This window comes from Bacillus rossius, chromosome 1 (genome assembly GCF_032445375.1).
Source record: "Bacillus rossius redtenbacheri isolate Brsri chromosome 1, Brsri_v3, whole genome shotgun sequence".
NCBI lineage: Eukaryota > Metazoa > Arthropoda > Insecta > Phasmatodea > Bacillidae > Bacillus > Bacillus rossius.
In genome coordinates, this window is record NC_086330.1 from 160,135,670 (window position 1) to 160,207,758 (window position 72,089).

General features: G+C 37.0%; 1 protein-coding gene across 1 annotated transcript; it reads right to left on the reverse strand.

Moving 5' to 3' along the window:
* Positions 1-8,136: 8,136 nt before the first annotated feature.
* On the reverse strand, positions 8,137-37,100 carry LOC134538503 (uncharacterized). The gene is made up of 7 exons (XM_063379922.1): positions 37,087-37,100; positions 34,959-36,227; positions 31,684-31,826; positions 28,411-28,670; positions 23,232-23,322; positions 16,142-16,255; positions 8,137-8,288 (listed from the first exon to the last, which is right to left on the reverse strand). The coding sequence occupies exons 1-7, from the start codon at positions 37,098-37,100 to the stop codon at positions 8,137-8,139; spliced, it is 2,043 nt and encodes a 680-aa protein (XP_063235992.1).
* Between the last annotated feature and the right edge of the window lie 34,989 nt (positions 37,101-72,089).

Consider the following 72,089-nt stretch of genomic DNA (forward strand, 5'->3'; position numbering starts at 1 on the left):
TTATTTTCGTATTGAGTAGAATTATTAGTTAGAAATTATTTAAATACACTCTTCTATGATATTACGTCGATCATTTACCCATATCAGAAAAGTAATCGAATTAATTGCACTCTCCAATAATATGGAGTTTCTTACAATTATAGGTGTCAGCCAATGGAAGATCTTATGCCAGTAGCGTATAGGGATAATTGTACATTTTGGTCAGACTTCGGAAAAATTCACGAAATGTACATATCCGTATCCATCGTTTATAACAGTTTCATCTGTTGTTGAGACTGTTTATTTGTTACTACCATCCCAGATTATTTTGGCCTAGTTTATAAAATCCAGGAAGGTTTTGGGTTCAACAGTTTTTTAATTTTGCAACCATATTTTTTTTTCCCACAGTGTAACGCTCAGAAATATTTCTACATCTTAGCATAAATGTCAAATTAACTAACGTAGAAACCACACATTTTCTAACTACAGTAAACACAGTTCTATGAATTAAAATTGTAAAAAGTAATATTTTTTGCCTTGATAACATCATCAGCGCTAGAGGATGACCGAGAAAAACTGCGAATTGGCAAAATGTTGTACCACTACTCTTAATTGGGGGGGGGGGGGGCTGTTTCTAATCGTGTTGCGGCCCAAAAGGAAAAAGGGGCCGCACCCCTGTCCACCCTCCCTTACCCTAGTAGAAAAAAATTAAAAAATAATTTTGTTACCAATAATGTATTAACAATTTGGTTGTTAGTATTCCAAAGTTTCGAAAGAATTTAATTACGAAATAGAGACTTTTCTTCATCTGTGAGAATTCATAAGAACTACAACCTGTGGGATATTAGCTTATGCATCTCGTAACTTTTACTGGTACAGTAGTCCTCATTAACTATTATTTAAAACCATTATTAAATTATATGCTTCTCTTTGTTATGATATATTATTTTTATGGACCTATGAACCCTCAGTTACCCATAAAATGTATTAAATTTCGAAGAATGTCCCCTCTACCAACTTCCTTTGAGCCTTTGCTTGAAGCAAATGCCGTGAACGACTGATTCCTTAATTCCCCTAAATGTTTCCCAGTCCAAAATTGGAGATCGTCCACAAGTCATACATAATTTTTTTTGTAAATGTAACAGAAATATTCATATACAATTACCGATATTTGCACATTTACATGAAAACAACTATATCCACTATAAAATAGTGTGCGAAGTAACACCGAGCAATTATGCTTTGTGTTGTCCCAGTACCTACGTTAGTTAAAGTTATTTGTAAATCGTTCCCCGAATAGCTTTCCAGTATGAACAGCGCGCATTAATAAGCACGATAAAAAAATTATATTTGATTATCTTTTCCGTGGTTTAAAAATATGTTTAAATTAAACTTTAATTAAAATATAAAATTAAGCACCATTTTTCGTAAGAAATACTCAGTATTAACTCGTAAAATATTTTCCAAATATGCAAAGTGGTGTACAAAGTTACAGTATCTTTCTTGGCAACTGGTTTCCACAGGAATCTTTTGTAAAATAACAGAATATTGTTTTACCTGCGCGCTTGGCATCGCACTGGACGGTGTCTCGTCCCAAGCCGCGCGCTCCGCACATGTTCAAACACGCGCGCCGCTTGTGGGGGGGGGGGGACTTCCGGTGAGCGGGGGTGAAGTCAACCCCCCACCACGCCCCACCCTCCTTGCCCTCTTTCTGTTTTCTACGCCCTACGCCGTAACACGAACCCAGATGCATGGCGCGAGTGGAGGAGCTATCGCACGTTTAACAAGTAGTGCCCGTTGGCGACCTAACTCGTAACCAAAAGTGTAAACTAACTCTTAAAAAAAAAACATTCGAGTGAGTCATTTCAGTACACTCGCCAGAGATATGTAGGTCAATCTTTCAATACAGATAATTCAGTTCATCTGCCCGCCAACATTCTGGGTGGATTTCAAAGAAATACATACTACCTATTGTAGCCGTTACCACGGTGCAACTTCAGAAAATATTTTCTTAATTTTTTCGTTTTATTGTCCATAGACCCCAAAACCATTGTCAAATAAAAAGGTTTATGTATATAGAACATAAATATTACAATTAAATGGACATGATTACTGTCGCAATTTTTCACTAATCACTTTTAAACTGTTATATAAATCTATTAGTGGAAAATCTCGGTTGAGTTCGTTAATGGGCAATATCCGAAAAAAAAGGAAAGAAATTAATAAGGTTTTTTTTAACCAGAAAAATCGCCGTAACTCCCATAACATTGAAAATATCACACCCGTTTTAACGTATTATAACTCTTAGGAGTAATGACTAAATATTATTGCCTGAAAAGTTTTGATACGACCAACGATAACTGGAAGGGGTTGAAAAAAATATGGTTTGGAGGATGAAAAAAATCATTACTCCCTTCGTAAACTCAACATCTAATTCGTAAAAATTATGTATTAATCGTATAATTTTTATCTATAACATTTTTTTAAACAATTTTTTATTAGACGAACCATTGCTGCAAGGGGTGGAAAAAAATAAAGGGTTAGAATTAAAAATATAAATTCATAACTCACTTAGTAGGTACACCATCAAATCCGTTAAAATTGTTTGTAAATCTTATAATTTTAATCGAAATATTTTGTCTGAAACAATTTTTTATACAAACTATTACTGCAAGGGGATTGAAAAAACCTGGGTTTGAAATAAGAAAGTAAAAAAAATTCCCTACCATGTGCTTTATCGAATTAATGTTTATTTTTGTTTAACTTTTTTAAATATTTGAATACTTTTATATGAAGTAAATTTTATGTAACAAATCTTTACTGCAAGGGGTGTAAATAACAAGGGTAGAAAGAAAAAAAAAGGTCATTACTTTATATATATATATATATATATATATATATATACACACACTATTATATCGAATCCGTTGTAATTCATTCTAAAACTCCTAAACGTCATCTGAATATTTTGGATCAAAACATTTTTTTTAATAAGCAGACCATTACGGTAAAAACTGGTGTTGAAATTATATATATATATATAGTGTAAACTCTATATAACGGCACTTAACGGGCCGAGCATTTTTCGGCGTTATAGAGAGTGGTCGAGTGACGTTATAAAGAGTTTACATTGTGTATATATATATTCTTTGGTACTGAATTCGTAAAGATTTATTTATAAATATCTCAATATTACCTTAAACATTTGTCAAAAATTAGATACGATATTGCATTAGTGCAAGGGATGAAAAATAGAATTCGTTAAAACATTAAATGTTGGTTGCATCAAGTTAAATAATCATTCAATATATTTTCGCTGGATGGATATTTGTATCATAACACTCGATATTCAAGTAGTAAAATATTACTCTGCCAGTTTAGCGCCCCCCCCCCCCCCCCCCCCCCCCCGGAAGTGGAGCGCCCGGAGCACAAGTCTCGTCTGCCTCTCCCCCTCCCCTCCTCCTAATAACGTCAACGCTTCGGGACGTATCAAAACTACCCTAGGACCAACGAGAAAGTAGTTCAAGTGTATGTTGGTTTGCAATCCAGCCTATCTTCGAATAATATAGCGAATTTGGTTTGTCTCTAGTGACGGCGTTAAGGCTCGGTCTCCCACGCCATGTTGATTTTTTTCAGTTTTTAAATTATTTCTCCTATCTAAGGGTTATTTTTAAATTTATAAACCCAATACTTTCCTTGCCTTTGTTGTTCAATCAGTAATATTATCAACAGTTATTCGCTTAGTGTAATATCATGGGTTAAAAAGGGCCACAAGTTTTCGCAACTGAGCGCCTATTAAAACCCATGATAATTCACTAAGTGTGTATCGGTCTAAAATATTTCTGGCAGAACAAAAAATGCAATTAAGGTGTCGAGTTAAAATTTTTAAAATAGCCCTTAAATCAAATTAATGACGAAAAACGTAAATAAAATTCAACATTGTGTACGACAAAATATTAAAAAATATAAGGTGGCTATTATTATACCCTAGAACCAGTAATTTTTGGTGAAAAGATTTCCCGATTATTTGTGTATTAAAGCACTGTAGCATCGTCCGTGTTTCGTAATTTCTTGAGTTTCTTTAAGGTACACGTTGTCGATACCTGAAAAAACAAGCAAATCTGCGACGAAGCAAACGTGTTCTGAATGACCTGGCCGAACAGCCCTGAGGTGGGATGCCCACCGAGGCTCGTGAGACCGCGTCTTCCCCTCCCCCCTCCACCCAGCCCGGCCGTCGACACGTGCGGCTAATTCCCTGCCCCATTAGACCGTGCGCGGCGTCTTCTGGACAGGGTCGCGAGCTGGAGCGCTTTACCCCCTCCTCCCCACCCCCTTCCAAGGGGTGACGCTACGCTGCTACTCGCAATATGTGCGTGTAGGTAAATAAAAAAATCGAAATTAGCCTGCCAAGCTATAGCTAGAGTCAACGATGAATTTATATATAAGTGGGGCATTTTTTGCGAAAATAAAAAAAAATCTAATTGCTCTTCAGACTGCAAAAAGGTATGCTTGCCCCAGCGGTTTCTTTTTTGTAATACTAATGAGGTACACAAAAATATACCAAAATGGCAGCTGCGCACTCTAGCAGACGACAAGACGAGAATGGCTGCCGTGACGTCACACTGGTAGGAGTATTGCATGCCTTGTTATTTGCATTGAATATAAATAATACTTATAGAAGTCGCCAAGCCACAAGAAAAATGATGTGCACTTTCAAAGTTGGTAAGACTGCCATACATGAGATGGTATTGTAATCGCCTCGTCAATTTGGTGGCGCCGTTGTGCGGTGAGCAGAGGAATTACCTTAAAATATAGCTCTTTCTCTGTCTGAACAACACGCGAGTATAAAAATAAAATAAAATAAAAGTGTCTTTTTACGCTAAGGTGTATTATAATTGCTATTTTCAGCATACTTTCATTGTGCTTTGCTTAAATATAATATGAAGAATAGTAAGTGATATTTGACTGCAAGTCTAGATTGTTTTTTAAAACGGTTAAAATTGAATGAGCTACTTTAAGATGTTTGACAGAAGGGTTTTATAAATTAAAAGTTGTCGGTACAGACGTCATACCCGGAAATGTGCGTACAACGACCTGCACTTATGTTCCTACTCGTATTTAGACTTCCAGTTCTTCATGGCCATGCGTACCAGAAAAAAAGCCTGATTGTTGGTTTGGGCGGGAAAGCTATGAGCAGTTTCAGATGTAGGCCGAGGCCTGAGACGAGCTGGGTCCGATTTATTTATTGAATATTTTATTATTTATAATTATAACGCTTCGACGACATGAAGTCTTCATAGACGGTTGAACGGAACCACAGTGAGTTGAAACGGTGACGAAATGCATTAGGGCGGAAAACAAAAATCTAGGGGGAAATCGGGTCAATTTTTTTAAATTCCTGAATAAGTATAAAACCAATATTAATTTACCATAAAATAATCTACAGTAATGTCAGTCATACATTTATGTACATATTTACATACAAACATTAGCCAATCTTCCTTACGAATTGACATTAAACTTGATAAAAGGAAAATGAAATGTTTCGACCCGATTTGGACAGAAGTGGGGTAAATCGGATCACAAGTGGGGCAAATCGGGTCAACAGATTTTCTTTACTGTTTTGACAGACACATTCCGCATACAAACTGTTTACACTGAAAAGCATTGACACAGTGCTCATGGTACCACATTTTGCAAGACTGGCACTGAATCCAATCTCCAGCAGTGCAGCTTCTGATGTCTTTGTATGCAATTTTGCACATGTTGCAGAGAACATCTTCCTCATCATCCTGGCCTTCTTCCGAAATTTCCAACTCGGATGTGTTTTTAGTTTTTGTTCGCTTCTTCGTCTTCAGAGGTTCAATTTTGCTTTGCTTTGAACTTAATTTAACACCTGCTTCTTTCTTTTCAATTTCCTGGATTCCAACAATGTGCGATTCTCTTTTGACAGTAGCCTTAGAGAAGCAACAGTTTTTCGTTCACCTATATTCTCTTTGGTGTTAATTTTTCCGGTGTTGGTAACAGGCCTCTCACTTCTTCTGTGGTGCTCCTTCCACTTACACATTTGGCAGTGAACTCGTGATTCTATATTTACATGGATAATATTTTTATTATTTTAACATGTCCTAAACTTCAATATTATTATAAGTACTTACTAATTTTAACTAAAGTTGAAGTCATGTGCCTTAAATTCATTTTTTCCACTTATTTAGAATAGGCCTTAACTTAAAAATTGAGAAAGAAGAATAAAGTGCTTCACAATATATAGCAAATATATGAAGCAACCCGATTTCCCCACTGTATGCAGTGACTCGTTTTACCCCAACGGCAGCGACCCGAGTTACCCCATTTCACACTTAAAAAAAAAGAAAAATATTATAAATTCTGTCAAACATATAGGGCTTCAGTAATGCAGAAGAATGTTAATTGGGTACATATTTTCGTACTCCATTACTTAAACTACAATACTATTTCGAAATGCGAACGTAAAGGCTTACGTAACACAAAATAAAACTTACATTGTTAAGAATTTTCCACTTCAGGACTGCACAGGTTCGGGTTCATGTCGCACAGACTACCAGAATGTTGTCACAGGCGATATTCGCCTTGTAGTGGACGGTTGTATAGAAAGATAGCAGCACTCTTCGGTAGGTTCCGTAGACTCCAGTTCATTCTTTCGCCGCAAGATAGCAGATCTTGTTATGATGACCCGGTTTACCCAGTGACCCGATTTCCCCCGGTCTACCCTACCAAGAAAATCCACCGGCCGACAGCACCATAAACAATTGTAAAAAAAAAAAAAAAAAAAAAAATTGGCTCAGCCTACAGGCGTAGGTAGATTTCGAAGAACCTAATTCTTTAGAAATATTTTTATAACCTATATAAACTCCTGGAACATTTTAAGAACTTAATGTAGCTGACGTAACATCCTATGTGTTCGTCAATATTCAAAAGAGATCGAGTCAATATTTTCTCATATACCATGCAGCGAAAATATATTGAATGTTTTTTTTTTTTTACTTAAAGCATCCAGCATTGAATGTTTAAAATAATTCATATTATGACTAGTAAGGTAGTCATGGAATTATTTTTGATCTTCAAACACTGTTTTTCATCCCTTGCACTAATACGTGGTCGTATAAATTATTTTTGGGATAAAGGTTTAAGTTGATATTAAGATATTTATATAAAATTCCGACGAATTTTGCACTCAAAAAGTTTAATTATTAAAATTTCAACTCCTTTTTTTACGGTAAAAGTTCGTTTAGTCACAAATTATTCCAGCCAAAGGTTTATAAAACGTTAACGGGTTAAAATTAATTGTAATGAAAATGAAAGTAAATGTATTTAAAAACAGTAATGACATTACTTTTTTCTACCCGTGTTATTTCCACCATGTGCAGTAATGGTTTGTATTTTTTTAAATTGTTTCAGACAAAACTTTTAGGTAAAAGTTATAAAATTTACAAACGAATTTTTTAGTGTACCCACTAAGGGAGTTAAAAGTTTTTTTAATTCTTTCCTTTTTTTAACCCCTTGCTGCAATGGTTCATTTAATGAAAACTTGTTTCAGGCAAAAGTTTTAGATAAAAGTTATAAGATTTATTCACAATCTTTACGAATTCTATGTTGTGCCTACTTAGGGAGTGAAGGGAGTTTTAATTTTTTTTTTTGTCCTCCAACCGTTGTTTGTTCTGTCCCTAGCAGTAATGGGTGGTCGTATCAAAAACGTATTTAGGCGAAAGATTTTGACATTAGTCCTACGAGTTATGAAAGGTTCAAACGGATGAGATATTTTCCATATTACAGAAGCTAGAAATGATTTTTCTGTTTTCAAAAAAAATCTTCCCCATTTCTACCCTTTTGGTCGAATATTGCCCATTAACGAACTTATCCGTGATTTTCTACTACTAGATTTTATGTAACAGTTTGGAAGTAATTTGAGAAAAAAAGCAACAGTTATGTGTCCACAAAGTTGTGACATATATCTATATATCTATATATATAAATATATATTAAACATTTGAGTTCACGATGGTTTCGGTGTCTACGGCCCTGAAACAAAAAAACTATATAAAAAATTTTCGAAAGTCGCACCACGGTAACGGCTACAATAGGTAGTATTTCTTTTAACTGTACCTAAAATAGGTTTAACTACGCCGGGAGTTTCCAGTCGGGCCGGACCCTTCTCGGCAGCCGCTCGTGGAGCTCAGCTCTGTGTTCCCGAGCTTCCAGCTGCTGAGCCAACCTGTGTACCGCGAGCTCCAGCCGTCCAGGCGAGCTGGACTGCAGTGCGGCGGATAGCACTTCGCCAATCACCACCCAACAATATATATACAGCCGATGAACGGCCTGCCACACCTTCATCAATGATAAGACCACGCCATGCTGTTACATTCAGCCTCTAGTATAATCATTTTGTAATTTATTGTTAAATTTAAATTTTTTTGAACACAAATTAGAAATTATGTATATACATTAATGTAACATTACAATATCAAGCAAACAGCAATTATTTTTGCAAAGGCGATATTGTGTTACGTTCGTCATTTAACACATAAAGGCCTAATGTTTGAAACTTATTATACCAGCCAAATTTGGGAAGGGAAGAACTTGTTATATTGAGAGCTGCCAAGTGACTTTAAATTCTTCAGTTGCTTTTTTTTCTAAAAAAAAAATATATATATAAAATAAAAGATAAAGAAAAAATATGTATTTCCTATACCATAACATTCCAGTAAAATACAAAGCGATCAGAAAATAGACTGCATTCCAATATTAATGACTCACGAAGTATTGATAAAGAAATTGATATATACCAAATTATTTTTTTTTGCAGGACTTTAAAACATTTTTGAACACCTTATACTTGAATCCGAGTTAAATCTAGTCTTCACGTCATACGTGCGTGCTTCAGCACTCTCGGGTACAGACTCAGTGTTCACAGGATTGAGCCAGGCCGAGGAGTTGGGATCGAGTCACGACCGGTCACGTTAGCGAGACGTGTTGGCAATATACTAACATAATGTAAATATATGCTTTCCAAACTTCATATATTTATATATAACTAACGCGTTGTGAAGCATTACAAATGAAAATATTTTTAAATTTTTTTTAACTTTACAAACTAAAGTCAAATATATTTGACATGTTTTCAAACATTTCAGAGGTTATCTTGCCAAAATTTATTCAATGAAAATATTTAAAGCTATATTTTGTAAAAACATATCCTACACCCTGCAAACTGAACGACCTAAAATAGTTTAAGACTGAATTAAATCGGTGTAGTGGGATCTCGAGAAAAAAGTTAAAAAATTGGTTGTCTGTAAAGTCGGTTTACGGACGATAGTTTAACGTGACAACGTCATAACAAAACATTGATGAAATGATTGATCCAGAAGAAAATGAAATATCATATTCGGCCTGAGACTGAGCCATAATAGGTTTTTGCAACCAAACTATTTAGGCATTAAAAATATTATATTCTTTGAGGAAGAAATTTTTTTTAAATTTTTCTATCTTTGTATGTTAAAATCTACCTCTGCATATTGTAATGAATAAAATTGAATCATTTTTATTGAATTATCACTATTTTGTATGGATACAAAGGAGTGAAATATAATCTACAATTTAATTAATAACTTTACTTTTATTTGCATTCATTAATTCAAATATATTTATTACTTTGAAGTGTCGTGCACGCCGTATTTATTTTTAAAAGTACAAAAAAATTTCAGCCGCTGGGATACGATCCGTCAACCTACCGATTGGTAATCAGCGTTGCTAATCGCACAGCCACGAGGCCATACTGGAAACAATTGTTTCAGATGCTATAAATTGATAATATCCCACGCACGATATTTGTTTGGATTTCTTTTAACTAGCATATTCTCTGTTGGACTCGAAATATTTACACGCTCGTAGGCTCATAATTATAATACGGTGTGTAATTTAGTTGATCAAATAATAACTCATGAAAAATAATTACCAATGTCAAACTAAAGCGTGAAAAGTATCATACCAGCAATAAATATTTAGTAACACAGCTAAAACAATACTCATACAACACTGTTTAAATATACTGATTTACACTAGTAATTAAAATAATATGTACTTGTAAGAACGCCATTTCCTTGCGAATATACTCCCGTGGTGCGGTGCACAACAATAACCTCGAGGTGAAACCTGAGCAGTACGCCGCCACGTGCCAGCCGAGTTCTCTGTACCGTCCTCAACATACCAGAGAGATGCCACGCATGCGTAAACAGGACACAGGGTCGGTGGTCGTCTATCGGGCCGTGCGCATCTCTCTCGCGGGCTTTTGGCTGGGAGTTCCCTGCGCCCTATTGGGTAACCGAAGTCTGGCAGTGCGTGTGGGTTTTGTGTGCGTACTGGGGGCGGCTTAGCTGCGCCAACTGCTACCGACCGCGTCCCGCGGTTGGCGGATACGGGAGCCCAGCTCGAGTGTTGCAATCTCGCTGGGGTGGCTGTGAATAACCAATAGCAGTCCGCGGACCAATGGCCGGCCTGTGGAGTCGTTATTACGGCTATCGGGGTGAAAGGTAGCCTGAATGTAGCTCGGCGCGTGGCAGGAAGCAGCTCCGTCGGCGAAGGCACCGCAGGGGAGCTCGATGTGCTGAAAAAATGCGAAGTGTAGACGAACTGCGGGCTGGAACTTGCGGAGCTGTGAACTGCTGCGCGCGCAACGGAATTGAAATGCATCGGAACTCTGAAGGAAGACATCAGGAACCTTCAGCTGGGGCTGCTGTAGCTGTGGCAGCAGTAGCCTCGAGCGGCGCGACCTTAAACCGTCTCGGGGATTTTGGGTGGCGAGGTTGGTTCCCTCCCCCAACCCTGGCTTGAAAAGTACTGCTGTTGACCTGAAGAAGGAAGATGAAGATGGCGCAACGCCAGGCTGCCTTTCGCTCCGTGCGCCTGCAGTTCGAGCCGGTTTACTGGCTCGTCTGCCCACTTCTGTCTTAACTGTGGCTGCCTGGGCAGCTGTGGCTGGGCCGACGAGTGAAGTCGCCCGCCCCTGGGGGCGCATGCGCCCCTGGTTAATAATAACCCAGGAGTTCCCAACCTTTAAATGCGGGCCGCAAGGCCCAAGCACCCAACTCCAGCATGGTTGATTTTTCTGCCCCTCCAACTCTTCTTACCTGGACCCTTCTTCCCTCTTGTCCAGTAGTTACCTGCTTGCTTAATGCATGATAATTGATCCCCGCATGACCCGGCCCAGGGTTTTCCCTGTGTCTATGCAGGTTTTACCTGGGTCACACTTAGCTAGCTTTTAAGCTAGGCGACCAATGGGGCGTCAGTCATGGCGCCAATTGCAGCCATGGCTGGCCAGTAAACCCCAACACGCACACGATTGCACGCGCCCTTGTCCTGCATGGTTCAAAACCCGCATGGTAGAGTGTATAGGCTTCGGCCTGAGACACACCTAGGTCCTCCCCTAACCTGGACCCTCCCCTACACACTTAGAATTAACTTAGGCTAGGAAAAAAAAAAACAGGACACATCCGTAGTGGGACATCCGTAGTGGGACATCCGTAGTGGGACAATTTTTCGTGCGTGCAGCCGGCGTTCATCGATTTATTAGACGTTGTCAGGTCAAAAAAATGTATAATTGGACACGTATGACACTTCTTTACTGGTTGTTCTGTAGTGAGCAGCGAAATTTCTACAATCTCTCTCACTTTCTCTCTCTGTCTAGGAAGGAAGCAAGTCGAAATAAAACATGTATTTATATGGCAAGGAGAACAGTATTTCAAGTTTTAAATTTGCTTGCTCTTTGGTATACAGGAGAGTATGCGAGACAGTTCGATGTACAGAAATGAGATAGCCGGTAGAGTAATTGGAGACAATGAATTATCAAAATGTAAAAAAAAAGTGCAACGTTCAGGAATGGGGAGTTCGATGGTGGAGAAGGGAAGTGGTATTAATATTGTGTCACTTGATGAGGGTGAGGTGAATGGCAAGCGCTGGTGAAGCGACGCTACAGTGCTGCAATTTTCGTAACACTTTTCTTTAAAAATTATTTTTTAAATTGAAGAAGAATTGTGAAAATTTGTATAACCATATCCATTAGGCTTATGTATAATATTTTATGGCTTTTATAAACCCTTTAATTCATTCTTGGAAAAAGAAATGGCAGAGAGAGAGAGAGAGAGGAAAGGGGCTAAATCATGATTGACTTTACAACCTCCCAGTTTCAATAGGAATAAAATAACTCATTCATTATAATACAATTTGAAAGCCGACTTTCATGGCTAATGCTTAGGCGTTATTATTTTTTAAATTATATTTGTAGGTGTGAAGCCTTGGTAATGAATGTTCGTTTAGGCTTGAAAAAATAAATAATAAATTACGTTGAAGAAAACTAGGATTGTCTTACATTAAGTAGACTACAGTTATTAATGTGGAGGAATTAAAATTACAGATCATAAACATAGACTATTTATTGATCCTCTCGTATATGGTGGCTATATAATTACTAACCATATTGATAAATTCACGTAATAGTTTATGGATTACCTATATTATTTTAAAAAGGCTTTAGAAATCAAGTTATTTGGTAGCTTCCAATAAATCAAGATCTTCTTTTTCCAAAACTTTTACTAGTTTGGTCAGATATTTTAACAATATTTTCACACCATGGTGAGAAACCTATCTTAAATTGAGAAATTATTTGTGATTCCCCTTAGCAGACCTCCAAATTACACAAATGTCAGGAGTCGGTGAACCGTTTTTCAATTAATTGTTTTATAAAAGATATATTTCTTTATATTTTTCCCAAATATTTAAAAACAATGTGTCATTTGATGATTTTATTGTCATTCTCTTTATCTTTTCCCGGTTTAAACTGAGAATTTTTGTCAGAACTGCATATAAGAAAAAAATTACAGGTTAAAAGGTTATCGTCAAACAATTCTCAGTCTTTCCGCAATATATTTAGCAAGATTTGAATTAAATATTAAAATAAAATAGCAAAAATCATTCAGTGAATAAAAAAGGTTAAACCTATTACTAATAATTATTTTTGAGCATTCATCACACGGGTCTAATATAGTTCAGTCATTATATACATTTGGAAATGCAAATGAACTGAGAAAACTAAATTTTGGATATTACGTAGGGGGAGGCCTAGAAAAGCTTAACTTGAAATTGTCGACCAAAATTACCTTGTGTATTTTCCGCCATCTCGAAAAAAAGGGTTAAATTCGGTTTTTTCATCATAACTCGGTTCTCCGTTGAGATACGAAAATTTTTATACAGTACTTTTTTGTTGCTTTTCTTACGATCTACAATTAAGGTCCCCTACACTAACCTACACTAACGTATCGTTAATCGTTATTGAGATATCGATTGAAAAAACCATACATTTGAGTGAAATTCGTTTTTTGCTATTTTCTTTTTTCTAGTGAAAGATATCGAAAACCTTCTAGTATCTAACTTGTAGAATGTATTCAGACTTACAATTTAATTTTTTTTTATTTTTTATTTTGTACAAAAATGACGACCTCTAGCGCGCCGCAAAGTCGGTAAGACTGTGCCCAGTTTTGATTTAGACGCTCGCCCGGTTGTATCCACGCGTCAAAATGGATGGAAGGTTGTTCAGGGAATTATTGCAATACAAAATAAATTAATAAACCAGCAAATTATAAACCAAACACGTGAGATTTATTAATAAAATAATTTTTGTGTAGTAAAAAATAATAATTAAAGGCGGTCATATTTTTCAAATATTTTTTGTCGTTTTGATGGTCCTGGCTGAAGAAGTTCCTCCATGGTAGACTCTTTGAGTCGCGAAGACTCTTGAACCGCAGGAAATAATGCTGTGACGGTCGAAACATCATAATCATCATCATCATCATCATCATCATCATCATCATCATCGTGATCGTCGTTGAATAGAATGTCGACTCTGGCGTCGGGCGCGCTGCGGTCAACTTTGCGGCGCCCTAGAGGTCGTAATTTTTGTCGAAAAAAAAAAAAAAAAAAAAATTGTAGGTCTGAACACGTTCTACAAGTTTGATACTAGACAGTTTTTCGATATCTTTCACGAGAAAAAAGAAAATATCAAAAAAATTATTTCACTCCTCAAATGTATGGTTTTTTCAATCGATATCTCAATAACGATGAACGATACGTTAGTGTAGGTTAGTGTTGGGGACCTTAATTGTAGATCGTAAGAAAAGCAACAAAAAGTATTGTATAAAAATTTTCGTATCTCAACGGAGAACCGAGTTATGATGAAAAAATTGAATTTAACACTTTTTTCAAGATGGCGGAAAATTCAAAGGTAATTTTGGTCGACAATTTGAAGTTAAGCTTTTCTAGGCCTTACCCACGTAATATCTTAAATTTAACTTTCTCGGTTCATTTGCATTTCTAACCCGTTTTTCCCGACGACTGGACTAATAATAAGATATGTGATTAGCTGTGTTTTTTTGTAAATTATATATCTTGGTATATTAAAAATAAAATAAAGAATGTTTAAAACAACAAAAAATCACAAAATTATTTGGTTATTATAACAAAACGGAAATCTTGCATATCCACCCAATATATTTCCATATTTTATAACCTGGTGAAAAATATTATTAGAAAAATCCCTAAAAATTTCGCATAGGAGTATTTTTCTTTGGCGGAGTTAATGAAAACATGTTCGAGCGATCACAAGATTTTTCGTGACGTTGAATAATAAATTTAATCACATTTTAGCATTACCGTATTTTTCATTTGAATGAAACCACAAGTAAGTTATACAAAATACAGTTTATTTTTTACTTGGCTGTAATGTCCAATATTAAACACATATATATTTTTTTTAATTAGAGAGCTTTAAAGAAAAAAATTTTTGTCAGGCAGCCCTTTTCATCTCTAGGTCCTATACAGAAAATCATAATTGTGTAAAAATTACTTGTTTTATGTTGTTTTATATCAGATTGTGTTGGTTAAGTCAAACTTTGTTCTTTCAAATACCAGGTAACGAGATATTTAGCCACAAAATATTTTACGCTATTATCGATAGAATCGGAAGAATAACATTTAAAACGATATCTTAATGAATTGAGCTTTAAATTAATATTTCGTTTGATTGATAAGTAGAAAGTTTTTGGTTGTTTGATTTTATGATAAATTTTGTAAAGGTCTTCAAGTTTTGAAGTTATTATTGCCCAGCTTATAGTTCAGATCTTTTAAATCACTGTTAGATTAAAACACAAGCAACATTAATAATTGAGGTGTTCCGTTGTAAGGATACAATAAATCGCAAAATGTGAATAGTCAAAGGTCAAGCCAGTTAACCTGGCCTCAGATTTCCAAGGAGAGAGGGGGTAGCTTGTTCCGTGGTCTGTTTTCTCCAAGGCCCGTCATGAAACATGCGAACTTTATTTCTAAGACAGAAACATCACGGAAAAATGAATTAATTAATACTTTCCCTGCCCGCCGCATAACGGCACCACCAGCTTGACGTGGCGATTACAATGCCATCTCGTGTCGGTCAGTCCTACTAGCACAAATTTTTCCTTGTGGCTTGGCGGTTTCCATACGTATTATTTATATTCAATGATATTAGTATTGAGGATCAGTCACATGGTGATAACCATGGAGAAAGTGTAGGATGGATTAAATTTGCACTTTTCGGAATCAAACCAAGGACACCAACGTCCACGACGTAAGTGCTGTTTTAGTAAAATTGTATTAACATTTTTGTTAAATAAATTGTCAATATATTTTTCGAATTCTTTTCTGAGGATAATCACGGATGTTTCAAGATGACACCCAAAATGACGGAATGTTCTAGAATCCCAAGATGGAAGAACTTTTCAAGAATTCAAAATGGCGGTATCCTAAATGTCCCTAATGGCGGAATGCTCTAGAGTCCAAAATGGCTGCCCGGGTCAAGGTCATTCAAAATGACGGTAGGGATAAAGTTGAAAATAATTGTCATGGTCAAAGGTTATGGTCATCAAATATGGCGGACATGGCGTCACAATACAATTTGGCGGTCCCGGGTGCCAACCACCTCATCCTGGAACATGTTTTCAGAAGAACTATTATAAACAACCTACTATAGGTGAACTATTGTGTACTACCTACGTACCTACTATAGGTGAGAATATTTAAACAGCTAAATGCCACGTGTACTCACACGTGAGCTCACAGTCCGCCACCTGCTGTCCTTGGATGACGAACTCTCCTGGGCTGTCCACTGTTGACTTGCGGTACACTATCTGCACCTCGTCGCCGCTGAACTTGGCGCTTACTGCGGACGAAATTAAACAGGAACATTAACTTTGGTGAGCCTTCAAGCACCTACTTAAATACAAACAAGTAAGTTATGTTACCCTAAACGAACATTTGCGCAGGCACACTCGTATAGGCTTACAGAGAAACTAATATGAACAGAAGTTGCGGACGTTTTCACCAAGGCCACGCTAACGGAACTCTGTTTTCAACTATGGTTGGTTTAATTATTTTATTTACCTGTTCATCTTATTATTTATAGCGTTTCTTAAAAAAAAACATTTCATTATCAAAATTGTGTGCATGAATTTTCCAAATAGCATAAAATAAACTTAGCGATGATATCCGCCAGTCTTATGACTTCTTAAAAGTGATTCGCGCACTTATTTTGCAACGAAGGGCACCGTAATTGTGACGCGAATTGCACATTTTGCTTTTAAGTACAAACAATAATATCGTACTAACGCGGTGACGCTACTTCAAACAAATGTGAGCGAGTATTTCAGTACTCGCCAGTGATATGTAAACATCTAACCTCGGTAAAGAGCAAACTCACGTGTTCTCGTGTTGTTCATGTTGCAAATAAACTTATAGTACAAACTCTGACACGAAATTTAAAAAAAAAAAATTATTAAAATAATGACGAGCGTGTTAAATATATAGATCAATAATATATTCTTTTTTCAAGTACATGCCATAATTTCTAGACACGAATCACACAGTTGCTTTGTGAACCCGCCACTATAATTCGCTTTCTGCTTCACCCATCACCCGCAGATGGTAGCATGACACAAATTGAAATTTTAAACTATTAGAAACGGCTCCGATAGAAGCAAAAAAATTATTGAAAAAATCCTAAACCCGGGCTTTGGACCTGATTTTCGAAAAGGAATTTCATTAAAGTGCTGTCCATCATGTTAAAATTCACAAAGAGTTAATACTTTAAAGTTTCTGCAGATGCTAGAAGGTACACTACTATGGCATTACTAAAATTATAACCTGAAAAATTTAAAACACATGTTTTAACACTAAATAAATAATGTTAGTACATTTGTTTTGGCTTAAACAACTGAAATCAGTCTGTAAATAATTACTACAAACAAACTTTAACCTTATTGATTGGTTTTAATATTATTATATTTTATTATGTAAATAAAAATTTAAAAAAAATGAACTAGTGACGAATTTTGAACTTCTTACCCTGAGGTTACCAAGCGCACATTATACCGCTGTGCTACCAAGCCCATTGAAATATTGCAAAAAGAATATGTATTGTAATCATTGTAATACCAGTTTTCTTAGGTATTTTAAAACTTCAGATTACTATTTACTATGACTATTTTAGTTTACCAAAAAATATTGCGGGGTAGTTTTACTATCATAAAGTTTTGTAACGTGTGTACCTGCGTAAGCATGCAAAGAATAGTACCCCTGACTTTTCACTGCATACCACCCGCGCAACAGTGAGCTGGGCAGGCTTCCCCCGAATAGACGAGACTATTCTTCTTCCAGCTCGTCAGGGAAGGCAGCGAGTATAAAAGGGCATGCGCCAAGTCAACTGAGAAGCAGAACACTGGGACATCAGCTAGCAGGCTGCCACGCTGCTCCGACACCGCTCGCCGGCCTACACCGTCAATCGCCGCGGAGTTGCTGCCGCCCGAGGACCGAGAAGACTTCGACTGGGTGAGACCTCTCCGAGTTGTAACCCAGGACATGGACAGTTCATGTGGAAGCGTCGCTGGATTAGGCATAAAATCTTTCCGAACTGACATTAACTAAAAACGAAGCTCCAGCCACAAGGGCAAGAGGGCGTGCGTTAGCAACTTCCGTGGGGGCCGAGCGAGTGGGTGTATTGGCACAATCCCGACACTATCACGACACAATCACCACCAGATTACAACACAGTACGGACTTTAACTCTACCGCCGGTAACGAAGAATTGTAGACACCAGAAACGGCGAGTGGGATAAGAACTTGTGCGTTACTGCGGCGATGTGTAGCGAGCTTCACTTGGTAGCGGCGGAAGAGTAACAGAAAAACAAACCGGATAAACAGAGACTATGTTAAACGAATGGTTGTGTGTAAATATTGTAACCACTTGTATTAATGATCTGATTTATGTTACGAGTAATATTGAGTATTATTAAGATTTTGAATGTTCAGTGTGACTTTGTATGTTTTCTAGTCTTAGTAGTTTAGCTTGACGGCGTATCGGTCGTAGGCGGTGACGAGCTAACGGCTCCCCAGAATAAAGGGTATTTTTTTTTTTAATTGTTCTGCAATCTATCACAGAAAGTTAATTCATATGTCTTGTGTTATAGTGGGAACTTGCATCTGCAGTTCGACTCCACAAGAACCCGACTTATTTACTTTTATGTCAGTTTGAGAATCAATGAAGTACTAGTTAGTGTTATTGAGTTTGTCAATATATTGTTATTGGAATGAACTTAACTTAGCAACTAATTTCAGAACCACATGCAAACGTTCTTTTCCCTCCTTGTTAGGGTTTCCCTATGTCCTTAGTAAAACCCGTGAAAATTTCATTTGGCATACAATACGTTTGGTATAAACTTTTTTTTGAACGGAAGTGACGATGTAGGGGTTTATGTTGCTACACGTGCGTCCGCCATATTTTTCCAACATTTCCGTACATCGAATTCCGTTCCATTTTCACGAAATTACTCCTACCAAATGCCGTACACAGAGAGCAAAGAGTTTTTCTCATCAAATAAATATATATCATATACACGCAGCCATTTCAGAGGCCTGCCTTTTATTGGTTTTCTCTAGCCTTACTAATTATAAGTAGTATAATTGATACTGGTAGAGGAACAGATTTAACATTATACACACCTTTAGCATCATTAACAGGTTATAGAGAATGTTCGTAGAACTCACTATTTTTTCATTACACATAAAAGGTATTTAATCAATTCTTGGAGTAATACATTTCCTGTGGTGGCATGACAGGAAACAATAGGCTAATTTATGTTAAATAGCGAACACATTTGTTAAATAACTCATATGGGATTTAATTCAAGACCCTTTGCCTTGCGGGTAAGCGTCCCATGGTATGAAATATACTCTCAAGATAGGCCTAAACTGCTCTAAAACATTAGGTGAATTTTCTGAAGATATACTAAGTGACATTTGCAGTAGGCGTGAAGTGTTTTGTATTTGAATAGCAGAGTAAGCAAAAGAAATTTCAAAATCTAGCAGGTCAACTATTTTATTACATAATATATTTGTTTTCAAACCAACCCCTCTCCTTCCCTATATTTCATGCAATCTCTGTATGTGATTAAATATAATTGTCAGTAAAATTGCAGTTCTCATCTATAGCAATCTAAAATCATAATTTACATAAATGTAAATATTGCGATAATAAGTTTGTATTTCTGATGTAAATATTGATATAAATTGATCTATGATTTCCTATTACAATTTAACTGTTTTTTTATAAATAGAACTAAAATTATCATGTTTAATTATAAATAATTGTAAACTTGAACATTTTCCTGTATTGCTACAAAAGCATGATCATAGTTATGGGCGACAATCTATAAGTTTCCCAGGGGGGAGTGGGGTGGCAGGATAACGTTTATCATTCCAATTTCACAGTTACGATTTTGCAAGCGCAAGCATGCCCCCTCAGGAAGGGGCTTTTAGATGACTGATTTGGGGGAGGGGGCAGGGTCTAAGCCCATGATATCAGTGATACTGGGTTTGGATTTTTGCCCGGAAATTTATGCTTTGTGTGGTACCTGATCCTTCATTAGTTAAAATTATTAGTAAACTGTTCCCTGAATAACTTTCCAGTATTACCTACGCACATTAATTATAATGATAAAAACATTAATGACTATTGTTGAATATTCAGTCATACTTCCCATGGTTTTTAAAACTATGATTATATTAAACATAAATTAAAATTAAACATTTTCGTAAGCGCGACTATGTATATTCAATATTGTTTCCGAATACGTAACCTATTTTATACATGCAAAAAATGCCATAGCAATGTGTTGTAGAAATTTTCAGTAGTTTTCATGTGGTATTATAAATTACTAGCTGCCCGACCCGGCTTCGCACGGCTATACTAATGGAAAAAAATTAAGTCACATCTCCCATTTACAGTAATGGTAAATAACAAAAATTCAGTGAACATTTATTACAATGCTGTATAATGTACCGGAGAGAAAATGAATAGCACCGATGGTTTCCCGACTCGTGCACGCAACGTACAACTGATGTACCCGTACTTCGCCACGGCAGTCTACAGGCAGATCACTCTTGCGCCGCTCATTATACATGTCCCTCCTTGTGGGTACGCCACTGCCGCGCGATGCCCGTTGGCATGGAGACGCAGAAGGCATTAAAAATGCAAAATCCTGTTCTCATGCAGACAAAGTAACCACCGTTTCCTGGTTTTAACCACCCATGGGATCTAATTTTCGGAAAATGTCATCCTGCGTAACATAAGGAACATTACTGTGAAGTTTCAAGTCTGTAAAATATATATACTTGAAAAAAGGGGCAATAAAAACAAATTAAACACAGAGAGAGGAAAAAAAACAATAGTTTAGGTTTGTAATTTAAAGTGATAAAAAGTATTTAAATACTAATTGAACTCTTATGAGGGTACTGATTGCTTCGTTGCTAATATCACACGGGTTCTTTTACTTGTATGGGAAAACTAAGAATGATAAGGCATCTAGTGCGTGGCAACAATGTTAATAGGCAATAGGAAATAAACTTCCATGCGCCTGCGGCATTTTTAACACACACTTCGTACGTGTACTGCATGTTGTATCTAACCCCCTCCAACGAATTTGATTCTAAATTGGACTTTTAGTAAGGATACCTAATGTTATTGATAATATAATATAGCCTATAGCCTTCCTCGATAAATTTACTATCCAACACTGAAATAATTTTTCAAATCGGACCAGTGGTTACTGAGATTAGCGCGTTCAAACAAACAAACAAACTCTTCAGCTTTATAATATTAGTATAGATTTATTGGCAACTGATTTTAAAAGGAATCTTTTGTAAAATAACAAACAAATAATGGTTTTCTGTCTATTTGAGATGTACACAGTTTGTGATACTTTTTGGTGCCAGGCTGGACGCAAATAACAAGTAAATAATAATTTGGTGATTTTTCATTCATTGGCTTTTACCACATGTCACGCACTACCTTGGTCTCAAATGATTCATTGTGAGTTTAATCCTGCAAAGCGTGTTAAACAAACACGTTATCAAAAATTATATTTTAAAAGTAAAAGCGTTTGCAATCTCGACAAAATAAAAAGGTGGTGAATGTTGCAGGTTCCCTAGCTATAGGCGTGGCGGGACTGGCCGAGCCACAGCGGGCCAGAGTTGGCCCATGCCGGGCTGTGGAGCTGCGGCAGTGCAGCGGCCGTATTACCCACCGCCCACCTGTGCGATATGCCAGACTCCTCCGCGGGTCCAATACACACACAGTCATTATTACTTTTACAAAATATTCTTTTGGAAACCAGTTGCCAAGGATTAGTTTGTAACACTACCAGAAAAACATTATAACTTTGTACAGTACATGGCTATGGTTATTTCTGGAAATATGAGATACGTTTTTCGAGATAATACTGAGTAATTCTTACGAAATTTGGGGCATAGTTTTATATTTTAACTTAAGTTTCATTCAAGCATAATTTCTTAAACCATTGAAAAGATAAGGAATATTAGCTAGTTAACCTTTATTTTGTTTTACTATGCTTATTAATGTGCGGGGATAATAATTGGATAGCTATTCAGGGAATGGTTTACAAAAATTTTAACTATTGGATGTAAAAACCATTACAGCGTGTGGCTTTTTGCAGTGCGGGTTCTTCCTTTGGCTGGTGGGTTTTCTTCAGGCCACTCCCACGCTAATTATTAATTCAGTCGATCCTCCATTATACCTAAGCTACTCGATTACTCAACTGTAGGCGTGGCCCCGTCTTCAGACTGCCATTGCTGACTGAACATGAAATAGCTGAGCGTGCTCGAAATCAGAGGAAAATGCCTGAAAATTAACTGAAAATGCTTCACTGAAAAAAATCGGACAAATCCTACAGGTTAAGTTCAGCGACAGCGAACTGATAAATCAGTGACCTACATCTGTACTGGTAGTAATTTCACAACCCTAGCCATTGTTGTTCAGTGAATTCCAACAATCCATAAGACAGTGGAATCTGAAGTTTAGTTAAAAGTATTTCACTTATTAAAAAAAATTATTCGCCGTTTTATTTATTTTGTATTCAAACATCGTCAAATTTTATGTAAAAATTAAATTTTAAAAAAAATTTAAGTCTTTTAGTACTCACCAGTGATGTGTAACATTTAACTTCGGTAACGAGCACATTCATGTGTTCTCATGCTGCAAATAAATTTATAATACGAAACTCGAACACGAAATTTAATGTAGAATTCTTTAAAATAATTCCGAGCGTGATAAATATACGCAAATTGTGGTTTCCAATACTTTACTTGACGCGAATCTCACGTAGTTTCCGCATCCGCTGCAAGAATTCGTTGCCGGAGCAGCTACATCGACTATAGAATTATTCGATTCGAAAACCTAATTTTCGAACTATATATTATAACGGCTCCAATAAAAGCGAAAAAGATTTTAAAAAATAATAAACCTTGGTTTTGGGCCTGATTCTGAAAAGAAATTTTATTTTAATACTGCCCATCTTGTTAAAATTAAATAAACAGTTAATACTGTGGAATTTTCCTTTGTCTTTGTGAACTTTGGTTCGCACTATCTGCCACAGATGGCAGCACCGTGATTACACATTTCCGTTCCATTCAACTTCCGTTGCATTCACGAAATTTCTCCTATAAAATGCCGCTCTACGAGAGTTAAAATGTTACGCATAAAAAGAACACGTAATTATTATGTTTTGAAAAATATAAACTACAATCAACACAGCACAGAAAAAGTAACTGTTTCTAACAACACTTACCGTAGTTACCCGTCAAAACTCCGCAGTAGAACTGGCTGCCAATCTGCAGCGACTCTTGCCCACAGGTGAGGTTGAACCTTTCCATCGAGATCTGCAGGCCGCAAACGTCCTACACAATTTGTACGTCAATAATGCCTGATCAGTTTCACAGCATTCGTTTTCGTTCGAATTGAGCTACTGCTCTTAATGCTGTATGTCTACCAGGTGTAGGTACTCATTACTAACACATCTATAACTTATAGGGTTCCTTTAGAAACTTCAGATGAGTCTTATACAAAATTATACTCTAAAAATGGCCAAGAGAAATACATCTTAGCCATTTTACCATTAGAAATTCGAATAAAAGTAAATACCAAGTAAGTTATAATTATATATATTGTTAGGTCCGGAAATAGGGTTCAGTATGTGGAACCGGAGACGATGTCAGCCATCTTATATTGTAACATCACGGCGGCCATCTTGGATGACCTTGAACCCAGACCTTGACCTTCAAAATTTGCCAAGAATTGTCAAAAATGACTCAAAAATGACTCAAAATTCCTCAAAATTTACCAAAAATTCGCAAAAATCTGCCAATATTTCCAGATTTCTTGAAAAAATTTTCCGCCAAAAAATATCAAAAAATTATAAAAATTGCATACAAAAACAAAATAGGGCCTCCAGCAGACGAAAACAAGATGGTGGGCTCCAGCAGACGAAAATAAGACGGCGGACGTGATGTTATACTAGCTGGCGATATATATATGTATGTATATATACCTTGGCAATAGTGGTGGGAGGTCAGTCTGTCGGTGGCTTTCATGGAGGAAGGATCTGTCGCCAATTTTTGTTTTGCTCTCAACGATTTGAACCGAGAACTCTATGATGTAAGTGCGTTATTATCTAAAAAAATTATTAAAAATTTAGTACCTAAATAACTTGTATTAATTATTTTTTTATTTTTGGATAGTAATTTGGCAGGTGTTGCATCATAATTTCAAAATGGCGGAATAGTTTTATTAAAATGTTAAATAAATAATTTTTTATTTGTGTTTTATTTGTATCATTAAAATCTGATAATTACGTATTTTCAAGAGTGCGGCCGTAACGAAAATTGCAGCGGTGACAACACAGTTAAAAATGGCGGCCATAACTTTCTAATAACATAAGCGTCTTAAAGCGGCTTGTGTTTAGAACTCTTAAGCCGCTTTTAGGACATTTCAAGTCCTGTTTTTTTTTTGTGGACTAAAAAGGGAAATTTTCCATCGAAACGGGAATTTCTCCCTCGAAATAGGGAAATTTACATTACATTTTTATTAATATTGAGATATTTTTTGGCGGAATAGATGTTTCCGAAAAAACTGAAAATTTTGGCGGATTTTGGCGAATTTCTGGTCAATTTGGGGCAATTTTGAGCAATTTTTGGCAATTTTTGGCAAATGTAGAAGGTCAAGGTCAATAGTCAAGTTCATCCAAGATGACTAACATCGGCTCCGGCTCCACACCCTGAACTCTGTTTCCGGACCAACCAATTTATATTACACACCTTCTAAAATGTGATATTAGTTTTTAACAACTTGACTGTTGAAATGAATGCTTTGTAAAGTTTGAGGTATTTTTTAATATGGGCTATAAACGTATAATATAATTGTTCGTTTCCAATCAAAGCAAAGTCTATTTAACTTTTTTTCTCTAGGTAATCGTTTGTGACCTTACATTATTCTGTCGTGGGAAAATGGAGTAGAGAAATATTTTGGCATACGTCTGGAAAACAAACTTGCAGCTATTTTTGATACTTTTGGAATCGTGACACTTAATCTATCTTGATATTTTTACATGAATCATAGCGAACTTCTCCTTGCTCCTTAACCATTGATCCCAAAATAACATAATAAATAAAGATTTGGCTCAAAGTTTAGCAAAATTTAAACGGACTTTAAAATATCAAAACTTTATGAGCTCAGTTGGCGAATCTGAAAAAGTTAAAGTTGGGCCCAGGCGCATTTTGGTAAAGCTCAGTATTCTCAAAGAACGTGTTAATTTGCTTTACTTTGATGTCTGACTCAAAGTTTTCTTGACGCGACTTGGACAACTCCGAGACAGTAATAAACAGGGATAAGCAATTTTCCCCAATCATGCGCGGCCAAGTTCAGAATTTAAAACCTCTGAGTTGTTAGCATCCATCCATTATTTTATTTATGTTATTGACATATTTTACGCCTACTACTTAAAACACAAATGTTTACAAAGTATATGTTAAGTTATAATCAAACAAATAATATGTAACTAATTGAACCTAATAAACAACCACGAAAATGAAGACAACATTCAAATACAATAAAAAACCATCTAAGTTAAAAATACAAAAGATAAATAAATAGTAAACATTTATACCTTTAAAGTACACAATATTATTTTATGTGTAAAAACTTATAACAGAATTTGTTTTTAAAAAAATGCATTCTTACAGACAAAATTCTTAAAGAAATAGAAGTTAAAACTCTACCAATACTAGAATTTTACCATAATGAAGTATGTTTTATGGTAAAACTGTAATAAAAACTACATTAAGACATAACTGTTTTAAATATACAAATGCATTTTCTAATATTAAGTAATTTACACACATTCACGCATATCCAACCACACATTACGATACCACAATTAAAAGCTGAGCATGGGAATAAAGTTTCCTTAAACAATGAAAAGGAATTTTTAAGTCTAATTAATTTGGAAAGTTAATTGCAGGTACGTACAGCATTAATTGGTTAAATTCCGTTGATTCCGGCATGGAGCGTCAAGAATACCCTAAATTATTGTGGCTCTAGTTATAGGTATGGAATGGAAGATTCGCAGGTTCATTGGCATAAAGAAAATACTGCACAATCCTCCATTCGTTCGGGAAGTTGCCATCTGCTCATTGGCTATTGACTTTCAAGATCTGTTAACTAGTAGTCTATACACATGATTCGATACGTCTATTGTTGAGGGTTTATCATTGGAAAAATGTCACCAGATCATTGGCTGCTGACTTGTGAGACGTCTTAACTGGGTATAACCTTTGATTCGATGCTATTTTGGTAGAGGCCTTGTCATTGTACTAGAGTCCCAACAATATGTGCACCCAGAGAAAAACACACGCCATTCCATTATCCCTTGCGGGACAAAAAACTACATCTCTGTAGGGGAATAACCGGTTTATAAGTGGCCTCCGAATGGCATTGGGAAAATTGATAAGCTACTTGGGGGTGTTTGAGGAATAGCTACAAAGAGACTGAGGAAAACCTTCAATAACAAACACAACACATAGATTAAAGTATTTTTAATCAAACTATTGCTAGGGACCGGAATAATTCGCGAATTCATTTAGAGATAATTTAAAATTCATGACATAGTTGCTTTCGCTGATACGTCCTGTTTATCTGGAGGTCTCTGGGCCAATGAGAAACCCTCAACTAAAGATGTATCCAAACACAAGTCAGCAACCAACGAAGTGGACTTACTTACCCGACTATACAGATAACTGTGCAGTCTACATTGAAGGTCAACGAATTAGCCGAATATTTTTCCAGACCCTGAGCTATCTTAATATGAACCTCTAAATTTTTCCGGTCGCTGGATATAGGTATGTGGTGTTCCGCCGATGTCGGTAATGTTTAAATGTTTGGCGTTCTGTGATCCATGAAAGGTTGTGGATCGCAATTATGTACGGCATTGAAGGGACGACACCGTACAGGTAGCGTTATAAAAAATACGTGGATTAATTTGGTCGCAAGCTAGAATGAAAATCTTAATACTCTCCCACAGTGTTCATGATTGTATCGCAACTACTTGGTCACGGCCCTCTGCGGCCGTAAGACAAAAACGTCTAGCTAGGAGAGAAGCAAGCAAAAAGGTGGTGCCGACTAACGAGTTATCGCTAAGAAATGATCCATAGAGACCGGAAAAATTCACGGATTCATATCGTGTTATGTTCAAATTCAAATCACTATACCTTAGTGCTGTTTATGCTATTGGTTCATTGTTAATGTATGAAGGACTCTAGGCCCATTAGAGACCCTCAATCAAAGAAGTATCGAATAAACGGTTACCCAGTAGAGACGCCTCACAAGTCAGCAGCCAATGTGCAGGTGACGTTTGCCCGAGCATACAGAGGAAAGTGAAGTCTATCCTGGAGTTCATTGAACCCGCGAAGTTTTCCCAATCCCTAATCAGTAGAGATACGGAAATTTCACGAATTCATTTGGCGTCAGGATAAAAATCAAATCTTTATGTTCGCTCTACCAACGTTTGTTTATTTTCCCAATGGCTGATTCCTTAGTGAGAATGATTTGTTCTTTTACTCGGAACTACCCACCCGACTATCTTATTTTTCTCGTAGCTGGGCACTGTTGGCTCACAGTCGTAGAGGGGCGTATCTAAATAACTGTTGTACAATCATGAACACAGTACGAGAGTATAAATAGTTGCCTTCTAGCTTGCGACTAAAATGGATCCGCGAAATTTCCGTATCTCTGCTAATAAGTAGAGACCTGCAAAATTCGCGGATTCAATGACCTCCAGGATAGACTCTACTACACTCTACACGCTCGGGAAAATGCCACCTGTTCATTGGCTGCTGACTTGTGAGTTGTCTCGACCGAGTGTCTGTGATTCGACACTTCTTTGAGCGAGGGTCTCTAATTGGCCCTCATTACTCCAGATTAACAGTGAACCAATTGCAGAAGCAGCGCTAAGGTATAATTATTTGAATTGTAGCATATCACGAAATGAATCCGCGAATTTTGCATGTCTCTACTAATAAGTAATCATTAGGGGCAGGCGTTTTTCGCGAAAAGATCTGAACATTCATTAGACTGCAACAAGGTATACCCGCACCAGCGGTTTCTTCCTTGTGATTGGCGGCCGTCTGCGAGAGAAGTCGTTTCCTTATTTGACCGAGCCACTCAGGACGAGTTTGCTTCCGCACTGGATTATCGTGATTGTTGTTGTTACGACATACGTGTACCTGAAAGAAACTCACTCAATCACGAAACACAGACGATGTTACAGTGTTTTAACTTTCAGCTAGTCTCGAAATCTTTTCGCGAAATCTGCATGCCCCTAGTAATCATCCAACGGAAAAGCTCCCGTTGGTAGAGCGAACATAAGATAAGGCCCGACGCCAAAGTTGCGGGTTCTCCCCGGGAGGCCGGCTGACCTGGCCGGCGCGCAGCACGGTGAAGGTGCAGACGGCGAGCGCCAGGTTGTAGCGCGCGCTGGCCAGGCGGAAGGACCGCCCGCGCACCAGGTCGCCGCAGGGGTAGCTGGGGGGCCGCGTCGTGGCGGTGCCAGGGGTCGTCGGGCCCCACGCCGAGCAAGGCAGCTGCCTGAAGGCCGCCCGGAACCCGCGGCCCGCGCCGTCGGAGTCCGTCACGAACAGCACGTCCGCGTGGCCTCGCGCCGACAGGTCCAGGTAAGCTGCGGCCAATCCCGAACACCCCTTCCTCCTCCACGACTGCTCATGTCTTCAACCGAGACTTCCTCACAACCTTCATCCTTCCGAGCCGATGGCTCGTCGGAGCGTAATGCAAGGTGCAACGCTCGCTTGTGGTGCGCTCACTGGCTAAAAAGGGGCAGGAGGTATATAAAGCGCCCCACTCATCTCTCTCTCTCTCTCTCTCTCTCTCTGCCAAGCCCACCTGCGGGCACACACACAGTGTCTAAGAGCTTCAGGAAAATCCTCGTGATTTTAAAAGTTCTCAAGATATCCATTTAAGAATACGCTGATGGCGGATGAGTAGTTCTGTTCCCGTATTGTGATTTTAAGCTGTATTTTTAGAAAAGTGAAAACACCATGAAACCCCTGGAACAGTTTCTTGAAAGCACACAAAGGACGTGCGTTACACCTTTATCTTCATTTCTCCGCCATATAATGTTATGGTTACAACTCAAATCTCAAAGATCCCCTGTGTACGACGAGAAGATTGCGCGCCAGTTCAGAGGCGATGCTGCGCTAGAGGCACCAGCGAGCGCCACGCTATCATCCCACCTCTCTAACACAAATACACGCCTGGTTAAACTAAAGTGCCCAGCTGCATATTTCGTGGACATAATGGTATTTGGTACGTTATTGTTAGGGACTGTAAAAACTCGCTGTTTCAATGACCACTAGGATGGAATCCACGATCCTCTATGTATTCGAGAAAATTACAACTACTCATTGGCAAATGTTTCGTGGCATCTGTTCATTGAGATGCTTGTGACACGATACTTCTTTAGTTGAGGTGTATTCATTGACTCGGAGTCTTTCAGGAAAACTGTGGTCCAATCACCGAAGTAGCAAAAAAAAACAACATTTGGATTCTAGCTTATCGCGAAATGAAACCGCGAATTTCTCAGGTCTATAGTTATTGTGTACTTTATTGGTTAGTTTCTCAGTACAAGCTTTTTTTTTAATAATTTGTTTTATAGTTCGAGTGGATTATTGAAGTGTGAATTTTTACTTCTAACATGCATGACGCCACGCCACCATTAATCATTTATTTACTTATGTATTGAGGGTTCTAATGCCTTGCGCTTTTATGTTCGTGAACCAATTGACAGAGGTAAGGTTTTATCTCGGATTTATTAAGTAGCAAAGTAGACTTGAAGCACATATATATCTGGACCACAGTTTTCTTGACACACCCTTGACGATACTGAGCCTGTTATAAACGATGATATGTGGAACCAATCATGTTTAATCTGTAGTGAAATGAAACCACGAAAAAAATAGTTGCTTTAATAATTGGTAGTGACTAAAAAAAAATCACGTGTTCAATTACCTCATTCGTATACTTGGACGAATGTTCACCTATAATTGGCTGCTGGCTTGTGTGTGATACGGTACTTATTTGCCTGAAAGATTCTCAGTTTTTCCAGACAAATTGAGGCCACTCACAAAAGCAATGTTAAGGTAACCGTGTTTAAAGTTTAGACTATAACGAAAAATTTGAAAAATGTGGCTTGCTTCCGTTTTCAATTGCGGTATAGATTATTTATTGGCACAGGAATATCTATAAATATCTTTAGAGTTAAAAACCAATATTATACCATACCGGGTTGGTAAAGTGAAGGACAAAAAACTAATGATAATCTTTTAGAAATCACTTTAACTCATTATATGCAACCAAGATAGCGGGCGAACTGTGGCACTAGCCAAAGAATGGAAGACACTCAAATAAATATGTATAGGTCAATGAAGTCCAACCTGACCCTATAAATTAACGCGAATTTTGGCAGGGCGGCTCTATAAATTGCTAGAGCTTTTATTATCTCGAGGATTCATTTCACTCCAGACTAGACCCATCTTGCCTATAAAATATAACGCCTTTTTAGAGTACTCATTTTTCGATAAAAAGGTCAAATCCTTTGGCGGGTTTCTCGTGATTTGGTAACTACTTCTCCTTGTTTGGCAGAGTGCCTTCAAGGGCTTGACAAGAGAGCTGTAGTCCAATCATCACCGTGAAGATATACATGTACTTCCAATCTACTTTACTCCTTAACAAGTCCGTAGGGGCAGGCATTTTTTCGTGAAACATTAGACTGCAACAAGATATATCTGCCCCCAGAGGTTTCTTTTTTGTTATTTGCCGTAGTCTGCAGGAGAAGTTGCTGCCTTATTTGACGGAGCCACTCAGGACGCGTTTGCTTCCGCACTGAATTACTGTGATTGGTGTTTTAACAAACGACATGTACCCGAGAGAAACTCACCCAATCACGAAACACAGACGATGCTACAGTGTTTTAACTTTTTGCTAGTGTCGGAATTTTTTCGCGAAATATGCATGCCCCTACGAATCCGCGTAGGGTCAGGAAAAATTCGCGGGTTCAATTACTTATAGGATTGACACCACGACCCTCTGCATGCTTGAGCAAACTCCGCCTGTCCATTGGCTGCTGACTTGTGAGTGTCTCAACTGGGTATCTTGTGATTCGGTACTTCTTTATTTAGGATCTCTAACTGGCTGAGAGCCCTCCAGATCTACAATGAAATTCAATATCAGGTGTAATTGTTTCAATATAAGATATAATTATTTTAATTTTAGCATATTGCCTCTTAGCTAAAAAAAAAAAAAAACACCGAATTAACATTTCAGAAACCTCAAAGGAGGGTGAGGGTCAAAAACTTCTTATTTTCAAGTACTTTACGTGAATCTTTCTTTTTAACTAAAAAAATTGAATATTTTTTTAAATATAAATTTAGGATAACCAACTACACTCCTCATATTGCCCCTGCATGGAACATACTGCAGTTAAGTAAGTCTGCTTTGTGTATCTACGCAGTTAGGTACATTAATTTTGTTATGGTGCTGCTATCTCAAGAATATTTGTCATAAAAACGTCTGCTAGAACGCGTTGGAACCGAAAAGTCAATTTCGTTAAAAAATGTTAGTTGGGCGGTATTTTTTTGCTGGGCGACGATATCACGAGGCCACGAGACGTCGCTCACACGTGGTGGCGGCCAGGGAGGCGCCGCAGTAGCGGCCTCTGTCTCCCAGCACCAGGTAGTCCTCGCCGCAGCCGGCACTCAGCTGCAGGCTGAAGTCCAGCATGGTGAGCTGCAGGCGGCAGTAGCCGGCCCGCCGGGCGATCCTGCAGGCAGGGCGAGGCGAGGTCGCAACCACCATCACTCACGAGCAGAAAAATTATATATTACAGTATGTCCATAAAAATGGTCTCAGGTTAAATGGTGTATTATAAAAGTTTAATTTAGACTACTTACAACAAATCATACATCGAATGGAAGGTTATCACAGTTTTTCTCACAAATGTTAAATATGTGCACCTTTAGTTATACGGCACACATCCAACCTAAAGTCCAATTGGTTAATAATTCCAGGGTAATGGAAGCAATAGCCTCTTCAATTCTGTGTCTCAATGCTGGAAAATCATTAGGTAGCGGTGGAACGTAGACACGACCGTTTATAAAGCCCCAAAAGTAAAAAAAAAATCGCATGTCAGCTGAGCGTGAATGCCAGCGAATATGAGCTCTGTCATCGCGACCATCGGAGGATATTTTTGCCAAACTGGGGATCACAAAAGGAAAATTAAACGAAACGCGCGTTGAACTGAAATTGCAGATTCACTCTTGGCAAATTGCAGAATACAAATCGCTATACGCTCAGGAGTCGCCATTTTGAGTAGGACTCGCGCGTGTGATTGAGTTACTATTTAATTGTGACACTGAACCAAAACTCTACAACGCTTACTATTAAAATACTATTGAAATTTATAACTGGGAATTTATTTTATGGACATACTGTAGAATATTAACGAATTTACAGCATTAGATAAGGTTGGTTTTGTAGGCTTGATATTTTTATGTATAGAATGTACAGAAATAGTAAATACAGTCTATAGTTGAAAGAAAATTAAAACTGTTTTTCATCAATTAAAGGCTTGAACCCAACAAATAAACAAATAAAAAATAATTTTGGCTGTATAATTATTAAACTCACATAAGAAAAACCTCTATAGTAACAAAAAAAAATAGAACAAAAATAATATTACAATTTTAAGCTAATTTAACTTATTTAAACATTAGTTTATACAATTGCAAAATAAAATCAATTAAATGTATTTCGTCCTAAGATTTAGTAATTATATAGGTTTTCTTATGAGGTTTTAGTAACTTTACAGCAAATTGTTTTCTTTATTTGTTTTTTTTTCAATTGCAATTTTTTTACTCTACATTGAATTGACTATTTCCGTAATTAAACTATCGAGCCTACAAAGCCCACCTATCAAATTCTGTCTAGTCGTGTAGAAACTATTATTGTTTTTATATTCTCGTCATTCATGCGAAATGCGACCTATCCTATCCTCTGCAACAAGAATAGCGACTCGTCGCTGTAAAATTTAAACTGTTAGTTATGCATCAATGCGTTTTGCTTGCGTCTGCTCTTTTGGGTGAAAGAAAAGTTTATGTTCATTTATGTATGGCAAGTTATTTTTTAGAGGTTGTTTACAAATGAATTAATATCAGTGAAAATGTGTTATAATTAGTTGCAGTGATTTTTCGCGAAACAATCTGTTCAATCACTACATAGATATTTTTTGTACTTTAGAGAATGATTCCTTTGGAAACTATTAACCAATAAATAGTATGAAAATATTAAAAGATAAGATTGTTATGTTGTATTACTACATTCTATGGTTATTTTTGCATATATTTATTACATTTTTTGGAAAAAATACTGTGTATTTCTTCTCGCACTTACGAAAATTGGAGAAAAATCATTAATTTTATTTTTGATCTATCAAAGCATATATTTTTTCAAAGCATGGAAAGATGATAGAATATTCAAATATTGGAATTTATTTAGTTTTATTATTCATTTTAATGTGTTCATTTAATACCAGAAAGCTATTCAATAAACGGTTTGCAAATAAATAAAACTAATGTAGGTACTAGGACAACACAAAATATAATTTCCCGGGCAAGAATCCAAATACATTATTACTGCGAAAAACAATTTTAACGACACAGTTGCTTTATTGTAAATGTGCATATTAAAAATACCTTTAATTTTACATGATTATTTTAGTTACATTTACAATATATTTTGTCAGTGTAGACTGCAATACAGTTTGTCTGTGCCAGCAAATTTTGCTTTGTGATTGGTGGCCGTCTGCAAAAGACCCCATTGTTTTATTTCTTAGGCCTAAATTCCGAACAGTTTCGTGTACTGAAAGTGAAGGTGTACTATAAAGAAACTCAATCAAGAAGCACATACGATGTTACAGTGATTTCATATACAGCTAATCCGTAAATATTTTCACCAAAAACAACTGCCCTAATTATAAGTGGTCTATACGGATATCGCCTATATTCGATCAAAATATTTTCAAATAAACACTCTCAATCTGACAAATTTATTCCAGCACGGAAAATGCTCTCCACTAAAGCTTCAGTTAAGCAGCTTCCGGTGGCGAACATATCAGTGCACTTTATTGATAATTATTATGGACTGGAAAATTTTCGCGGATTTTATTACCTCCAGGATAGAATCTACGATCCTCTGCATACTTGGGTAACTTCACCTGTTAATTGGTTGCTGAATTATGAGCTGTCCCAACTGGGTAACTTTTCATTCAATACTTCTTTGAAAGTCTCTGATTGGCCAAGAGCAATCCAGAATAGCAGTGAGAAAAGCAGAAGCAGCACAAAGTTACAATTATTTAAATTTTGGCATACCACGAAATGAATCCGCGAATTTTCTCGGTCTCTAAGAATGAGCGGCTACGGTTAAGAATTTCACTCATAAGATAATTGTAAATAATTGCAAAATATGTGAGAACCAAGGGAGCAGATATGCTAGTTTGTAGGAGGGATATACCTGGACGAATAAAGTATTTTTAATATTTTGGAAGACGAATGGTAACTTGTAAGTAGGCACAAGAAAGTTCCAGTTCCGAACCTGTTAAAAACTTTGTCCTGTTACTAATACCGACATTTAAATAATTTTAAAGAAAGAAGAACACCTCCCTACACAATATATATTTTTTCCTTTCCCTGAGAGCTGGGGCCCCCGGGCATTAGTGACCTTGATAAGAAAGTCTGATAATTCAGTGAATTTATGCAATTGAAATTTTCACTAGAAGTGTATTGATTCTGATGTAACAGCTTGATGTGATAATAATTCGTGTTTACCTGATTCGGAGCAGCATTCACACGATGTCAGATTTAGAGCGCACACTAGGAAAGAAACTGTGGTCAGTTACCTGTAGCAACACCGCAGGTTCGCAGGGTAAGGTCCGGGGTAGTTGGGAGACTGAAGGATGCCTTCCACCTCGTTCGTGACTCGGCAGCGGGGCGCCTGCGGACTCGGGCATGTCTTCCCGAACCCCTCCCCGAGCTGGCGGAACCACGTCTTCAAGTTGCACTTCCAGAAACCGTTTGCGTACGGCGACCTTCGAACCCTGCTTCCCTCGCTGGACTCTTCGTGCCGAGACCCCTGCGAGTGCTCGTTCGTACTTCCGCTACCTTCGCTGTTTTGTTGCGAAGAATCACTGATCACCAGCGGGCGATGCCTCACCAATTGTGACAGGGTTTTCGGCCAAGCAGCAGCATGGTGATCTAGGTTTATCTCGTTTCTGTTCTCGATGACAAAACACGTTTCCTGCACTACTTCGATAACAAAGCCTCTCACCGCTGGTATGTGCAACTTCCCTGGAACGTACTTCAATATTTTTTGGCCTTCATTTACTGCCAAACCGAACTCCGAGGTTACAGCTCTGCCAGTCTGACAACCGCATATCTGCCGACCATCCACTTCCAAGTACCCTCCGTCGCACCTGGTATGGTTGTGCTCCTCGCCAACACAAAAGTACTTGAGCATGAATCGTAGGCGACAGACGTCGGAGTTGTGTTGTTGAATAACGATTACGCATTCACCGTTTCGTCGAGTGTCGTTAGGAATCTCGGGAGATGTGATGATAAATACCTTGTCAGAGTAGATTTTCCCAAAGCATAGCCGAGGATTTTGTAAATCAGATAATAAAGCCATAGCCGTAGATTGTAATGAACTGATACGATTAAGCTCGTAGTGTGTGTAATTTTGTTCATTGGAACTTGAGGATTTAGAAATTTTCAGCGTTCTATCATCCTCATGACATGGTATCTGCGTGACATAAATTTTAAAATCATGGCTGACAGTTTCACCGTTAGTCACAAACAACATTCGAAGCTCGTTGTCTTTCCACTGGTACCTACGAGAGCCAGCCACCTCCCTGCAAAGGACGTCTTGGTCCACTATCTCCAGGCGTGGTTTAGCACAACCGGTGGAGTTGTCCAGAGAGAAGCGGCGGAATGTGATCTCCAGCTGACAGAAGCGTGGTGACGCTGGCCGCACGACGTACAAACAAGACGCACTCTTGTTCAGGAGAACTCCAGGGCCGCAAAGGTCATCTCGTCCAGTGGTGCCGTCGTCCGCGCACGTGATCTGCTGCAGCGTCAGGTCAAAACCTCGGCCTCTGCTGCTGGGTTGACTTCTGCAACATAGTCATGGATACATAATTAAAAGAAAAAGGTGAAGGGATTTGTACCTACAACTTAAAAAACCTGACATACGCATACATCAAGTAAACCATTTGCATTTAACTGATAGTAAAAGGTTGTTTCTTTATTGTTTCCAGTTGATTTATCTTGAAATTATTCTTTCGGCATTCCATTAATTTTATTAATAACTAGATACGTACAAAATACGCGTTATTTATAGCACGCAAGGCTAAATTTTGCACACTTGTACATAAACAAATCATTATCGTTTGTTAATTTATATTGGCTGCTTTACCATTTTACTTGTGTCCTAATTGCATATTAATTTTGGGGTTTTATTATTATTTTTATATATTTCAATGAAAATTACAGAAACGTTTTGCGTTCTTGCTTGTATCCTATTAATAACGCAAATTTCGCTAATATCTATCAATTACATGTAAACTTTACTTAAGAAATTTGAGTAAAATAAATTTGGCTGCATCACCTAAATTAATCCTGTATAGAGCATAAATTAAGTGTAAATGTCCAAATAAATCCCTGTCTGAGGCGGGGTTTCATCGGTGTAATTGGGTTCTTACGTCACACGGCATGCGCAGAGGTCTTAGGTGACAGGACCTGCAATATTATAGAGGGTCTCTAGACCACTTAAGGTACCGAGGTTAGTCAATCAGCAAATGCCGCAACTGTTTAATGTGCTGGACTTGCCATCAACTACTCCCTTAAGACACGGGCTCCCTAGAGCCATAGGGAAATGGATACGTCATTTCATCGTAATTTGAAGGTGTTTGAGGAGGGGCTACAATGAGAGGCTGAGGCTACCATCCCAGCATCATCGCCACCTACCCTCACCCCTCCTTAACCATTCGGCTAACCTGTGGTTGATTCAAAGCAATCCCTATCCTACGAATATAATAAGGCGCTTAACTTCACTGGTACTCCTCAGACAACCCAGAGATCATATGGTGCATCCAACCTCTACTAGCTGTCCAGCCTAGCACCAAAGCTGTGTCACCGCTCACCACGTTCGCCCTTCAATGGGGAGGGGACCCTTCCAGGCATGCTCTAAGTGACCAGAGTACTGACTCAGGGACAAGAGTACTATGAGTCGTGACTGCGCTCTGCATTATCGGACACGGTCGCCAAGTTCTCTGTGTTCAGTTGCGCTTGTACGAATTACAGGATAGTCTGTGTCATGTAACTTGTCTCAAATTTGATGGCTCTCAAATATTGCACTAGTATATGTATCCTTCTGACACTTTTGTACTTCCAATAGTGTATATAGTTGTCAGTGTTCATAAAATACCTTCATACATTGCTTTAACGTAATTTCTTGGACATCCGCTATTTCGGGTCTGTTATGGTTGTCATAGAAAAACCTCAGGAATGCAACACCTTAACAACGGAAAACAAACAAATATTAGCTCATGGCAAATGTTACCTTCTTGAACAACACAGAGAACTCGGTCGAAGGAATTAAGTCAGTCGGAACTCTATGAGTTAACCAAAAATGTGACTTTAACTTCAGTACATATTGGTTTTTTTTCATTCTTGCTGTCTAATCCTGAGGAGATTAATTTATTTTTCACGAGAGCCGGCGTAATCCAACAAAGACGTATTTCCAAGATATTATGTTAAATCAATCTCCCCCAAGCAAGAATAATTCTAAGAACGTACCATGTGGCTTTGCAAGTGGTACTTGGGAAGTGCGTGCCACTGGTACTTGTTTTGATAACTGTCATATTTGAACCAAGTTACGGGGCACAGTCTATGCTCGTAGTTTTAAGGTGTCCGCCTAGTCAGGGGTGTATTTGTGCTGGTAAGGTGGGACACTCGCTGGTGCTTCTAAGGTGGTTTCACTTGTGGACTGGAGAGCAGACTTCTCGCCATGCATAGAGAAACTACGATATTTAAGCAGTAACCATGACATGTTATGGCGGGGAAATTAAGATCATGGTGTAATGCAATGCCGGGTGTTTCATGCGTATAAATAACTATTATAATTGTGCTTTAGCCATTATCACCATTTTACAGAAAAATACAGTTTTAAAAATGCCATAAGCGTATTCTTAAATGATTTTCGCACACTCAGACAACTTGAGCTGTTCTCAAACCGTGAGGTTTTTCCTGAAGATGTGCGCTGAAAAAAATGTTCTGTATTTTTACAAAAGTTTCCTTTAGAAACCATTTGCCAAGAAATAGTTTTAATACATCAAGGAAGCTACTGAGACTATGTACAACACATGACTATGGTTATTATTGTATATATGAAATATTTTTTGAGATAATACTGAGTATATCTCAAAATAATTGGCGCATAATTTAATATTGTAATTGATTTTTAATTCAAGAATATTATATTCAAACAATACCAATATAATTGAATATAGAATCATTTTACTTTATTTTGCTGTATCATGCGTATTAATGTGCACAGTTAAAACTGGAAAGTTATTGGGGAATGGTTTACAAGTCACTCTGGAGGTACGGGGCGAACACAATGCTTAAATGATACAGTAATAATCCGAACCCAGTATTACTGCGGACACTATTTTGTAGTGAATCGGTTGTGTTCATGTTACTGTACAAATTTGTAGACATCTGTATCATGTTCCGTTGGTGGTTTGTTAACAATAATTGTAAACATCTAAGAAAGTAAAGAAATTGAGGAAGGCATGCCGGGTTGTAACAAACCCATAGGTCAGAAATCACCAGACGGCAACATTGAGACACGCTTAAATTTAAATTCTTTTCAGTCTCAACAGTAATGCCTATATAGAGTAGATTGTTGTTCCTACCAGGAAATAAACTAAAAGAAAAATGTTCAGTGTTTCGTTTCGTCTTTATTACTGTCAGCTTATTTTGTAAAAGAGACATTGAAAACTTTTTAAGATTAATAAATTTAACAAGGCAAATATGAAAACGTTTGCCAACTTAGATAAAAAGAATTTTGATTTATTACATTCTTTAGTTCGTTTAAGTTATAAATACATCACGAACTTCAAATATTTTAACCATTAATATTTAGTTGTCGCATTTTTGAGGGTTCGTAGGTCCGAAATTGGTTGTTCTAGCACTGGAATCAACTTTTTAATAAGGCAACATGGAGCAGGCTTACATCTCTTTTTGACTTATCTGCCATGCGTCCGTCGTGAAGATGGAGTCGTTCGGGATGCCGAAACAACGTGTTTCACAGGCCGTTACTAAAGCGTGTCAGCTCCTGAGACCAGGAACATTTCCAGAAATATTGGAGCCGAAAGACAGGGCCGGAAGCAGCAATCTGGGCCCCCAAACTAAGACCCACTGCAGCAAAAACGAGCAGTGATAAAAATTAAAATATAATCTTTAATAGAACAAGGAAGCGATCAACAGTGGTCTAAAAATTTATGAGGAGGTCAAATTCAGGCTGTAGAGTCCCACTTACCGCTTACTGGTAGGGAGGGATATTTTGAAGCTACATCCTCGCAGAAATTATGGAAATAAGATCCAAAACAAAATATTAAGCAGAGGCGAAGACACGCGAAAAAAAAACTAAAACACTACATTGTCATACGATAAGATGAAGGAGATATTGGGAATAAAATTCCCAAACTTTACATGACTACATTCCGTATTTAGGGTCCCAACACAGGACTTGATGAAAGGCATCTAATACAACAGCTGTAAGGGTGGTCAAGTACAGAGCATAATTAATGTCTCCCCTAGGGGATGAAATGATGACAAGGGGGAGGGCTGGAATAGAGGTAACTACGAAGCCATCCCAGGAGGGGGGCGCTACGATTGGCAAACAGGAGAGACTGGAAAGGGGAGTCCAATAGGATGGCCTGGAAAAAAATGGGGGCAGGTACAGAGAGTAAGCCCTTAGTAAGTGGCGTCTCCTGGCGGCGCACAGAGAAAATACAGAGTACTTTAATTTAGTTCGTTAACCATCCGTCAGGTGTCGCACAGAGCAGCGTGACGTGTGCTGGCATGTGAAATGAAAGGGGGGGGGGGTAGAGAAAATGTCAGGCGATGCTGGGAACAGTGCTTACGCAAGTTGGATGCATGGTGCCGTACATGTCTGGCACGATGGGAGCGGGAGCCCGGATGTAACGAAAGATGCAGAACCTGCGCTGGGTGTTTGAAACCTTACGTGACGTCAGAAAGGAAAATCAAACCCGCAGCTAACGTGGCACTACCGGCCGCGTATCGCAGTAGCACTAGCAGCAGGTGGACCGACAATCGAGAAAAGAAGTTCATGCCTGCAGAAATGCTTTTGAATCAAAATCGCAGAAAATTTTACTCACGTTTGAAATGGGAGACACGAGACAATTTTTAGACAAAGTTGCACAACATTGCGTAGTTTGGACGTTTTGGCAGACATATCCTACAGTTATTCTCTTTGCGCTGTGGGTAACGCTTCGTCGGTGTATTTTACGTTTATTAGGTAGATTTCAAAGAAATACTACATATTGTAACCGTTATGTACATTGGTGCGACTTTCGGAAAATTTTACTTAGTTTTTCGTTTCATGGTCCATAGACCCCAAAACCACTGTCAACTCAAATGTTTATATATATATATATATATATATATATATATATATATATATATATACTACAAAAATTAGGGAGAATATATCGTCAACAACCAATTTAAGGATAATAAGTCTACTGAAAAAATGGTATTACGAAAAACAATCCCCTTATTCATTTATTCCTCTTAAAGTAGTATTTTGGACACGTAGATAAAATTTTGTTCACTTGACTTTAAAAAATGAGAAGAACAATAATATCTACACCTGATTTTAACAAAACTTTAGTTAAATACATGAGATTTTTAAACTCTTCTTTACTTCCCCCTCCCCCCCCCCCCTCTCTTCAACCACCTAGCACATCCCTCTTCGAATATAAATCCCCTTCACCCTGTGTTCAGCTTGGGCAACGCCGGGTACATCAGCTAGTTTTTTTTAATGTATTAGAGAAATCTATAACACAAATCGATCCGAAAAGAAAATATAGAGATCCTAGAAAAATCCAAGGCAAGACGTTACGCACGCAAACGACAGCGCGCTTAAAATTCATGGCAACGCCATCTATTGATGAAGTTTAAAACTAAACTGTTATTAGCGCCGTTAGTTCGCTAGCCGCCGCGAGTTCCACTAAGCGGACGGGTCTCACCAAGGAGAAGGATAGGAAGTGGCCAGACCTTACAACATGACCGTGTGGCGGATACAGCTAAATGACATAAACTCCCTGTTTGTATGTCAGTGACCTATGATTATCCGTTATAAAACTGAATTTACCCGCGGCGATCGGTTGAACGACATAGAAGTTGATGCGTTGCAGCGCCATCTAGTGGAGAGTTACGAAAAAAAAAACACTTCTTCGTGCCAACTTTCATGATGATAGATTAAGCGATGTGGTAGTTTGAAATAGTTGCAGAAAGCAGCCAGTGTGCGTGGAGCGGGCGTGGAGTCGGCGTGTACCTGAGGCGGGCGTGGAGCGGGAAGGCTCGGCCGCAGAGGTGCCGGCCGCCCAGGGCGCCCCGCGGCCGGCACGCGCGCGGCGAGTGCTGCCCCACGAGGTAGCTGCAGGAGAGGCTGCCCGGGAGCTCGCCGCCACACGCCTCCGGGCCGACCTGGCGACCGAGCAGGTCCCAACCAGTCTGAACACCGTCATCACGTCACTCAAGTAAACAAGTCACACAGAAACTCAACTGCAAACTGAGTACAGTTGTTAGGTCAATCAATCATCGTTCTGAATCAAAAACTGATTTAAAATTTCCTATAATTCAGTTATATGATTTTTTCAAATGTTTACAATTCACACAAATGTTATTACGTAATCATGAATATTCCTACAGTATTTTTTTTTTAGGTTAACACAGTAAAATTTTTAAGTATGAATAAGCAAAGTCACACGATTAAATATATTTTCCGCATGAGTTCCCAAAAATATAGAATATTTAGTTTTATTTAGAATTGTTTTCAATGAAAGGTTTATTCATAACAAAAATTTGGTGCAAAGTGTGGATTGTAAATTTTTTTTTAAAAAGACTATAACTAAAACTTCTACACTTTTAGGTAGATTTCAAAGAAATACTTCCTATTGCAGTCGTTACCAGTTTGGAAGTGATTTGTGAAAAATTGCGACAGATTTTGATGTGTATATATTATATATATATATATATATATATATATATATATATATATATATATATAAAATTGTGATATATATATATAAAATTGTGATATATATCACAATTTGTCGCAAATTTTCACAAATCACTTCCAAACTGATACCTAAAATCTAGTAGTAAAAAATCTCAGTCGACTACGTTAATGGGCAATATCCGACCAAAGGGGTAGAAATGGAAGGTTTTTTGAAATATGAAAAATCACCGTAACTCCCATGTTATGGAAAATATTACATCCATTTGAACGTATTATAACTCATTAGAGCAATACCAAAATCTTTTCTCTAAAAAGGTTTTGATACGACCAACCATGACTGCAAGGAGTTGAAAAAACAAGGGTTGGAGGACTAAAATAATTATAACTCCCTTCAGAGGAGCAACATAAAATTTGGACAAATTTTTTATTAAGATTATAAATTGTATCTAAAACTTTTGTCTTTGAAACAATTTTTGATTAGATGTACCATTGCTGCAAGTGGTTGAAAAAATGTAGTTTTTCACTATCAATCCGTTCAAATGGTTTGTAAATCTCATAATTTTTAGTTAAAGCGTTTTTCTTAAACCATTTTTGATAGTACAAACAATTACTGCAATATGTTGAAAAATTCTGGGTTTGCATTAGGAAAAATAAATTCCCTACCATGTACTTAATTGAATTAATGTTTATTGTTGTTTAACTTTTGAAATAGTGTTGAAAACTTTTGTCTAAGGCAAACTTTATATTACAAATTAATACTGCAAGGGGTGGAATTAACAATGGTAGAAAGAATAATGCCATTACGTTTTTAATAAATTTACTATCAAATCCATTATAATTTATTGTAAAGCTCCTAAACTTTATCTAAAACTCTTGGCTGAAACAATTTTTTATGAAACGAACCATTGCTGTAAAAATAGGGGTTGAAATTAAAAAAAAATTAAAACGTTCTTAGTATCAAATTTGTTAAATTTATTGATAATCATCTTAATATTACCATAAACCTTTGCCCAAAATAAATTTTACGGCCATGTATTAGTACAAGTGATTAAAAATAGTGTGTGGAGTTCGAAAATATTTGCATAACTATCTAACTTAGTAGGTATAATATTACATTCGTTAAGAAATTCAACGCTGGATGAATTAAGTTAATAGCATTCAAAATATTTTCGCTGCATGGAATATGAGATGTTAAATCCATCCTTTTTTTAATATTGGCGAACATATACGTTGTTAAGTAAATTAAGTTCTTATAATGTTCCACGAATTTATACAAGTTTTAAAAACATTTCCAGAAGAAAAATAGGGACTTCGAAATCTACCTCCGCTTGTAGGCTGTACTAAAAATGAATTTATTTATATAAAGTTATTTGAATCATAACCGTAATTAAGTGTAACAGAGATATCCATGTGAAATTACAAATATTTGTAAATTTATACATGAAAACAACTGTATCACAATAAAATAATGTTCGTGGTTATACCGAATTCGGATTCTTATCCGGGTATTTAAGCTTTGCATTGTCCCACTACCTTCAATTGCTTACCGTTCACTGAATAACTTTCCAGTACTAATTACGCACATAAAATACATGATACAACAAAATTAAGAATGTTGAATATTCGATAATTATTCCATGGTTTAAAAAATAGTTGTTTGAATCCAAAATTAATTAAAATTTAAAATTATGCACCAATTTTCGTAACAAAAACTCTGTATTATATCGAAAAAAGTATTTTATATAGGCTATGCAAAAATATCCATAGCCATGTAGTGTACAACGTTACAATATCTTTCTTGTAGTATTAAAACTATTTATTGGCAACTGTTTTCTGATGGAACGTTTTGTAACAGTACAGAAAAATCTTGTCTGTGTAGACATTAAACTCAATCCGTTTCGTTTTATTTACACAAACACACCGCATGATCCCGAACGACGCCGACAATGCGAGGCTTGTGAATTACCCGCGAGAAAATAAGATAAAAGCATATTGTTTGGTTACTGGGATAAAAAATGTATAACCAACAGAAATAGGTAACATTATTTTGTTGTCAAAAATTGAACAGATTTGAACTGCCTAAGTTAATGTCTTGAACGTCTATGAACAATATAATCTGCACTTCTTCGCTTCTTCATTTAAATTATTATAAAACACTAGTTTTAAAAGAATTAATGCTATCAGTGTTCCCAATTACCCCTCTATATGTAAGTCGCTTGTAGCCGAGTCTAACTCCTGAGGCAAATATTCAACCTTCAAAATCAATATCAAATCATGCAATATATCGTAAACAATTTTTAATTTAACAAAAAATCCTGGTATGGTTATTTTCTATTTTAAAGAGTTCTTCACACCATTAAAGAACATTTAATAACTACCATCTCATCTCCATCAAAATTTTGCCTACCACGGAAGGCTATTCAGCTGTTGGTAGGAGCAAATTTGTAGTAGGACAATATAGGAAATTAGTCAAAAAACGAGAGGCACGTTATGCAGCGCATTCTAGAGGCAGCACCTGATACAATGGCGTTAGCGTATATATGTGATAATAATTAACTGTTGTATCATGTTCATCGAAATTATTTACAAACTAAACCATTTACGAAAATTCAGGTTTCAAGTTAAGGGCAAGCTTGAAGGTCGCGGTTGTGAATCACGGTCACCAGATAGTGCTGGGGTGGAGCTGAGAGCGAGAGATCGCAGACAGAGATATGACCGTGGCAGCGAGTGGCCGAAGGGTGGAAGGGGGGCGCCGGCGGGATCACGTGTTCATCCGGTGTTGCCAACTCTGTGTCCCACTGAGGAGCACAGGCGCGTGCCTGGCTAGGGGCGGACCGTAGGCGAGCGACACTCACTCAGCAGAGCTTCAGCACTAGAACCCCGGGACAGCAGGAATCCATTGGGCATCGTATAGATCAAGATTTTTTTGGAGATTAATTCAGATAATACGACATTGATAACTTTTTTTTTAAATTATAATCCTACAACCAATGGTCAGTTAAACTGAAATCTATCGCATGTCACGTTCAAGGATGACGTGCACTTACACGTCCCATAACATAAGCCCCGTCACTCTGGCGGGTTTTCCTACACACACATTTAATTTTATGAACAAAACTTTTTTTTTAATTTAAAATATTTTAACTTATCCACATAATGTATGCGAATATTACACTTGTGACCAAATGTTTGAATTATGTTTATATATATATATATATATATATATATATATATATATATATATATATATATATATATATATTCGAGTTATAGGGCAGGACTATTTTCATAATATTAAACAATTTGTCATTTATTTAAAAATTTTACAGTAGTCGAGATGCGTTTCTTGAAATAAATAAATATATTTTTTATTTTTATATATTTTTTATTTCAAGACACAAATATTTCGTAAGAAAAAAAACACAATGTACATACATACATATACTTGCTACACATTGGCAATGTAACGAAATGTAAAAAATGAGGACCTAATACAAGGATGTATTAAAACTTAAGTTTATAAAAGAATTGCCAAGTGCAAGTACAATAGGCAAATCAAGTACTCCGTATCGTTCATGGATATGTGTTCTTAGCTTGCAAACTTGTAAACTGAAGTAATCTGTTAATTAGTAGTATAAAAATAATTTATTATAATTAAATATCGTATTCCTTACACAGAAAAAAAATGTTTTTGGACATTTACACAAAATTCCTTTAGAAATCGGTTGCCAAGAAATATTTCGTAATATTACAAGAGAAAATATGGTAAATTTCTACAAAACATTGTTATGGTTATTTTTGAATTTATGATTTGCGTTTTCGAAGCAAAGCTGGATATTTACTGTCGCGCTTACGAATATTGCAATATAATATTAAAAATCGAGTTTTTTGTACAAGAGTACATTTTTGAACCCTTGGAAAATATAATAATATTTAGCAATTGGACTTCATAATTGTTTATTGTGCTTTTGTATGTGCGTATTTAGTCGTGGAAAGCTATACAGGGAAAAGTTTACAAATAACATTAACTAATTCAGGTACTGGGACAACCCAAAGTATAAATGCCCGGGCAATAATACAATCCCACATTTGCAGCGATTTGCTTTCGTGCAAATGTACAGATTTACAAATATCTGTAATTTTGTTTGCATGAATATTTCAGTTTGATTGAAAAAAAATTACAGAGTACTGTCTAAGCTTTCCTGTATAAGAATCAACAGTGTTTCAGTCATATATTGGCTGTAACCACGGTAAAGTTAATATGATTGACGAGCTGTCAACTTTGCAGATGCAGCGTTCCTAACGAACTATATAATATGTGAACATGGAAATTTTTATAGTTTGTCTTTTATGATCTACAAGCCAGTGCGGACAAGACCTACAAGCAAATGCGGACTGACAAATGACCATATTAGACAAAACAAGGTCGGTTACCAAATCTGTTCGACCTTTTACCTGAAACAGGGACGGAAAAGTAAAAAGAGGCGAAAGAAGTATAGGAATGTGACCGACTGACCTCTGATGTCACGGCGGCCATCTTGGACTCAAGAATTCCTCAAGATGACTCAACATTACTCAAAAATGACTCAAAATTTCTACAAATTTCCCGTTTTTCATGGAAAAATTCCCGTCTTGAGGGAAAATTTACCGTATTTAGACCTTAAAAATACCAGCGGCTAGAAATATCCATATTGAGACTTAAGCATCCATGTCTACAGCTTCCGATAAGAGCCCGTCTACAATAGTCCGAACCTGTGCGTGGTCCGTGTCCTTATCCGAATGTGAGTGACGTCACATTGTCTCACCGAAAACTGCCCTGTCCACAATTGCGATGTCCGATGTCCGAATGTATTGATTTCTAAAGTTGTCACCAGAGCGCAGTAAATGTGCCAAACCAAATGTTTTTCTTTATTGTTTTGATGCTTTGTAGTTTGAGATTGAACTTATGAAAGTTGTGGGAGTTCAATATTATATATTTATTCAGTAAGGAAAAGTGGCAAATGTAAAAGCTAAAAAATTAACTCATATCACATTTCAAACGGGAACCGGAAATTCAAATATCGTGAGTGTTCTGTTCTTTTTCTGTGTCCGCAGTACACAGGTTGGGACAAAAAGTTCAAATTGACGAATGTCTTCGGACCAGGTAGGTTCAGACCTTCGCCCACTTGACCAACCGAGCTGAGATTATTTGTTCTGATGAGAAATCTATTGCGTATGAACACAATCATATAAAAAAGGAACTCATAGCCAATGGTTACCCTGCTAACACCATCAAACAGCATATGAAATCCAACAAAACACTCAAACCCACACAAACCAATGAACCGGCAGGAACTCTAGTCATTCCGTATGTTCAAGGGCTTTCAGAAAAAAATAAGACGCCTGGGAAACAAATATGGACTCAAAATAGCTTTCCGTTCTAAATCTACTATTAAAAGCATTGTTACAAAGGTGAAACCAGCCACAGAAAAATTACAAACCCACAACTGTGTGTATCAGATCCCCTGTGAATGTGGCCACGTGTACATAGGTGAAACTGGCAGAGCTCTATCCACCCGAATCAAAGAACACAAAAACAACTGCAAGAAGGGTGAAACCCTAAAATCCAGACTTGCTGAACATACATGGGAAAATATACACAAAATTCTCTGGGAAGACTCCACACCACTCATACAGGAACCCGATAAAATAAAAAGGAAAATCGAAGAATCAGCTTTCATTAAGAGCAATAAAAATATTTTCAGCCAGCAGAGCATTGAATTAAAAAATATGTGGATCCCTTTGATTAAGAGAGAAACATCCCTGCAGCACAAAACAATAGCCAATACTCAACCTACAATAACCAATCCGCTTTAACTCCATGGTGCACAGCCAATGAGGAGTCAGCTTGTCTGCCATTGGCTGAGCAAGATGTAGTCCATTTTCTGATAAATACCCTAATTTTTCCAGCCCCTTCTCAGTCGCACCTGTGTTTCCGTACCATGTGCGTCTCTGCCTGAGGACGGGAGCAGATAGCAGTTCCCGAAACGTCGCTTTTTTCTGTTTTAGAAAACTGTTGTGTTTGTTTCGTCTTTTCGTTTGGTCGTGTTTTTGTCTCGTTTTGACTGTTGTGCTGAATTTTTTGGGTTCAATATTTTTTGTGCTGTCATAATTTGTGGGGTTTTTTTCGTTTCTCTTTTTGTTTTTTTGGAAAACTATTGTGTTTGTTCTGTCTTGCTGTGTTTTTTGTCTCGTTTCAACTGTTGTGTTGAATTTTTTTGGGTTCGGAATTTTTGTGCTGTCATCATTTGTGGTTTTTTTTTTCGTCCTGTTAGTCCATTTTTCTTTGTTTTTTTCCTTGTTTGTTGACCATATTCCTGTTGTGGAATATTGTGTGGCGTTAAATCCTAACAACAGCAATTTTTGCTTAATTTGTGTTTTTTGTCTTTTTTTTTTTTTTAGTTTTCTTCTGCAGACATACATGTGCTAAGCAATGGCGTATGCAGACCTGCCAACTCTCACTTCCATGTGGTTCTGTGAATTCAAGAAAACCTTTTTGTTGAAAGAAATATTTCAGCTTAGTTTACAGTTTTCTTTGTGTAAGCAGCGTCAAACAGGTTTTAAGGTCCATCTCACGCCCTCACGCCAAAATAGTGTTTCCTCACGATTTTTCGGGGCCCCAAGATTTTGTTTGTAAAAGTTACAAAACAAGTTTTACGAAAGCTTACAGTAACGAGTTTCCATCAATACTCGAGTCACGTAAAGGAAGCAACTTTGCGTTTTGTAGCGTGTGCCGTGCTGATTTTTCTATCTCGCATAGTGGAAGAGGAGACATTGTGAAACATGTCGCTACAAAAAAACACAACTAACACGTGAAGTGTATTGTTTCCAATAAAAAAATTAATTTTGCTGTGAACAGTGATAATAGTGTTACACGAGCAGAATGTTATTTTACATCTTTTGTAGTTGCGGCCCTGCATGATCACTACACGACAGCGCTAAATTATGTTCAACTAAATTAAATCTGCAACCTATAATTTGTTGAAATAAATTTTGAAGCAGAGACCATGTAACACATGTACAGGTATGTCACTTAAATTTAAAGATTCTCATTTGTTGTTTTTTATATCCAACCTGTATTTATGGGCCTGAAATTTTTTATCGAGGACCACATGATTTTTTAAATTTGAATGTTGGCAGGTCTGCGTATGTCCAAAAGCCCACATCAAGTCATGCACTCCCATTGCACAAATTTTTCAAAGATAATACATAAGTTGTTTTGTCACAGAAATAATACTTCTAAATATACTAACTTGTGCACCTGTTAGATGTCAGACATGCAATTATAACATGACAATAATATACATTTTTATACTATTCATTACTATTAAATAAAAATAAACGTTAATTATATAACGTTTTTCAGTCACATTATAGTAAATTTAAGACTTGTGTATAATCATAATGGCAGTCCATCGGTGAGTGGGCAAAAGCGTCACCGAAACTCAGAAATTCTTATTTAGTACTACTTTTAACGTAAATTGATTTTTACATTAAATTAAAATTTTTAATAAAATTTTTGTTTTACATAGAAGTCTAAATAATTTATACATGGTAAAATTTAAAATTGGAATAACATAAAGCATATTTTACAAAAATATTTCCGGATTAATTTCTCAGTTTCTGTTTTATAATCTATTGTCGCTGACAATAAGTGCCAGCACGTGTAATTGACAGTAAATATTACAAAAAATTATAGACGAAATCGCATCCTAATAAAAATGGTATTTATAGCTACATATAAAATCAAAATTGCCCCGCATGCATCCGCAATTTTACGGCTAACATTGTCACTAGCACACCAGTGTAATGTATCATTAATAAATTTTCAAACTAAAGGCTTATTTTTACGCATAAAAGGAAACGTTAAATACGTTTGAAATGATTTTAGAGCAAATATATTTATCAACTCTTACAAATGTTAAAAATTAATTTCCAGGAGTCAGTTTTCAATATTATTTTAAACGTTTTACAGTAGTTCACATATAAATGTTTCATATCCGTGTTTGTATAATAATATATATAAGACATGTACATACTTTTTATTTTTAGCAGTACGTGCCAGAAGCATTTTCTTTTTTAGCGGATTTCTTTCGCTTTGACATTTGTGGCCGTTTCTTGAGAAATTTTGTGCTGCCGATAATCGCACACTGCGTACTAAGACTTGATAAGCTTAGTTGAATAAGTCACACGTAGTCGAGCGTTCCGAACACTAATACTACACAAGAGAGAATGATTGACCTCGGTGAGACGCTGGCGCCAAACACCTTTCCCCATCTCTTCCCCTCATGCAAGGTAGCCGAGGGCGCAGCTAACCACGGGCCTCAACGCCATAAAACATTTTTCTTACAAAAAGTTATAATTGACAGAATGTGAGTGTCGCTAGATTTTTTTTATCTACTCAGCTCTACCAATAATATCAAATTTTGAAGCAAACAATCATAATGTAATAGTTTGTGCGTCTTCAGAAACATTTGCATTTTCAGGAGAAGCCTAAACCTAAAGATAGCAAAAGATATTCTATGTTATTTTTTAAACTCATAAAAATAAAATGTTATCAAGTATGTGTAGATATTCAGATAGGAATTTGAGATCTGTGTCACAATAAATGTGAAGTTAAAATTTTTAATAAACATTTGGTTTAGACAGGATTGTTTTGAGGAAGCGTCGGTGTGCATAACAGTGTGACATAAAATCCTCCTAAATTATATACGAAAAAACGACCACAGAAAAAGCTATTTAAAATAATGAACAAATTTAATTTGTGAAGACGAACTGCGCGAGCACAATTTATACTGTTTTTAATACATGCCATCATGCTATCAGTTTTTGTTTTATTTGCTGTTCTGTAAAGAGTTAAACACTAACCAGTGAAGTTGTAAACGCAGAACTGTCAGTACCTCGCGCGCAAGGCGTGACAGATGACTAGCCCGTGTCCGTCTCCCTGCCTCACAGTCGCGAGGGGTGGGTGACCTTCCAGGAAGGAGCTGGCAACAGGGCAGCCTGTCTCCGCCTCCTCGCGCGTCATCCTCTTCCCCCCTGGCACCCCTCACCCACCCAATGTGCTGGCTCCTCGCGGCCTCAATGTTTCCATTACAAATAACCATGCTGTGTCTTTGTTTTTAGAGATAGAGTATCAGCCCCGCTGACTTTTTTAAAGAATTCAACTCAGTCAAGGTTTCAATACAGCTGTTTAAGCGATTAAATGAATAGCCTGAAAACTATGATACTTTAAATATTATATCACATGATATCACCATCATGAAATAAAAAATTAAAACTTTTAAAGCTATAGCGCTGTTAAGGTCTTCAAAATCTACAACATGGTTTTTGTTTGACGCCGTTATCACAAAAATTGTGGAAATCGCGCGGGAGTTTGTTTTGCTTGTAAATGCCTATCCCGCGGCCGGAGTGAATTTGGTTGAAGCCCGGCCTTAAGGTATGTTGAGTTGTTAAAAGTTGTATGATCTGTGTTCTTTTGTTGTTGTGTTTATAGTTAGGTCATTTTTCATGATCTTAAAGTCACTAAATTTTTATAGATTGCGTTTCGATTATGAATAACACTGTTTTAATAAAAATGTATGGCATGCAAATTCGTTTCTCCCCAACAACGAGAGAAAATCTATGCCGTGATCGCCCATTGTAACTCACGGGAATTTGAATTTTGCTGATATTCTTCAAGTTCAGCCGATAGGATCACTGCAGTCAGGTGTCTACAGCGTTCACCACGTTAAAATACCTGAGTTTCCTTTATTGTCTTACTACAATTTTTGATAAGAAGGTCTCCAAACCAAATAAATATATAATATACCGTAATAATTTCATCCAAAAATTTTCTGCAAATATTTTGGATATTTTATGCCTTTTTATATATAATTATGACCTAATAAATAAGCACTCCCTTCTTGATGCAGCTGCCTAGAACGCGCTATTGCCATGTAATAACGTCTGGGAAGTTTTCAACTGGAATGATACAACGTCTGGAAATAGGCCCTGCAACATCGTAAAACATTGTACATTGTGATCCTACTTAACTATAGCAATAATACTCTGGCAGAGCTTTAAAAACTGGGTGTCCTCGCATCGTGCATAGCACAGAATAAACATTATTCTTAAATCACATTTAAGCGACGGCGCGACACAAATGATGCGATGCGATAGCAAAATATCGTGTTATTGTCAACATGCTGTTCTCACCTATGTGACAAACAAACATAAAAAAATATTACAAAATTGTTCTTGCAATCACGTACGTAACAACAATGCGATAGCCTTCATAACTAGTGGGTTTTAGTAAGTTCGAGATAAAATTGTTTATTAAAAATTTAACATTTAGTTGGAATAATTTGTGCGTGAACACATTTCACAGCTTGCACAGAAAAATTGAGTAAACAAAACCTTCACAATCGACGAATAATAATTGAATTACCAATTCGCCATTTTGTGAAGCTCATTACAAGAACGACACGCCCACGACGCAGTGGGAATAGAAAATATGTCCATTCGGGATGTCTGTCGCGACCGCCATTACTGTTGCACTGACGTCACAGATATGTTGAACGTGATTGGTTGGAAAAATATTCGCACTCAACGTATCACGTTCGTCTTGCTATTGTTATTCCAGCATTACAAAAAAATTATTTGTGTTTCACTTTGTTGCGGACGATATTGTCTCTTGTTAACCCCTGAAGGCATACCACCAGTCATACTCCGGAGCTTCGCTGGTTCGCTGCCTCCCTGGTCCCCTGGGTGTGTCACGTGACCGGGAGCTAGTTCGAACGCGAGACTGTCAGCTGGTTAGTTCTGGGCGTCGAAGTCGGTTGAAGCTGCCGGGCATACATACCCCTCCGTGGGCACACAAGTGCACACCAAGTAGGAGACTGACTGCAAGAAGAGTGTCTTCACTCTGCCTCTACAAGCCGCCATGCTGCCAGAATCCACAACTGTCTACGAGTTGGACTTAGCAGCACATTTGGGTAGGAGGCGCTCCGCTTGAGTTTGAGCTCGGACTCGATGCAAACGCAGACGAGGAAGGGAGCCGCAATCAACGAAGAGGCCGTGCAGCGGCGAACGAAGGTAACTCGCTCGACGACCAGTATATTCAACTTGCCCTGCGAGTGGCGACTCGCTGAGCGAGTAAGATGCAGAAACTCGCTCACTGGAACTGAGTAGTGCTACGTGCAGGGAGTACCACAAAGAATCTGAAAAGACTCGACGCGGATGTGACTTATTTGACTCCTTGAGCGAGTAATGAGGTAGCGATTAAACCAAAATACTTGGTGCAAGAGGGGCGTGTGTATTAAAACGGCAGTATTAATTTGGCGTTAAGGCAGATTGGTCAAGGGCAGGTCATTTTAGAACAGTACTATGAAACACTGACTACGAGTAATTGTCAACGGCCTGTGTGTGGTGATCAGTTTGGAATATTTATTTTGATATTGGAGCTGTGTTGGTCATCATGCTACGTCACGGAAGTAAGACGTCTTTGAACGAGTGTGCCAGGGTGGTGTGAAAGCGCGATATCTTTGGAGTCACGAATGGATATTCGTGGCCAGTCATTCGTCCGAGTGGTCGTGTCTTCTCAGAGGGCTCGCTGTGGAGATCCTGTTAGCAGTCCCTGCCAGAGAAGTTCGGGTCGAGCACTGTTGTGATCAGAGACGCTACTCGGTGGGCCGCAGACCCGGGATTGGACGTCTTCTTGAGGACTTTGAAGCAAAGGGTCATCTTGAAAAGTCCCTGGCTTCAGAGAAGGATCATATGTTCCAGTTGGCTTTATATAAATACTTGCCTATGACTGATCAGAGTAATAAGACCCTTGGATAATAGAGCATGGTAATATTCTCTGTTTGTGTCTCTGAATTATGGTCATATGTATGTTATCGGTATTTTTCTTTAATATGTCCGTATTAGAGACCAATAATGGCAGAGCTGTTAACATTTGCAAAGTTGCCAGTAGGAAGAAGAAAAATTTACTATAGAGGATCCCACGAGTAATTGATGTTGAAGTAATGAATTATAATGCTCATAAAGCAAAGTATGCCTGTTTTGGTTCAGCCGGTCACATTATAACCTTTACCTAAAGCCCAAATAAATATTTGCAATATATTTAAAAGTTTTATTAAAGCTTTCAAATTTGTCAATTTTTTAATGAAATGATTTGCTATTTGTTAACTGTTTTTTTATTGTTGTTAGAAGTTGTGATTCGAGAGCCAGTGCTGGTGATAACTGGAAGATTGCAAGTAAGTACAAAATAACGTGTACAGTTTCAAACATTTATTATAATATGTGTTCGATCTAATTGTTAATAAACTTGACTAAATCTGCACACTTTCGTTCGGTGAACCTAAAAAAATCACTCGTTGTTTCTCTTGGGGGGCAACAACTTTATATACTACTTCCTTGTAAAAGTAACTGTAAAAATGTATAAAATATTTTTCGAGCACAAGATTCATCACTGTTAACGACATACATTAATGTTTCATCTTCTAGAAAATCAAATGAGGAAATATAGACAATAACTGTAGCCACTGGAAAAGCAGTAATTTTTGAATGTTGGAAAATTTAAATTTTGGACATCACATTATAACAAGTAAGTAGATAAGCATTTGTCAGTGGCCAGCGCTGAAAGACACAAAGCTTCACGCAACATTAGTTGTGTTACTGGCCACTCACTCCGCTGCCATTCAGCATCTGGAACTAGAGTAGAAAGCTTACATACTAGACACTTGATTATTCAGTTACATTCACAGCTCACAGCCTAGGCATGGGCGCAAATTGTTTGAAATTAGACAAAATGTAATAAACTAAAACTAAAATTATTATTTTCGTGTTTTGTTTTTGTATTTTTGTTTAGTTTTTATAACTTTATAACTGTTTCCATTAAGGCTATTAATAAGTAACTAGGGTTCAGATACCAATATACACTACTCCAATTGCTACTACAATGATACTAGTAATATATGAACTGTCGGCGTATAGAAGTCACAGGCAAATGGCGAAACATACATTCATATTAAATTTATAAGTTTCTTTAATGTGCATTTCCAAATGCTACGCCCTTCAGGAACACAACCGGAACTGGAAGTGAAGCCTGCCAGGCGGGCTTTGCCCATAGGACATGGGAGTCAGCCCTAACACAAGGCAGAGAACCCCCGGGGGCCAACCATACACCTGCGTGCTTCGGGCCATTTTGAATTGGCAGTTTGATAAGTTCAAGGTTCTTGCTGCACTACGCAATGTACAAATCAATGTTAAAAGTTTCCTTACCAATCCACCACGGCCAAACTGGGGTCTGCTCTCAGATTGTACACTGCTCTCTGAGTGGCCAGACATGCCGGCCAACTATAGCGCGTCTATGGAGGTCTCTGTTGAAGAATCGTAATCGGCATTTTATATTTACGGTGAAAATCTAGATCGTGTTCGTCAAGAGAAGAAAAAAGTGAATTTCTACTTATGGCACAATTATCATAAAATTTCTGAGCAGTTCTTATTAGCGTCGAACTTTGGTAATATTCGGAACTGTTCGAGCCACGAAATGGATTAGTGTGAACCTTAGGCTTTCCCCTGTCATCATTGGTGCATGTTATTTGCAAGGACAGTAGAGACTCGCGCATGGAAGCGCCCGCGTAACTGCGCAGGCGAACGTGTTTTCCTGTAACACATTTCCAAGTACCATAGAATGTTTTCCTCAAAAACTTTTTAATGTAAATGAAATAACAACACATTAGCTGCATCAGAATACATAGAGATGCGTCCATAAAGCACACATCCCTACATCCTCAGCAAATGCAGGCACAATGTAAGTGACGCATTTATAAGGAATGTTTAGTATCTGAATTCTTTTACTGCTAGCACCAGCTGTTTAACAGTTGGTCATACTAATGTTCATGTAGCCATTTTGAGTCGTGATATCTACGAATATTCAGCAAAACGTAAAAACAACGACCAATTAAAAAAAATTAATGTAGCATGGATTATATAAATGTTAGCGATCAAAATATAATATTGTTCTGGACCTCAAATTATAAAAAAAAATACTTAAATTAAGGAATAAATACCTCTATAAGTGTAAATTCGCCATTCGATAATTGTTATTAACGTCTTTGTTAGTCTCTATTTGAATCATTATTTACGCTTAGTAATGATCTAAACAAATATTATTCATAAATTCTAAAGCAAATTTATATACAACAAAATAAAACAATATTCCTAAGTTAATGGTCGTAGGAACGCACCAGTGTATGCGAGTGTCAACATCCCTAGAAATCTCGATTTAGTGGACACAATCATGTATGGATGCATCGGCATCCCTTGTGAGAACTCGGAAGCGATGCAAAATATGACCGCAACCACTAAGATGCTCTTTTAGTGGCTCCCTTAGTTAAGGAATCTATTAGGCTAGTATTCGAATGCAGATTTTGTCTGCTTTACTTCTTCTGCCAATACCGCCATGTTAATTTAATGACAAAACCAAAAATAATACTGAAGATGCCTGATGTGGCCATCCGGCCATTTTGTGAACAATTTACTTTTGGCCGTTAAAATTGTAAAAGCATATTTCCCTTTTTAATTTTTTCCTTAAAGTTTTTGTTTATAATATGTTTTCCATTTTTTATTTAAATTTATTATTTAAAGGTATTTCATATGAAAAACGCGATTTCTTGAAATCAGCTGTCACAAGCCCGTTTGATGGAGTGTGTCAATACTGTACTGCATACAGTCGTCTTTATGAACATCGTCGTGGTTCCTGCTTATGAAGTATAGCGTGACGATTGTCAGCAACTGTAGTTTTTGTAATAAAACGCTTGCCTCCCAGTTTGATGAACAGTATAAACTTTATTTAATATTTTATTATGATTCTGTTTTGTATTCACTGCATAGTAAAAAGGTTTATAATGGCCAATAATGTTTGTTGAGATTTATTTTAATGGTATTTTTATTTATATTTTTGAATGAATATTTATTTTTATATACCAAATTTTTAATCAGTATTATAAATTTGCATGAGAAGTATTTCGTTATAACTAGGAAGCTGATCAAGTCATTTATAAATGTGTGTAACATCTTTAAAGGTATATAAAATATGTTTGTGTTAATCAAGTTTAATTGGCTTGTTAGCACTATCCCACTTACGGTCTTATGTGGTGAACGTAGTTCGTTCACGTTTTTCTTTGCTTTTGGATTCTTTGCTAAAGATTTTATAATTGGCCCGGCACTTGGATCGTGGGCGGTGTTTGGGTCGGCATCTGTTTCTGCGCAGAATAGAATAAGTAAATACTCTTTAAGCCTTTTCTATTTTGGCACGACCATTCAGAGTGTCGGGGACGGCACTGTTTGTGTTCTGGAAGGGCAAGAACAGTTACAACCTGCGCCACTCTGTTGGCCTTAAGATTAAGGGACTTTGTGTACTAATTTGATTATTTTTATAGGGGCTGTTTCCTGGATGTATAGGCTTCACAAGCACGAGGTGCTCGTTAATTTGCGCGCTGCTGGCATAAGCGCGGAGGAGGAAGACATAGATATATTTTTTAGGAGGAAAATTAGCAACCACATTAAGGGTGGTAAAAAGGATGCGAGTGAGGAAAATCAGGAAAATTTGCAGGAAAATTTTGATTTATTACAAAAATTGCAGACTTAATTGATTTTAAAGAGTGTGGAAGATTAACCGTACTTACATTATGCTTCCCAGTTATTAATTAAATTTGGCCATGTGTTGAGAAACTTAAGGAAAAACACCAATTTGTAAATGATGAAAATTTGCTTCGTCTTATTTCCGGAGAATGTGAGGTAGTTCCCTTAGATGTTGTTACCACAGCATTGAGAAAAAATCTACGTGGGATTCAGCGAAAGCTGAGTTATGGCACACTTTATGCCCCACAAGCGTGAAAGAGAATTTTAAAAGAGATTTTGTATCTTTTTTTTTTCAAGGAGAAGGCGAGAGTAATGTGTAGGGGGATACAAGAACTGCAGGGACGTTTGGAACGGAACAGGTTCCAAAGGTGGAAGAATTGGCAAAAAAAAAAATTGATGATGTAATTACTACTAGGGTTGGCAAATGTAACCTTATGACTTACAGGATTACAGTGGATGATATTTCAGTGATATGTGTGCTCTAGCTGTGCCCATCCAAAAATGGTGGCATTTAGGGAGATTATTCGAGAATTACGTGAAAATGATACAATTGTTCCATCTAAATCCAATTATGCTTCTCAGCCTTCGTAATAGGAAAGAAAACCATAGGTAAATATAGATTAGTTATTTAATATAGAATTTTGAACCAAGAAAATAAAATGTCATCCATTTACCGCATCTAAAGTAGAGGTTATACTGCAGTACTTAGGGAAAGCTAAATTTTTCAGAGTGCTCGATTTAATTGCACCTTTCATCAATGTTCTTTGGATCCCGAGAGTCATAAATATACTGAATTTGTTACTCCATGGGGAAATTATGAGTGGAAGAGAGTGCCTTTCGGAGTTAATTTTGGAGCACAGTGTCTATCCTGATTTTGCGAAATATTTTACAGGATTTTCAATACCGTTTTGTGATTTGTTGTCTTGATATATGCATTTTTTTTTTTTAAATATTTGAGGAACACTTAGAACATGTAGCTAAATTATTGCGAAAGCTTAGGGAAGTGGTGTTTATGGTAAACCCTGAAGAAATCTGTTGGTTTTAGCCATAATTTTTTTTTGTTATTTTGTGGGAAATGGTAAACTAGTTATGGCTAAGGAAAAAAAATGTTCCGATAATTAGTTTTCCCCGACCAAAAAATGTGAAAGGTGTGATGCGCTTCAGCGGCATGATTGGTTATTTTAGACATTTGTGCCCTTTTAAATATATTTAAATGTAATTATGTGAAATTTAAATGAGGAGATAAAGAAGTGACACCTTTAGAGAATTAAAAATGACTATAGCTAATCCCCCTAGTGTTGAGTTCCACATTTTGTCAAAACGTTTGTTCTTCAAGTTAATGCCTGATGAGCAGTTTTGCTTCAGGAGCGTGAAGGAGGTTTACGAACCATGATGTACGCTAGCATGGCTTTTAACAAACATGAGTTAAAGTAGGAAGCATATGAGAAAGAGGAACTTGCTTGCATTTTTGCGCTCCAGTGTTTTGAAACTTTTTATAAAATATAAGTTTTTACCTTTGGACCGATAATGAGGCCCTAACATGGTAACTAAGAAAAATTGGTCATTTTATAATGAGATTAACATGTTTTAAGTTTCAAATAAAACATATTAAAGGGAAGGAGAATGAGATTGCAGATTCACTTTAGCGAATGTTCGATTAGGATGGGTTTTCGGATTGGGAAGCAGGTAGTGATGGCAGTGGGGTTAATTGTAACGTTATGAGAGAGGTGTCACAAGAGTTTGTCAAACTAGAGGAATAGCAAAAGAATGATGAGGAAGTTAGGGATATAATGGACAAGATAAAAAAGGGATAAGCAAAGAATTGAGTGGTAAGAAAATACGTCCTATGTTGGGAAATAGATGGTAAAATGAAACATTTTACTCCAAAAAGAGTCAGGCAAATGGTTTTTAAGTATTATCATGATAGTTGTATAGGAGCTCACAGAGGGATGAAAAAACTCTTTAGCAAAATTGCATGGGCTTTTTATTGGCTGGGCTTGCGCCAAAATATGTAACTATATTTCCGAAGTTGTGAAGAATGTCGGAGGGTTGAGCAGCCATGCAACAGTAAAGTAGAGGGTTTATTCAGTAGAGACATTACCTAGACCTTGGGAGAGAATCTACCTGGATATTTTTGGTTCCTTACCCCTCTCAATTTCTGGGACAACTGCCTTTTATTATTGATAAATGGTTTCACAATTATTTTTTGGCACTCAGTGACATGAAAAGAAATCATGTAATTAAAGCATTGTAGCAAAGATCGTGGAGTATATATGGAGTAAGTAAAAATATTTTAACTGATAACGCTAGCTATTTTATTGGGAAAATATTTGAAACTATGTGTATGGATTCGGGTATGAAACACATAACAACTAGTCCGTATTATCCCAATCCCAATTCAGTGGATCATTTGAATAAGAATTTTAATATCCCTCACGATATTTCACCAACGGGAACAAAGAAACTGGGAGAATAAATAATCTTTCCTTTTTAAATATGGCTTTAAATATGACTGTGCTCAGTGGAACTAAATTTACCCCTGCTGAACTTTCAATGGATAGTAACATTCCCCATTTCTTATTAAGTTATTGGGTGCTTCAGCAGGGTTGTTTGCAAGTAACTAGTCCGAGATTGTTTGAAAATTAGTGGAAAGAAGCGGCAAATAATTTAGAAAAATTTCTGCGAAAAATATGTAAACCGTATAATGATAGGATATCCAATCCCTTTGCTATAGGTGATGAAGTTTTATTTTGGCAGTTTTTGCAGAGTAATAATGCCACTTTTAAATTGCTAAGCTGGAGAAAGGATTTGGTGGACCTTTTAAAAACATTAAATTTCTTATTCCAGTAACAGTCGTATTGCAAGATGTCGAGGATGTTTTATAAACAAGAAAAGGCACATGTTAGCCATTTGAAACCTCTTTTTCGGAGAAATAAATGTGTCTAATTATTTACTTTTTAATGTTACTTGTTTAGCTGTGTTCAAGTTTTTATTAATATTTACACATATGTTTTGAATTAACATGCTATCTTTAAGTTCAGTCAGTTAACTTGTCAGAGTTAAAACCTATTTGTTTCTCATTTCATTGTTCTATCATGTCTTAACTTATTTGTGTATTTAAGTTATTTTCTGAGTATAGTCCAGGTTTAAGATGAGATTCTTGCTGTAACTTAAAACTTAGTTGCTAAATTTTGAGAGTAAAATTTTTCTAGGGTACGAGTATGAGATCTCAGTTTTTTTTTTTTTTTTTTTGCGGGGAAATTTGTGGCCATGCGGCCATTTTGTGTTCAATTTTGTTTTGGCCGATAGAATTGTAAAAGCTTATTTTCCCTTTTAATTCTTTCTTTAATGTATTTTGTTCATATATTTGTTTTCCATATTTGTATTTAAATTAATTATTTAATATATTTTTATTGTAAACTAAAATTATAGGCTTTATCATTTGCAATTTTAGTAAGTTGTGTCTACGAGTCCGTTGATGTAGAGGAGACGTGACGAGGAGGCGAGTGACGTCACTGTGCATGCTCCGGAAGGGCAAGAACAACTACCACGAGCGTGCGGTGCCCACTCCTGTGAGTACGTCCACGGAGCAGAGCGCCGGCTGCCGCCCGATGCTGTCGCAGTTTGCGCGCGTCAGCTCCTCCCCGCGGCGGAATTGAAATTCACGCTCCGCGCATTCCTCGTGCGGCAGGCGACGCGAGAAAACAGCGAGAATGCCTTGTGTATTCCGTACGGCCTGAAAGACTGGCGCAACTAATTACTACACCAGTACCTACCCACGACAGAGGTAATTAAAGCACAAGTTCTTTTATTTTATTTTTATTATCTTGGCTTTTTTGTCTCGCTGACAGGGAGGTAATTAAAAAGAAAAAAAAATACTATATATAGGCATAAATAGGTAGAGAGGTTAAGTCCGGAAAAGTATTTTTGAGAAAATATTCTTGTAATTTTCCGGAAAATGTTCTGCAAAACTGTAAAATTTCCAAAGACTTATACTTGCTCAAAAAATTATTACCAATGTTTTTATACAAACAGAACTAAATAAAATATACATTTTGCCTTTCTTTACCATCTAATCATTGCTAAATTAATATTTGTGAGTTGGTTAGAGTCCATGTTACCGTCTCCCAACTTATAACAAAATATTTTTTGTTTGAAAAGTACATAAAAATTGCAGGAAATGAATTATTGTATAACCTCCATACAGCATACACCTATCTTAAATTAGTGTTTCGCGGATGCTAGAGACGAGGCAACGAGGCAGGCCAGTCAGCCAGCGCACCGGCCAGCGTGAGGTCTAGGGGAAACACCACCTCGCGGACACCTTTGCGGTAATTCTATTAGAAGCGGCGTCTGTCTCCCTGTCTCTCGAGTGTTAGGCGCGTATCCAGAGCTCCGTCTGCGTGAAGTGGAGTAGCTAGGACGCCAGTGTTATTGCCACTTCTGGAGTTGCATCTATCTGAAGACGCGACACTTGGAAGGGGTACTAGACCTGGCCAGAGCAGGACTGAGAGGTATACAAACGGCGAGGCCGACCTGCGAAGCAGGGAAGTGAAAAGGGTGAGTGATAGTCCAGTCAATGAATGTTCAAAAGGGGGGTGTAGAGGGAAATGGAAGGAACACAATTTTTGACTTTGGGACTTTGTTTGGACTAGTAAGGAGGTAAACATACTAAAAGTCCCCACTTCTAGGGGGTGAGCGGGAGGGAGGGGGGCATGTAGAAGGTTCTTTTTTCGGTTTTTCTCTTATATCTCGGAAACTGTACGCTCTAGTGAAAAGACCAATCTATACTAAAATAAAGTTGAGAAAATTTTCCACAAAATTTATTGTTTCATTTTTTCTCTATCTCGCATAGTTTTTGAGATATTTGCGTTCAAATTCGCTAATTTTTAGGGGGGAAATGTTTTTCTTACGTTTTTTGCCCTATTTGACTAGATAACCTTTTATTCGTTCGTCGTACGTAAAGGTCATGCGGAAAGAAAGTTGTAGAGAATTAAATTTTCTTTATGAAAAATTAAACATTGTTATTTTATCGTCAATCATTGTAAAGTTAGAGCAATTTTAACCTTTTTGTGTAAATCGCGAGATTTTTCAGAATAGTTTAACTTCCGTATTTTTCGCTATTCCACTGCTCTAACTATATATAAGTTAATATATACATATTTATGCGTATAAATAGTATGTAATATATATAGTATAAATAAGTGGCACATAAATAAATTATTTGTATACATGTATATATAAAGGTTTTTTCAGGTACATATATAGCTGAAAAATTAATATTGTTTGGTATCGTTTCATACTATTTTTGGCACCGGGAATCGAATGGAAGAACTTTCAGGGCTCCTTTGTAGAGATACAGTACAGTAGAGATGCACCTCATAGAAGTGTTTTGTGGGGTTCTATTCACGTCAAGTGAGCAGCACAAAGATTTTGGCCAAGTCCGCCAAATTAAGGATGCAGCTGATGTTACCAAACTAATTCAGTGGTTTGGGAAATATTTTCCCTTTCCGGCTACCAGTGACATCATATCCATAGTGTCGGTGGATCCTTTTTTGCTATTCCAACGCATAGCCATAAGCAAGAAAACTGACCAAGATTTAAAAACTTATTTGCAATATTAAATAGCTCCTTTCCCTTTGGTTTCTTCAATGAGGGGATGAGGAAATCGAGGAAGTCGGTTCTCTACAAAGAGCTCAAAGCAACAACCAAAGAAGTACATGTGACACACTTTGACATTGTTATGGCGGAGGACTTCTCCTCCACAAAGTTATATGGCAAAGAGGTTCCACGATATCTGTAATTTGTGATGGGTATGCCAATTTCGTGAACAGACACTATCGTGGAAGGAGTTGTACTGTAGTGCTTGATGCGTACACGAGATCATCATCAAGTACCAAGGTCGCTGAGCAGCAAAGGCGGTACCATCTCAGAAAGTCAGTCGACATACATTTCAATCAGGAGACAGTCATAACTGTGAAGCAGGAAGACTTCCTTTCAAATGTCTACAACAAAAGTCGACTGATTAACATGCTAAATTTTACACTATAGGCACATGGAATCAGTACCCTTCAAGCACAGAACAATGCCGATGTCCTCATTGTAGACACAGCTGTAGAGTTATCACATACCACTGCTGTTGCTGTTATAGGGACGTCAACCTAATAGTCCTGTAGATGGCCAAAACACCTGGTGACCAGGATATAATTTTCGTAAAGCCTGGACGTGGAAACATAAATCCTTCATTGCTTTTTACCCAGGAGCTTCAGACCCAGGGGCTGCGAGATTTACTTTTTCTACGTGCCTTCACTGGGTGCGATACCACCTCAGCAGCCTTCCGAAAGAGTAAGCTTGGATTTATCAAAATGTATTTGAAGTCTCCAAATGTCCAGGGAGCTGCTGCAGTTTTCTCAGACCTTTCCTCAACAAAGAATGATATAGAGGAAGCTGGAAAAAAAATGTATTTTGAGGTGGTATGAGGCCCAACATAAAGATAGGTCTTTAAACGCTTACCGTTACCAATCTTTTGTTAAATCGGTAGCCAATATCAAACCGGACCACTCATGCCTCCCACCAACTGAGGGGGTAGTGAAACAACATTCACTGAGGACATAGCACCAAGTCCAGACATGGTTGGGACATGAGCTGCCTCCTCAGATGTATGGGTGAGAGCTAACCACCAATAAATTTCTAACACCGGTGCACAGTGAGCAACAGGCTGCACCAGATGATATATTAAAAATAATATTTTGTCGGTGCACGAAGGATTGTACCACCACCAAATGTGGATGCAGAAAGGCATCTCTCAAGTGTTCCCCTGCCTGCCAAAGTTGTCAGGGTAACTGCCTTAATCGGGGCTCCCTCTTGGACAATGAGGATGAAGAACTCGACATCGATACTCTGCCAGTCATCCTCCAAGGTCTATCTCCTTCCTCAACGGATGAAGAGGAAAACAAAGCAGAACCCACCCCAGGGCTAAGTTCCCATGACGAGCCCGGACCATTCCACCCCAAAAGAGCCAGGAATTGATAACAACTATTACTGCACAATTGTATTATAAGGTAATAATATATTATTAACTGAAAAGTAACATAGTTCTACAAAAACATTTACAATTTCATGTGTCAGTAAAATAGTTAAGTACAAATGTTGCTGCCTCTATACTCACCCTAACACAATTCCTTTGCGGAATGAATGTACAGTTAATAGATACATATATTATACATTATTATTTGTACATTATATATTTTATAAATTTAATTGTATACAAGTGTTATTGCTTGTGTAGAGGGTTATTATTGCTCCTTATTAACAACAATTCAGTGATCCTTGATAAAGTGCCAATTATGAGTATTATTAGGAAGTTTTCATCATATATAGTAACTGCATTTCTTAAGGGGTAAGAGATGGAGCTGTCAAAGTTGTTCCATTACATTCAGGGTGTCGAAAATAGTTTTATACGACACCAAATTAATTATGCTGTTAAAGAACTAGGTACATAAGTTAAGGCAAATATATAATATATGTTCATATTATTTCTTATATGCCACTTAGCCTATATGTAGTTGATACTTGATACTGTTTATACATATAAATATGTATGTATTGGCTTACATTTAGAGTTAGATCAGTGGAATAACAAAAAAGACGGAATTTAAACTATGCTGAAAAATCTCGTGATTTACACAAAAAGGTAAAATTGCTCTAACTTTACAATGATTGACGATAAAATAACAATATTTTATTTTTCTTAAAGAAAATTTAATTCTCTACAACTTTCTTTCTGCATGACCTTTACGTACGACGAACGGATAAAAGGTTATCTAGTCAAATAGGGCAAAAAACGTAAGAAAAAACATTTACCCCCTAAAAATTAGCGAATTTAAACGCAAATATCTCATAAACTATGCGAGATAGAGAAAAATTGAAACGAATACATTTTGTGGAAAGTTTTCTCAGCTTTATTTTAGTGTAGATTGGTCTTTTCACTAGAGCGTATAGTTTCCGAGATATAAAAGAAAAGCCGAAAAAATGGACCTTCTAAATGCCGCTCCCACTCACCACCTAGAAGTGGGGACTTTTAGTATATTTACCTCCTTACTAGTCCAAACAAAGTCCCAAAGTCAAAAATTGTGTTCCTTCCATTTTCCTCTACAACTTTTCATTGACTGGACTATGATCCCTTGGCGAGCGATAAGCAGGCAAGAGCGGGCTTCGTGTGCGCATGTTGGTGCTTCGGGACGGTGTCGCGTCACAGACTCGTGAGTAGTGGGAAGCAGTGTGTTCGGGCCGAGGTGCGCGGTAAGAGATAGCCACTGTCGAGCCGAGTGGACTTACTAAAACTGATTACTTTGTGGACAGACTATTAAATTGTATTTATTTTTACAGTTATTTTTGCATTTATTAAGCGCCGGCCAACAGTCATAGTCCAAAATAGGCTAGCACTATACATGTATAAAACAAATACAAATATAGATAACATAACTGTAGAAACGAAATAATAAAAAAAAATCAAATGTGAAGTGCAGATGCGGATATCGTAGCAATCGTACGCAACACATTGAAATTGAATATATTCAAATAAAATAATAACAAATAAAAAAATTCTACTACTACACAAAAAAAATAAACTCAAAAGAATTCACTATTAAATTCACATTTAAAATACATGTACATCTATTGAAATTAATAATTTATGTTACTAAAAGTGAATGTTTTTTTTTATTATTGATGAGCAACTAAGGCTGCACTGAGGGCCTATAGAGAATGACTTGGCTATGACGTCAGAGCTCGCTCTGCCCAGAGGCCGACCCCTCCTTCCCCGAGTCCTCTCCTCCCGCCACCCGGGCCGCCCTACCTGCTGCGTTCTTTTATCTTTTTAAAAAAAAAAAATGAGAAAACGCCCATGCGAATGTATGAAATCATTAATACTTATTTTATTAGAATTAATAAAATGATAGATTTACTACAATTATTGGTACAAGCAATACAACGCATTAGCAATTTATATGTCCGTGGTGTGGTGAATAACTCATTATTTCTGTGGTTCTGTGGTTAATGGACGTATGCCCCTTTATATCTATACAGTCATACATTCGAAAAAAAAAATTATGATAATGTAAGCGTACAGGCAGAAAGTTTAGCATTAAGATAGTAAGTACTATATTTTTGTAAAATTCTGCGATAGTTAAACTGTGCAAGTTTTGAATGAAATCATTCAAATATCATTTTAAAAACTTTAAAGTGTATTTTTCCTAAACGCTTAGAGTTTATTCCTATGATTTAGTTCTAAATTACGGAAACAAATTCTATCTTTGATCTTGTGAGGGCATGATAGAGACACAATAGAGAATCACTGAATATATCATATTTATTTATGTACTTAATTCAGACCAGAGAACGGGATGTTTCACTAATTTTAATGAAAAATGGTGAAGATAAAGTAGTTTTTAATCCATATACACTCCAAGGTCATATATTTTAATTACACGCCTAATTTCAATATTAATCAGCGCATAAATGTACAAAGATTTGTTTGTTTTTCCTGTAAATGTAATAAAAATTTTTTCCCATACTTTAATGACAGCTTTATTTTAACACCATTTTGTAGTTGAGTTTATGTCAATTTACAGTTCCAAATGATCTCTATAATTTTAAATAATTTAATATTGTTTGAGATCATCAGCAACAGTCAAACATGGGAGTAAGATAACACATCTTCAATATAATTTACACAAATTTTAAAAAGAAGAAGAGTCAAAGTTCCACCTTAAAGAACTCCAGAAACAACGCGGTATTTATTAGATAAGCAGTTGCTAATTATTTCAATTGAAAATCTATCAGATAAATAATTTGAAAACCAGACAAGGAATATAAAATCTAGACCAAAAGTTGTGAGCTTTTGAATTATTAATGAATGTTTGCAGATGTCAGTACTTTAGAGAAATCAAAATATATTACATAAGAGTGTTTTCTATTGGCAACATCATGATAATTTCCACTCATATAATTAAATATATGTGTGCTAGTATTTCTGCTAGTTTCGAGACCATGTTGTAGTGATGTTAAAAGTTTTTTATGTATAATAAAAAATATTTACAAATAACTTTTGAAAAATTTTTGAAAAGCGCATAATAGTCAGATTTATCGATAAATATACTTGTTATATTTGTCTCATTTTTATTAATTGGAATTCAATTAATAATGTAAATATTATTTAATAATTAAAACTCTATATACTTATTTGGGTTATCCTTTTCGGACCTGAATCCCCACTAGTATAAAATTATGTAAATATATGTTGGTAATAAAAAAAAAAATCCTAAAAAAAATAATGTGAATACATTTGTAAGAAAATTTGTTCCTCTCACATCTCTAGGGTTTGGTCATGGGCCTTTAATAAGGAACCATCCTAGCAATCGTGTTATTTGTGCCAACTCACACTTTAGATAGTAGTCTTTTGGGACTGTGTGTAAGGTCACGAACCACTTAAATATTCCGTTCATATAAAACGCAGTTGTGGACATCATAAGTAAGTATAGGGGTGAGGAGGAGGGTAGGGGTGGGAGTGGAAAAATACAAGAGTAGTGGTGGGGGGAGGTTATTACGATGAAAAATAATAAATTAAAAAGGGGGGGGGGGTTTAAGTTCGTATATGTGTTGGTAAAAGTGGTGGGGGTCATTCTGCCTCCAGCCACCGCGGGGGAAGGATCGGTCGTCATTTTTTAATTTTTTTTTGCCTCTGTCGGGGTTCGAACGGAGGACTCTGAACTCCGTGTCAAAAAAGTAATTTTTTATTAATAATTTATTAAAATTTTATTAGGTGAATTTTTTTTATAAATTTTAAAAAAAATTTCGTTAAAATCGAATAATAAAAAAGTTCAAGATGGCGGCCGTAACGAAAATTGCAACGGTGACGTCATCATTCAAAATGGCGGAAAACACATCACCGGAATTTTCTAGAACACAATGACGTCATCCAAAATGGCGGATCCAAGATGGCCGCCGTGATCTACTTGTCCCGTTACGTTATGTCCCGTTACGCTGTGTCCCGTTACGCTTATCCAAGATGGCTGCCGTGACGTCACAATCCAAGATGGCCGCCGTGACGTCAGAATCCAAGATGGCGGACACCGGCACCGGCACCACAGCCTGAAGCCTGATCTCGGAGCCCCATTTACATACTACCTTACCTGAGAATTAGTGTAGTAAAAACGAAAAAAAAGTGTCATCATGATAAATATTATCAGCTAGTCATAGATAGAGTTCTGTTGTGTGCTGCAAAAATTTAAACATTCATAGCAACCATAAAATGGGTAGATGGGTTGAGTGAAAAATTTTGTTTTCGTCACTAGGAAAGACTCAGGGGTACCAACCGGACAGGTTGAGAGCTTGGAAAAATGAAGAATAAAAGTGGATTCCTCGCCTTAATATCGATTGTGCCGAGTATTATACAGACTGGTAAATTATATTCAAGAAGTGTTTAATTGCTTTCAGACGTTCTAAATTCCCGTGGGATTTTGAGAGCAATAGAAGGAAAGGTGGAGGTATTGTTGGGTATATATACTCGGAGTCTTGAACAATTGAGGAGAAAGAGAGGAGAACCACTATGCCGACACAGCATAGAGAGCACTGAGAGAGATAAAGATAGAGAGAGACGGGGGGTCACTAAAGTATGGAGGTTTTGGAGAGCTACTGTAATTGTTTGTTATTTTTCTATAAACACCAGTAATTTTTCAGGGTCTAATGTTCTGCTTTTGTGTAATGATAGTTTTCTTTAATGGCTCTTTCTTGTAGTATGATGATATCTCAGTGAATTTTTTTCAATTGTGTGGTCAACCTGTTTAAATATGAGAGTTAGTTTTGTTTTGTACGGTAGTGCTTGCATAGTTAATTTCCGTGGTGCACCTTTAAAAACCTTTATGCACCTTCTGCTCTAACGATTGCAAGTGTTTTTATGGCCATCAGCATCTCTATTATTAAATATTTCATTTAGTTGGTTTTTCTTTACCACTCTTTTCTAATTATGAATGTTTTGATACAGACTATGACAATATTAGTTTGAATTTGCTGTGCTTGCCATCACAGCCTTTAATTGTTGCTATGTTGTTCTGAAATACACGTTTGGTTGTATATTAGTAAAAAATCTTAGGTATCTGATGTTTGAAGGAGCGATAAATATTATATGTATATATGAAAGAGTAATGTTAACCATTTTTGCATAAAATAAAGAAAAAACTAAAATACGCTACTTATGTTTTTGTTGATGTTCTGCCATTCATCAAAGTTTTTTGGACTTGGGTTATTTACTTTCTGTTTTGAATTAAATATGCAGGTTAGCTCCATATGGACAAGCGTGTTGTACTATGAGAGAAAATTCATCTTTGGTAGTGTGTTGCTTGCAGTATGTGTTGGGTTCATGTGGGACCGGCCTCACTTTTATGGCAAGAGTCGCTACATTACATCTCGGCTTTTGGATCGATGCCACCATCTTGAAAATCGTAATGTGCCCAACGTTTCGGCACGTAATGGCGCAGTCATCTTCAAGGGCATAAATCACTCTACCAGGGTGTAGTTGAACAGTGGCCACGTTCGCTAAACAATCGCGCTCATGCGTAGTCATGAATGCGATACTAGCTGACGTATTCAAGAACGTAATGGCTTGTTTAGCCGAGATGAAAAATGATATGGAGAGTAGTCTGAAGGAAATATACGAGGATAAAATAGAGAGGAAATGAAGAGTAGCCAGGAAGAGAAAGAACGAAATGAAGAGTGAAATAAAGAACATCCCAGAAAAGGTTAAGAATGCAATGAAGAGCAAAATTGAAAAAAAAAATTAAATAAGCCCAAAAGGAAATGAAGAAGTCAGAAGAAGATATGTAGAACGAGTTGGTGGTGGCGCAAGAAGACGTGTGGAGTGAACTAGAAGTGCCGAAGAAGAAATTAAGAAGATTGACGAAACCAGCATTCAATTCGAATGACAGATGCAATCTTGCAAAACAGTACAAAGTCCATCGTAGCATATTAAAAAGTCGATTTTCCCTGTCGTAATTAACAACTAGTGTCATGAAACATTTCACTGAAATTATTATAACGTGCCATGTTTTGTTGTAAAGCCTCACCTATGATATAGAAAGAGAGATTCTATTTGTCCTTAAAATTTATTAGCACCAAGTCAGAAGCCTTGTGTTTCGGAGTCGAATATAATAATGGGGGCTCAGTCGCTTTAAACCTCTACGCGTAACACTCTGACCTAAAACCCGCCAAAATAAAATCACTCACTCCTGCGCCTCATTCATATTTGAATCAAAATTTCCGTGCACCGGAATTGGTTGGTGTAGGTTTGGCAGCATAGAGTTATTTTCTGAAAAACCAAAAAAAAAATATAACCTGACTTTATCCCCGGGAACTTTTGATTCATCATCTAAGAGTCAAAACCACTGGTCCAAACGGTATCGCGCTATTGTGGAAGAGGTTTTGTGAATCAATTATATTACTTGACTCTATCAATGTTTTTGTGTATGGATTCTAAACCAAAGGCTAAAAATTTCCGTGGTTGGATGTACACGTAAAGAATAAAGTAAAAAAAATATATATTTTTTTTTTGCCATGCAACATAATTAGATTTTATCCGGAATATAATCAATTTACATAGTGTTCAAAAGTTTCTGCTTTGTGAATTTTGCGCTTCGGTATTTTTTTATAACAATAATGTATAGCACAAAAAAAATTGTGAGCGAGCCTTTCAGTACTCACCAAAGATGTGTTACACCTAACCTCGGTAACGAGCAAATTCATGTATTCTCACGTTGCAAATACATTTATAATACAAATTCTCGGATACGACATTTAACGTAGAATTCTTTAAAAATAATTGCGAGCGTGATAAGTATACGCAAAGTGTGTTTTCAAATCACACGTAGTTTCCGCACCCGTCGCTAGAATTCGCTGCCGGAGCAGCTGCGTCGATTATTGAATCATCTAATTTAGCAGATACATATTCAAACGGCTCTGATAAAAGGTAGAATAAATC

Coding starts and splice junctions, on each gene's coding strand:
- LOC134538503 (XM_063379922.1), bottom strand. Junction 28,671..31,683: donor CTCCCTGGCCGCCACCACGT/GTGAGCGACGTC, acceptor GATTGGCCGCAG/CTTACCTGGACCTGTCGGCG. Junction 8,289..16,141: donor GGCGGACTGTGAGCTCACGT/GTGAGTACACGT, acceptor TGATTGGCGAAG/TGCTATCCGCCGCACTGCAG.